Below are 72,089 nucleotides of genomic sequence, written 5' to 3' on the forward strand. Positions count from 1 at the left end.
TGAAGACTTAACAACCTTGGTGTCAAAAGATGGCTTAAGTTGTGTTCAACCATGTGGGAGGCAAACCACCATTCTTTGATGGCATATGCAATGATTACTGGAAGAGAAAGATGAAGATGTATCTTGGTTCAATCAATGATCAAGTATGGGATGTAACCGAAAGTGATTATATGATTCTTGATCCTGACAGTCCAACCAAGACAAAGCCAACAAGCAATGCAATACAATGGCTCTTAATACCATCTACAATGCCATTGATTCTAAGGTGTTTGAGCAAATTAAGGATTGTGAAAGAGCTAGTGAGGTGTGGAAGAGATTGGAAGAAACATATGAGGGCACACTAGCGGTGAAGAGTGCCAAGCTATACATCCTCATGGATAAGTTGACAAGCTTCAAGATGAAGGATGATGAGAGCATTCTAGAGATGTTCCATACATTGCAAGTGATTGTCAATGACTTGAAGGCTTTGGGTGAGAAGATCAATGATGATGATATCTCTCATCGGTTCTTGATGTGCTTACCTCCAAGATTTGAGATGTTGAGAATGCTTATCATAAGAGGAGGATTGAAGCAACTAATCCCTAACCAAGTACTAGGTGATATCATAACACAAGAGACATACCGTGTGGAAAGGGAGGGTGTTGACAAAGATGAGAAGGAGGATGAAGACAATAAGAAGAAAAGTGTAGCATTCAAGGCTAGTTCATCATCCAAGAGCAAGGGCAAGTCAAAGAAACAAGAATCAAGTGATGATGAAGATGCTAGTGACATTAATGATGAGGCCATGGCTCTCTTTGTGTGGAAGATGGGAAAATTCATGAAGAAGAAGGGCTATGGTACAAGAAAGAGAAGAGACAACTTCAAGAGCAAGGATTATGTTAGAAGATGTTACAAGTGCAAGAGCAAGGATCACGTTGTAGTGGATTGTTCCTACAATAGTGACAATGATGAGGATGAGAAGAAGAAGGAGAAGAAGGAAAGCAAGGAGAAAAAGGAGAAGAAGGAGAAGATGAAGAAAGTTGGAGGCTATGCAGTCACTTGGGATAGTGATGGCTCTTCGGATAGTGATGATTCTAGTGATGATGACAAGAAATCTCTTAAGAAGGCACTAGCGAGCATCGCCATCAACAACAAGCCCTCCATCTTTGACACTCCATCGACATGCCTCATGGCAAAGCCTACCAAGGTAAAATATGATGTGAGTGATAATGATGCTTGTGAAAGTGATGATTGTAGGAGTGATGATGAGGAGGAGGAGTACACCAAGGAGGAGCTCATAGACATGTTGGAGCAAGTCCACACTTGCTTTGAGATGAAGAGAAAGGAGTGCAAAGAATTGCGCAAGAGGGCCAAAACTCTTTAGCAATCCTTTGATAAGCTCAATGCTTCTCATGAGTCTAAAGGAAGACATGAGGAGCTTGGCAATGCTCACACTAAGCTTGAAAAGGCTCACTCCTCTCTCCTCGAGCAAGCCAAGAAGGAGGAAGTTATTGTGACTTGTGATGTGGGACTAACATGTGATATTCTTGATGAATCTTTTTATAAACTCATTGTTGTTGCTCCCATTAACCCTTCTTGTAGCACTTCCACTTCTACTTTAGCTTTGAGTGATGGTTTCACTTGTGATGCCTCACTAATGGTGGAAAATGAGACCCTCAAGAAGGATGTCAATGAGCTCACTCGCATCTTAAGCAAAGCCTATGGTGGTGAGGACCGCTTGCTTATGTGCTTTGGTAGCCAAAGAGCATCTCTCTACAAAGAGGGATTGAGCTATACTCCCAAGAAGCGCAAGGCCACCTTTGCTTCTCATAGGACTAGTTTTGTGAAGAACAATGGTCGGTATTGCTATAGTTGCAAGCAAGTTGGTCACAAAGAGCATGATTGCTAGAACAATAAATCACATGCTAATGTATACTCAATTAAGTTTGATTCTTGTTATTTGCTTACCAAGGGTACCAATGGTGTGAAGGCTAAGTTCATTGATGCACCAATTGTAGGATCAAAGAAGAAGGCCATTTGAGTACCAGAGAGCTTAGTGACTAACCTTCAAGGACCCAAACAAGTTTGGGTACCTAAAAAGAATTGATCTTCTTTTGTAGGTCAATTATAAAGCTGGAGGAAGGCATTGGGTGCTTGATAGTGGGTGCACACAACATATGATCGGTGATTCAAGAATGTTCAATTCAATCAACACAAATGATAGCAATAGGGTTGATAGTATAACATTTGGTGATAATGGCAAAGGCAAGGTCAAAGGGCTTGGTAAGATTGCAATATCCAATAATTTGAGCATTTTCAATGTGCTACTAGTAGAGAGCTTGAACTTTAACCTATTGTCGTTAGCTCAATTATGTGATATTGGTTTCAAGTGCATATTTGGTGTGGATGATGTAGAGATCATAAGTGTAGATGGCTCTAACTTGTTTTTCAAAGGCTTTAGATATGAGAATCTATACTTGGTGGATTTCAATGCTAATGAAACCCAATTGACAACATATTTGCTCACTAAGTCTAGCATGGGTTGATTATGGCATAGAAGGCTTGGTCATGTTGGAATGAAACAATTGAATAAATTAATTAAGCATGATCTAGTAAGGGGCTTGAAAGATGTCACATTTGAGAAGGATAAGCTATGTAGTGCATGTCAAGCTAGAAAGCAAGTTGGTAACACACATCCTAAGAAAAGCATGATGAGTACATCTAAGGCATTTAAGTTGTTGCACATGGACTTGTTTGGACCAACCACATACACTAGCATTGGTGGAAACAAATATGGATTTGTGATAGTGGATGATTTTACAAGATATACATGGGTAGTCTTTCTTGTTGATAAGAGTGATGTGTTTGCAACCTTCAAGACATTGATTAAGAGAATTCACAATGAGTTTGAAACAACCATCAAGAAAGTGAGAAGTGACAATGGTAGTGAGTTCAAGAATAGAAGAGTTGATGAGCTATGTGATGAGTTTGGAATTAGGCATCAATTCTTAGCCAAGTATACTCCACAATCAAATGGTCTTATTGAGAGGAAGAATAGAACCTTGATTGACATGGCAAGATCAATGTTGAGTGAGTACAATGTGAGTCATTCATTTTGGGCCAAAGCAATCAACATGGGTTGCTACTATAGCAACCGCCTCTATTATCACCCTATGATGGAGAAGACACCATATGAGTTCTTAAATGGAAGAAAGCCCAATATTGCATACTTTCGGGTTTTTGGATGCAAATGCTATATATTGAAAAAAGGCACTAGATTGAGCAAGTTTGAGAAGAAGTGTGATGAAGGCTTCTTGCTTGGTTACTCCACTACTAGCAAAGCTTATAGAGTTTGGAATTTGGCTAGTGGTACTCTTGATGAGGTTCATGATGTGGAATTTGATGAAACCAATGGTTCCCAAGAGGAAGATGAGAATCTAGATGATATGAGAGGCTCTCAATTGGTCAATGCAATGAAGAACATGGATTTTGGTGATATAAGGCCTAGAGAGGTGATTGATGTTGAAGATGACAAGAATCAAGTGCTCTCTAACTCAAATGTGCAAGCTAGTGGCTCTCATGATCAAAATCAAGCTAGTTCAAGTGATGATAAAGTGCAAGATTAACAACAAGTGGCTAGTTCATCATCTCAACCAAATGATCAACAGAGTGCAAGCAATCAAGTTCAAGTGCTCCAACCAACCAATGTTGCAAGGGATCATCCTTTGGACTCTATAATTGGAGATATCTCAAGAGGTGTACAAACTAACTAGATCAAGATTGGCATCATTTTGTAAACATTTCTCATTTGTGTCATCCATTGAACCAAAGAAAATAGATGAAGCTTTGTTGGATGTTGATTGGGTGAATGCTATGCATGAAGAGCTAAACAACTTCACAACAAATCAAGTATGGGAGTTACTTGAGAGGCCTAAGGATCATAATGTGATTGGAACCAAATGGGTCTTTTGGAACAAGTAAGATCAAGATGGGATAGTAGTAAGGAACAAAGCAAGATTAGTAGCTCAAGGTTACACTCAAGTTGAAGGTCTTGACTTTGGAGAAACTTATGGTTGCAAGATAAGAAGCAATTAGGATCTTGTTAGCCTATGCTTGTGCCCACAACATCAAGTTGTACCAAATGGATGTGAAAAGTGCATTTCTCAATTGGTACATCAATGAGCTTGTGTATGTTGAGCAACCTCCCGGTTTTGAAGATGAGAAGAAACCCAACCATGTCTACAAGTTGAGAAAGGCTTTGTATGTATTGAAACAAGCACCAAGAGCATGGTATGAGAGATTGAGGGATTTCCTACTCTCTAAGGGATTCAAGATGGGCAAGGTTGACACCACTCTCTTCACCAAGAAGATTGGCATTGACTTGTTTGTATTGCAAATCTATGTTGATGACATTATCTTTGGATCAACCAATCAAGATTTTTATGAAGAGTTTGGAAAGATGATGGTAAGTGAGTTTGAGATGTCCATGATTGGAGAGCTTAGTTACTTCCTTGGTCTTCAAATCAAGCAAATGAAGAATGGCACATTTATGAGTCAAGCCAAGTACATCAAAGACATGCTTAAGAAATTTGGAATGGATGTTGCTAAAGCTATTAGTACACCCATGGGGACAAATGGAAGCTTGGATAGTGATGCTAGTGGCAATATGGTGGATCAAAAAATGTATCGGTCTATGATTGGAAGCCTACTCTATGTGATTGCATCAAGGGCGGATGTGATGTTTAGTGTATGCATGTATGCAAGATTTCAAGCCTCACCAAGAGAAAGTCATTTGAAAGCAACAAAGAGAATATTTAGGTACTTGAAGCATACACAAAATGTTGGATTGTGGTATCCCAAAGGAGCTAGATTTGAGTTAATTAGATATTCGGACTCCGATTATGCGGGATGCAAAGTTGAGAGAAAGAGCACTTCGGGCACATGTCAATTATTAGAAAGAAGCAAAATAGTGTAGCACTTTCATCCGCCGAAGTGGAGTACATTTTGGCTGGTAGTTGTTGTGCTCAATTATTTTGGATGAAGGCTACTTTGAGTGATTTTGGAATTAAGTTCAAACAAGTGCCATTGCTTTGTGACAATGAGAGCGCTGTGAAGATCACCAACAATCTGGTTCAACATTCAAGAACAAAGCACATAGATGTCTACCATTATTTTATAAGAGATCACCAACAAAAAGGGGACATTTGCATTGAGAGTGTGAGCACCGAAGATCAACTTGCTGACATATTCACCAAGCCACTTGATGAGAAGAGATTTTGCAAGCTAAGGAATGGATTGAACATACTTGACTTCTCAAATATGGGTTGATGCACCGTCCCATTATATGGCATGCCTCTCCTTCGAGCAAAGCAAGGTAAAATTGATTGACGAGTAAAGCAAGGTAAAATTGATTGACATGTCATTCATCTATTGCTAAGGACTTGTTTAGTGCATCTAGTCATTCCTCACATGTCTTAGGTTCATTCATGAAAATCAAATGAATTTGATACTTGTATGGTACCACTATTGCTTGTATGCTTGAAATGATCTAGTGGTAGCATATGACATGTTTGTGGGCTTGTGAACCTAGTGTTTAATCTAGAAAATGAGCTATAAGTGTTTAACTCAACATGGTACAAGATAACCCTTACTTTGAGGTGTGAAAAAGCTTGTCCTTGGATCAAATCGAGTTAAATATCTTTTGCGAGTGATCTAGATTGAACCAAATATGGGAAAATAATCCTCAGTTAACATGGTTTCACCGTAACCTATCTAAAACTTGAGCTCACCTTTTGTGGTATTTGATGCCAAAGGGGGAGAGAAATTCCCAAAGTTAACAAAAGGGGGAGAAGAATTACAAAGATAGTAAGATAGGGGGAGTAAACAAATGAAATGACGTTGTAAGGGGGTCAATTAAAATTTGAAGCACGCATGTAAGGGGGGCAAGCTCATAAACTTGTATGTACATTACATATGCTTGCTTGCATGGCACAAGTTTTTAAATTCCATATCCATGCTTATGTGGTGTATGCTAGATTATAGAAAATGTTTGATGAAATAAAAACTAGCATGTATAGGATGATAGCTATATATACCTTGAACTTTTACAAGTGGTACTAGAGCCTTGCTTATAATGTTGATCTCATGAGGTATCTAGTGGTCGTAGTTTTCAAGTGGTATCTTGCAAACCATGGTGCTAAGGATGGTGTTCAAATGGCAACTCCGATTGGTATCACGCTTCAAAGGTCCATTCTTTACACCTTAGCATCATTTGGTAGATTACTTCCCCACACTTTTCCTATCTATGCATATGTGCAAGCTTTCAAATCCAAACTCTTAGCACATATGTAGGGAGAGCTAATGCTACCAAATTAGGTATATGAAACTTGTCCATATCCTTTACACATGGTAAAATGCTTGGGCAAGCAACATGAATCCAAAAAGATTTCATTGAATATCTTTGTGAAAAGGTTGTCATCAATTACCAAAAAGGGGGAGATTGGAAGCCCTAGTTTGTTTTTGGATAATTGATGAAACCTTGGAACTAATCCTTGTACTAAGTGTGTAGACATGAAAGGATGGTCCTATGCCAAGTGGTGGAGCTAGATGATGGTCATGGTGATGGTGAAGACCAAACTTGAAGATCAAGTACTCCAACTTGAAAAGAAGAAAGAGAACAATAAAAACAAGGTTGATGAAGACAAAGGTATCAATTAGGTTTTTGTTTTGGCACTCAAGACACCATAGAGGGTGTGAGTGTATTTAGGATCGATAGCCATACTATGAAGAGGGGAATTCTTTAGCTAAGCGATTTATCGAGTGCCACTAGGTGACATGATTCTTGCATATGCATTAGGGACCTAGTGTGCTAACAATTAACCCTTGAAAAATGCTTTGGAAATTGCTAACACACGAGCACACAAGTTATACACATTGTGGTTGGCAACTTAGAAGCAAGGGTGAAGAGGTTGAGGAGTTAGAAAAAGAAAAAGGGGTCCCTGCACATGACCAGACGCTGGTCTTAGTTTGACCGGACGTGTTCGGTCAATGTTCCCCAGCTGGCGCAGTACTTGGCCGAGAGGGCCTATGTGCGACCGGACGCTAGGAACTAACATAGGCAGTGTGTCTGATCACTTGGTCCAGAGGAGGCAGAGCGCGAGGTGGCGAATGGACGCAGCCAAGGGCGTGCGATCAAACGCATAGGGGGCGCGTCAGGTCTATGCTAACGTACGCTGGCGTCAGCATAGCAGGAGCATGCAGAAGAGCGGAGTGAAGATCGGACGCCTAGGCACATCAGGTCACCTCTGACTAGACGAGTCTGGTCAATTTTTATCGGCCCTGGAACCTCTCTAGAAATGACCTGACACTCTGTATACGTGAGTCCGGTCGTTCAGGCGTCAAGTGTAGTCGTTACATAACGTTTCGCACAACTGAGAGATGACTGTTGAGATCCAATGTGCGGGACTCAAAGGGACAACGCGTAGCAGCCATCGGGTGACTAGACGCTGGCGATCGGATGCTGGCCTGCATCAGTCATGAGAGTCCTGTTAGCTCATGGTTGTCCAACAACACTTTCTTCTAAGGTCGTCTATAAATAGTGTTTGGCTAGCTTGGGGCTCACTCTCTTGGCACTTTGACATTCTTGACAGCCATGTGAGCCTAAGCAAACATCTCCCACTCATCTCCATCATTGTTTTATCATCATAGTGAGATTGTAAGTGATTCCTAGTGCATTTGCTTGAGTGATTGCATCTAGTGGCACTTAGGGATCATTGTGGCTGCGGAGTTCTTATTACTCTTGGTGGTTGCCGCCACCTAGATGGCTTGGAGCAGCGGAGGAGCATCGGCACGAGTTGGTGATTGTTTGTGTCCGTCTCCGATGATTGTGAGGGGCTTTATGCCTTCCCTGGTGGAGCACCAAAAGGTAACTCTAGTAGATTGCTCATGTCATTGAGTTACCTCACTTGTGGGTAGGTTCTTGCAGTGTCCATTTGTTGGACTAGGTTTGTGCAACACATATTAGCTGCCGAACCACCAAGTGTTGGTCGACATAACAGGGACTAGCATGCCGGCAAGCACGTGAGCCTCGGGAGAAAAATCTTGGTGACCATCTTGTGTGATTGGATTTCTCCCGGTGATTGATTGGCTTCATCTTGTGATTGGTTCATTCCTCGATACGGCGGTATAATCACCCTACTCACTCCCTTACATTTCTTGCAAACTAGTTGTCAAGCTCTTTAGTGTAGTTAGTCCTTGAGAGCTTGTTAGTTTGGTTAGTGTGGCTCTTTAGTTAGTCTTTGAGAGCACACTAGCTTAGTGAGTAGTGACTTAGCTCTTGTGTGTGTCTAGTGATCATAGCAACTAGAATTGTTGGGTGGCTTGCAACCCTTGTATAGCTAGAGCAAAATTGCATTACGTCATTTGTTGTACTAATCAATTACTCTAGTGCTTTGTAAAGTTTTAAATAGGCTATTCACCCCCTCTAGCCATATTAGGACAGGAGGCGGTGCCATAGGAGAAGGAGCCTTCCTTGGTGGCGGCGACATAGGAGGCGGTGCCATAGGAGAAGGAGCCTTCCTTGGTGGCGACGACAAAGAAGGCGGTGCCATAGGAGAAGGAGCCCACCTTGGCATTGATGGCATAGGGGGCGGTGGCGGTGGCTAGGAAACCCTAGGCGGTGTTAACGAACACTCGCTATTGTTGCCCTCTTCATCCAAAGAGGAATCATTATTACAAAATTATATGTAGCATTTGCGCCGCGCCACAAAGACCCCTGTTCCCACCAAGTGCCAGGTGGACGATCAAGCACTAATGTCTTGTACCTTCTCTTCACAATTCTATCAATTCTAACCTTAGCATACCCTCTCGGTATTTAAGCTCCGTGTAGTAGCCACCCTTCTTCAACAAGCCAGGCCTGGTCAAGCGCCACCTTGAAAAGGAAGTACTCTTGGGGCATGTATAGCTTGGTTTATGTCCTAAGCTAATAGGCAAGCTTTGGATTAGTAACCAAAAAACATTTACTCTTTGGGGAGCACAACGTTCCTTTTCTAATTCTCGACCTGGCACAGAAGTACATAACTAGATGATTCTGTGTCTAGTCTAGTGCAAAAGAGGATAGAGCGAAACTTTGAGAACTAGATGTTATAGGCTTATAGCTACCAAAGTTTTGCTGACATAGCACTGCATGAGGAGAATGTTTTGCTTTTGGTGGTAAACCTGATCAGCAAGGCGATGACCTTTGAAGAAGCCAGAGAGTTAGGGAAATGGTTCAACCTGACATTCATCTGTGGGGAAAATGACCAAGTGGAAGAAGTTCTCTGCAACATGGAGCAGGACATTGGTGTGGCCAAGCAAGGTGATATGGTTTGGTTGGAATTGGATATTCCAGTTCTTTTAGCTAAAGGAGAGCATTGTGTGTGCTGGTTCAACGTGTGTTTTTGTTTTGACCAGTAGTTAAGTTTTTGTCTAGTTCTGCGTGTGTTTTCGTTTTGACCAGTAGTCCAGTTTTTGCGAGGTAGTGGTGTTTTCGTCCGGCCTAACTATCGGCGAACGATCATTTGATTCAAAACTAGCGATCAATAATCCGACAGCAAACAATTTCCTTTTTTTTTTGAAAAGCAGATGGCCGCACACACCGCGGAGGGCATGCGTCCACTCTTCTGCATGCGCCCAACCCACTCACTCATCTCTTTCTATGGATGTGACGTCACCTTAGAAAAAAGGGCAACATTTATTTCAAATTGTTATAACTTTTAAATGACTTATCCAATTTCAATTCCGTCTGCACCGGTGTGTTTAACGTGGCGAGACGAACAAAACTAGACCCCACTTACATATGTTTCAAAGATTATTTTCTAGTAGTAATTTATGCGTGCTAACTTATAGTATATATCTTATATCATATAACTTATGTGAAAAACTTGAAAACACAAGAATTATGAAATACAACTTATTTATGAAAAGTTATTAAACACAAAGAAATGAATTTAACTTATAACTTATGCCAAAACTTACAAACATAAAGTTGTTAACACACAAAGGAACAAATTAACTTATAACTTATACCAAAACATAGAAACACAAAAGTTATGAAACACAACTTATATACAAAAGTTATCAAACATAACTTGTGTACATAAGTTATGCTATACAATTTGTGTGGATAAGTTATTCTATACAACTTGCTAATTAACTTATAACTTATACAAAAAAACTTAAAAAAAGTCATTAAACACAACTTATATACAAAAGTTATCAAACACAACTTATATATATAAGTTATTCTATACAACTTGCTAACCCTGCCAAAAAAATAAATAAAAGAAGGATTAAAAATATTAAAAGATGAAAAGAATACTAAAAATCACATAAAAGAAAAACTAAATAAAAATGAAAAGAAAAAACAAAAAAAAGAACCGCTTGGGTGGACGCATGCAGGAGAAGTGGACAGGAGTGGGCGCATGCAGCAGGAGTGGGTGCATGCAGATAGAATAAAGAAAAAAAATAGGAAAAAAAAGCGCAATAGGAGTGGGCCAGGAGAGGGGGGATGCATGCAGTGCGGTGGAGACAGCGTTCGCTCCTTTTCAAAACGAGTGAACCCTCGTTGAATTGGAATTGGGGTTTTCGTCTGTTCAACGCTGTACTAATAAAATTCTAAAAAAATGCACACGGCCTCTCGTTCGGCTGATTAGTTTTTTACTAATTTCCGATGATTTAATAGCGTTATGTGAGAGAAAATAAGCTAAAATAAGTGGAGAGTGAAGCAGCCGAACGAGCTTGACCAAATGTCTCTTTGCAAAAGAATCCATTTCTTGAAAGGCATTTTACACACAACGCAGGCACGCACGCAAACACTCAAAAAGAACTACACTAACACCACTACGCGCACAATCAGACATGCACGTCTCCTGCGCACCCTAGAAAATAATTGGAAGCTAGGTTGCTGCTGTGGCTGTTTACTTCCTCATACATCATTGTAGCGATGAACTGGTAGCAGCCAGCAGCAGCGGAAAATACAAGCAGCCGAATAGGCTACAGAACAGGCTGGTTCTTTGCTGATCGCAATTCAAGCATCGCTCTGATGGTGTTACCAACATCCAGAATTGAGACACCACATGGATTGGAGTGATGGATAAACACAGAGGCCCCTTCAATAGGCAATCAAGAAGGAAAACTTCTTTCTTATACAAAATACAAAACTTCTTTACACGATCATGAGGCATATGACGCACCAAAACTATTGCTACTTCCACCTCTACTGGAAGTTGGCAACTGCACACTGCTTCATACACTTTTAAAGCAAGGTAACCTGCATAAGCTTTCTTTTACACCTTGATGAAACATCTCAAGATCCAACCAAGAATGATGGCATGTGGCGCTCCAGTGCCCGCAAGAGGTCCTTCCCCTGGTTCTCCATGCCAGCAGGCTCACCGAGCCGGTGCACCGCCTCCAGCAGCTCCCCCCTGAGCCTTTGGGGCAGCAGCTGCCCACCTGCGCTCACGCACTCACGGTACAGTGGCAGGTACGTGATGCCGAGCACCATCTCAGACGGGAGGTCCTCCAGGCAGATCGGGGACGCGCCCCTCCTGAGGACCCTCATGACATTCATGAAGTGCATTTCACCGGTGCTCACCCCTTCAGCAAACGCACTCTGGGACCAGTGTTCTCTCAGGAAGGCAACCAGGTCCGGGGGCTCGCCGTTGGTGCCCCCGGTTGCAATGATGTCTGCGGCCTTGTATGTTGCTGCTGAGTCTCTTAGGAAGTTGGACCTCAGAAGGAAGGTGACACCATCAAGCGACCTGCTGCCCTGGCCCCTCGCAGCTTTGAGGATCTGTGTGCTGAGAGCTTCAAGGATTTGCTGGGGGGTATGTGCAAGCAGGTACGAGGCCACCATGAAATGGCCGCTGGAGGCAGCAGTCGTCAGGGCAAGGCACATCTCAATTTCAGAGATGCCTCGGCTGACAAACCAGTGGACAACCTGCAAGCACCCACGCTCTGCAGCTTTTATCAGAGGGCTAAGGAAAGAACTCACGTTCCCTTCATCAACTAGGCATTCCATTGTGTTGAACTTGCAGTAATGAGAGGCATACACTAGAGCCAGCTCAGTGTCCACAGCCAAGCCATTCTGATATGCAACCTGCATAAAGGGGGCAAAAATTACTGTTGCATTGTCATGCTGTTCTTTGTGAAATGTACTTTTCAAAGATATTTAAGGGGTCAATACAATAGTTGACATTTCTAGGATAATACGACAGATTTTCAGCAATTATTTACATCTGAACTGGAAGAAAAACCTCTATGCTCACGACCAAAGGTGTCTCTGCACCCAATCAACTCATAAGTCTCCTATCTAGGAAGCAGGGGTGAAATCTTAGTGGAGGCGAAACTGGGTTCTCCCCCTACCCCCACCGCCTTGCTCCGTGCACTGACCTCAGTACCTGCAGTTGTTAGATGCTGCTGCAGCTGGTCGGAGAAGATGAACAGGCATCCAAATAGTTCGCCGGCCCAAGCATTGAAGGGGGTATATAATGAATGGGAGAAGTGGGCTTTGTCTCTTATTCCTTTGCCAACAAGTGTACCTATGGTGGCCCAGAAACAAGCAGTCGGATAGCCAGGAAGCCTGCCATTGCTTTCTTTAGCAGTAGCAACAAGAACCCCCCCCCCCCCCCCCCCCCCCCCTACTCCTGATTTGGTGCTGCACTCCGCCACTACAGGAGAATATTTTCTATGATCATAGCCCAACCATGCCTAGGCTCCTTAAGATCCCATAGAGTATAAATGGAATAAGTATGTGATACGATTCTATATTTGTTACAGGTAACCTTAATTAGTCCTGCCCATCAAGCACAAAAGCTTCCAGCAATTGTCTACATCTATGGAGAAAGTTATGTTCTGGCAAACGACCACAATCTTGTATGGCATGGACAATTCATTTTTAGTTTTGCGCATGGTCATGCAAATGTCATAATTTTGCAGTGGCCTATAGCCGAACTCAACACTCCCTCCCTTTTCTAATTCTTTGGTACCAATATTTTTGGAATTTGGATAATAAAACATTAGGAGTGATCTATATCTTGACGAACACTGTACCAATATTGTTTTTATGTGATCACATTGGTGTAATTAGAATCATATTCGAATAAAGAAATATTTAGATTTTTCTTGTATACAACTTTAATTTTTTTAATTGGTCAATAAAACTTGTAGATTCCTTTTCAGGCCAAAATTGAGAAAGCAAAATCTCAAACTACACTTCAGCATCAACATTTTTCGCTAAACGAGGCCAACATTTCCTACTTTAAGGATTCTCGAGTCTAGATACATAGTTATTAAAGCTAAAGACTCAAAAGAGGAAGACGATAACAAAATATTGAGAAAAGATGGTTACACTATCATGAATATGGTTACTTCTGTGAAGAAGAGCAGTATTTCAGGCCAAAGTTAGAATAACTGACGCAGCTAAAAATGTTCATAAAAAATCTACTTCAGTAACTCAGCATTTTAGTTTAACATGCACATAGGCCCAATCCATTCCTTGGGAACGCACAAAATCACCTCAGCTAGTTTATAAGTACTTTAAAGGCATGCTCTAAATTCTAGAATGTAAAAAGTTAGTTCCTAAAGAAAAGCAAAACATGCTCATTTGCACATTTAGTATTTGATTAAACAGAATTGTTAACTTCTACATCAAGATTAATGAGAACTAAAATTACCTCCAGCAGAATGCGTACAAGTTCAGTACTTCCAAAGCGTGCTGCTTCAAGGAAACACTGATTTACATTGTCAGCGCCTCCTTCCACCAGCAATGATAAAAGGCCCTTAATGGAGACTGCTGAACTCCCAGAAGACCATCCAGGTTCAAATAAACTTGAGAAGAGTGTAAGGGGGAAGCAGACCGCATCAAATGCCTCAGTAAAAATCTTGCCACATAAGTTGTCACCAGCTATGTCCAAGAAGGTTCTAAATGCTGATAAATGAAGCTGTACCTCTTGGAGAGTATTGCAGCTCCATCTGTACCTATGTGTGTCTTCAGAACAATGGTGCATATGAATACACTGTAAAGCCCATTCCATAAACTTCTTCACCTTGGCACCTGCCTCTATTTTTAGATGCTCAGCACCAGGACAATCTCGCAGACGTTCATGCAATCTAAATTTCAACACCAAAAGAAATAACATCACTAATAATGTATTAAGCAATATATTCTGAATAAAAACATTTATATGTAAGCTGAGTCACCTCTCTGCGACAATCTCCTTGGTATCACCCACAGTGATAGCCTTGCTTTGGCAGGCTGCAACACATGATGCAAGCAGCGACGTCCTGAGGATCGCTCTGGCAAAATCCTTTGCCCCTGAGGCCACAATCTTCGCTATCAGACTGTTGAGCCCCTCAAGATCCCGTTTCGTCCGCAAGAACCATATGGCATCAAGGGCAATCGACAGGCCATAATCTAGCATCGACTGCTGATCTGCTAGATCAACAAGACTTTCAGCAAGGCTCCACTGCCGCGAGAACAGCACCAGCTGCAGTGAGTGACCGAAGTCCACCCACCCATGCTCGTCTAGCCCCTGGCTTTGCACGCACCCATCCGATTCCTGTGTTTCGTCGTCCCCATGACTATGGCTGACGCTGCATCCTTGGTCGTTCTTAGGCGCCAGCGCTGATTCCCTTGCGAACACCACACCACTAGCCTGGCCAATCTCGTCAGCCTCTAATTCCACAAACGGCGATTTCTTCGCCTTCGCCCGGATGCTTCGTGGTTTGCCTTGCTCAACCATTTGATGCAAGAGAGATCCAGGCTGTAAACCAATCTCACACCATTCTGTTCCCTGCTAAAATAATCCGGCAACTCCTGATCATCCAAAGCCGAAGAACCCTAAATCAGGAAGAAATACCACGCCGTTGCGACCAAAACTGTGCCGATCTGCAAACTCGAAGAGTAGAAAATAGCTAGGCATTAATCACAAGCAAGGATTTGAGAGAAACAGGATGATTACGAAACAACTTTTGAGGGGCAGAGAGATCGAACCTGAAACTTGAAAGATCGAAGACCAATCGGGGGGGGGGGGGGGGGGGGGGGGGGGGGGGGGGGGGGGGGGTGGATATGAAGGAGAAGGGAATCAAACATGAAGCAAAAGCGGGAGGAGATGGGGACAGTATAATATTTTTCCCCGCTGTGATTTTGATGGGGAGAGAATAATAAAGTTCACAGCCCCTTGTTGGAGGTACGGAGGCCACCAAATTTCTTGCAATGCAAAGTCTTGGTTTAGGCTGTCTATATCATTTCTCGTAGTTAGGAATAGAGATTTTTATATAAAAAAATATTCTTTAACAACTTATCTAATTAGATATCTAAAATAGTCCTCTTTTATTCTGGATTTCTCGCTATCAAAAAGAGACAACGAGATTGACTCTCTAGTGCGCACAAAACATAGGGAAACGATTTTTATCCAAAGGACTCTCCAAATAATACTTTAGAAAATAAGTTTTAGAAACGCTCTTGGAGACGCTCTTAAGGCATGTAATTTCGTAGGTTTGGTATAAGACTTCTGTACGAATTCATGCAAAAGTGTTTTTTTTGCTCCTGTTGTTAAAATAATTTGACATTTCAAAATAATTTGTGTTCTATATTGTAATACACACTCTGGTTGATCTCTGCTTGTATGTTGTAATGATTTGTTTTTACATGATATAATTGGAGTACGGCGATTTTAGTTATCATGGTTAGGAGAAGGATCAAAATTAAGTTTTTGAATGCTAATCCTCCTTTGATGTAATTCGGATTAATTTGATAATGATCTCTTTTATGTAACCTAAAACCATGCGAAAGAAGGCAAAATAATGCTCAAAAGGAAACACATACAAACTAAACTATATATGTGAAACATACAATGAAACACTGAACTCTGTATTACGTCCAAAGGCAAAATGGTCTTTTCATCCCCTACCTAACACCATTACAGGAGAAAACTTATGGAAAGGCCACTAAAAGAATGAAAGATTGATTTGGGGTAAATTAGGTAAGTTCAAAATTGAAGGCCACGAAAGGAAGGGTTAGTTTTAATAGAGCCATATAAGGAACTTTATCTATATTAGATCTAACCTCTCTTACAATCAAGCTTAATTCACATAAATTTACTCCTAAAATTCATTATACAAGCTCCACACTGAACTTAATTAGGGTATTACTCCACCTCGGAGGCCCAAACTAGTATAAACTCATGTGTCCTCCATAAGTATGGCCTGTGACGTACCCATACTCAAGGTCCCCCGTGTATACCTCTATAGTACATAGTCAATTTTTGATAGTTGACATCACAAATGAAAAGCACTACTTACACTACTAGGAATATCCACTTCTATGACAAATATATTTCATCACTAAATGAGCCAAATTCGTCATAATTTCAGTTTTATGACGAATTTATGACGAAAACCGGTTCATCATAGAAGTCGCGTCACTATTGCATATCTATGACGAATCTAGCAAAATCGTCATAGAAGTGCTTTTGATTTGTGACAAAAAACAAACCGTCATAGAACTATTTTGGCATGCGTGGCAGGGGCTGTCATGTTGGTGGGCGCTTCCATTGGAGATGCTTTCCACGTGTACATGTTATAGCCCACGTCTACATGCTATAGCCGGTTGTATTGGAGATGGTTAGGGTACTGTCACCTTTTTATTGCACAATGTGGCCATCTCTGGTTCTTGCACATTTCATGTTCTTATTGGACCACGTGTCATTTTCCTATTGTTCCACATGTCAGTTTTGTACTAGCACACGTGTCGTGTTGCTGTTGAATCATATGTCACTTCTTCATTGGACCACATGTCGTATTTTTAATGGTCCACGTCTCTGTTTCTTATTTGACCACACGTCACTATATTGTCCGTCCACGTGTTGTATTTTTATACGTCCACGTGGCTTAACGCTTTCCTTCCACGTGTCGGATTTTTAATAGCTCACATGCCGTGCCCTGGTCAATTCATGTGCCGTGTACTGGTTCGTCTACGTGTCGTATTTTTATTTGATCACATGGCCTGTCCTGGTTCTACCGCATGAAGTACTATCAATTCGTCATAGAAGTAATAGGAGATCGTCACTACTGCACAGACTGACTATATAACTATTTAACCTAGCAATTAAATAACAACAATTTATATTTCACACGTCAGCAGCGAATCACTAACAGAGTATCACCACATTAAACCGACATATGAGTCCACACATCAAACCAGCACATGAGTCCACATATCAAACCACAAATGTTTACTACATCAAGCCACAAGAGTTGAAGACTGAGAATTACCGATAGAGCTGAAGCACATGCATATCTCACAAAGATTGTTGTACTCCTTCTGTTGTTATTTCTTGTATTCCTCAAGCTCCCTTTCAGTCTTTTCTGTCTTTCTCTTCAGTTCATTCACTTGATCGACGAGGGCAGCGGACCTTTCCTATTCAACAGTAAGCTATTCCCGAAGCATTCTCTCCACGATGTCTCTATTCTGGTGGAGCTTGTCTGGATACCAGCATTCTTTAAAAAAGGTTGTTGTCGCTTCCCTAGGAGGGGGCCTTGCCCTGGTGGACGTAGAGGACCTTGCAAACAACATCAGCACTAGTAATTGGTTACTACCCATCAGCAACAGGTTCTGCTTGTATAGTTTCCATAGCTTTCTGTGAAATTCAATCAATAAAACATTAGGTTACAGATATTGTAAGAGGACTTCAATTGAAAACTCAAGAGATTGATTCATAACAAGTAATGCATAGGTCTTTCTCAACCTACTGCTGATAGAGATTACATAAGCTTCAGTAGATTTTAGTAGATTTCCATAACACTAGGCTCCTGCTACATTTCCTTCTTTTATGGTGATGACTTTAGTAGATTTTAAGGGAAGCAAAAGAAGGTACTTACAACTGCTGCTCTTACAGCATCGCTCAGGCCATTTTTCATAATGGTATGGAAGTCTCTGAAGACTTTCACAGCATTAACATCTTCATCAGGTGGACCATTTTCTTCTTCAAGTCCTTGATGTTGTTCTACTGCATTCCTCTTGTTCTCCTTCTGTTCACATTACACATGAGTTTTGCTTTATATTTATACAAAGGCAAGAGTAATAATAAAACATAGCCATCACTTACAAATTTTTGCATGTGGACAACATAGGAGCGAGATCCTGTAGCCTGGTGGTACTTCACTTTTGCACGGTTTTGCTTATTCCTCTCAGATGTTTTCTATAGCTTCATTTGTGTTAGACAACAGCACAAGTAGACCATAGCAAGACTAGACAGGAAATCGATGGGTTCACACACCTTGTTCTTAGCACTAGACCATATCTTGACAAGTTCACACCACTGTGCATCGTTCATGGATGAGACAGGAGAGGTCATACGGATTTGATTAGCAGGGATGCCATTGAAGTATGTTTTCTTCAACCTATAGCGTTCCTGCCATACTACAGACTGCATTACATTTTAGCAAGCTTTTTTTGTTGGTGAGTGAGCACTGTTAACGTGCAGCCTTCCCTGCACACAATAGTGTGAATGAAAAGTAAATTCATTAAAGTTGCTCAAAGCATAGTTGAATGTCAAGAGGGGATACCCATACATACATTTAGCCTTTCAACAAATCTTGTGCAATAGACGGTGCCATGCTTCTCCCCCTTGTATTCTTTCCAATGTGTCAAAATTGGTACTTCCTTTCTGACTACTACACCTACCTCTCAGGCAAACTTGGTAGCTTGCACTGGATCATGTGGGCCTCTGTTCCCCTCGGCAACAGAGATGCACATCCTCGCTCCTCCAAGTGATTTGCTCATTTTGTCAAGCATAATTTCATGAGTTCGAGGCATTAGCTTCCTCGCTCTTCCCAGAAATGGTACTACATAGTTTTCATGCATTCAGATTATTAGAAAAGTTACATGGATATTGAATAGCTAGTGCAAATTGATTGATAGACATCTGTAAGGTAATACCAACCTAGGTAACTTTCATCGTTCTATGGGTGGGGGGAGATGGGAGTTTGCTGAGAAGGCTCCTCTTCAGCAGGGCTATCATCATCTGGTTGTGAGGAGTCTCTCTTAGGGCTAGGTAGGGTGCCATCCTGACCAATGTCTCTAGTTAATTAATGAACTTGGAATTGATCCCTGGGTCTAGGTGTCGGTCGTGATGGAGAATTATGTTCACCTACTGCTGCTACCTCCACCCTTTACCAGCGAAAGACCTCTGAGTACAAAATCCATGAGCAACCTCTTTTGGTGGTGTTGACCTCACTCGCTTGGAGAGCCTTTGCCCAGGACTCATGGCAGCGCTACCTTTTGTCCTGCTGGCAGAGCCTCCTCTATGGCTTCTTCGACCTAGACACTGAAATTGGAGATACAAACTTAAGTAGCAAGCATGTACAAATTCCATTGATATCCAAATAGTAAAGCATTGCATGGCTACCTACACCCCCCATGGCCTCCCTCCTCCTCCAAACTAAATACAAGATAGAACAAGCACCTCATCAATTGATAGGGGCACTGGCTCATCTTCTAAATCTGAATCTGTTTCATCTGTATTATCAAATCCCTCAACTACATCCCCTAGTTCATGGATATATTCTAAATCTTCATCGTGTCTACCCTTTGTGCTTGAATTTTTTGCCTTTAGAGACATAGGTTTTGGGCCCACATGTTGTATTCCAAGTTCTTCCATCTTTCTATGATTCCTTGCAATTTGTGCACGTGCTCATTCATAAGCAGTTAGTGGTTGTTCATCTAGATTACAAAGGTATTTATTAACTAAAGCTTCTATAGAATGTCAACACAGTAGAGCAAGAGTACGCAAATAAGCACCTAACTAGTAACTATAGATTATATGGAAGTCATTAATCGATTAAAGCACATGTCAGCTACACCCAACTATAGGAAATATGTAACCCCATCGCTATCTACACATCCTTAGTTCAGCCACTACAGTAGAGCACACATCATAAAAGGAATTTGGGTACCTCTTCCTCTATGTTCCCTGGCTTCGCTTTGTCATCGGTACCGCCATCCTGTCATCGCGGTCATGGAGTTGGTGCAGCCAACGTTAAGGGGTACCAGATCTGGCTCCGGCTAGGATCAGATCCAGTCGGTCGTGATAGGTGTCGAGCTAGGTAGGGGATCCGAATTTGGCTTGTACCATCGTCAAGGCGGTCCTTCCGCCATCAGCTAATCGACCTACTATCGATGAATCAAAGGGGATCCATCTTCGGCTAGGGTTCGAAAATATATGAGAGGGTGCGGCTAGAGAGTAGAGAGGGAGTCAAGCTGCTATTCCGATGGCGCCTAGGGTCCAGAGCAGGGTGGTAGAGGAGGTGGATGGAGAGTGGAAAGGGAGGCCATGGGACTAGGATTTGGAGCTAGAGGAGAGATGGTGTGGCTAGAGAATAGAGATGGAGGCAGAGACGGTGACTCGTAGCTCTTTTATGTGGCCATCACATTACCATAAATGCCCTTGTCTAAAATCGATGGCGTGGTAAACCTATTTTCCATGCGAAGGGCAAAAGAGAGACATCTAATTTTCGGTGCGTGTTGGCTGGACTGCTCGGCGCATTGCGAAATCAAATTTTTAGGCGGGCAGACCGCCCCATCTGCTCAGCAGAGACCAGAATTTCAAACGACCTTAGTTGTTGCCTTTTTGGTTTTTTCATAATATAAATAAACATAAAACTAAAGAGAGGATGATAATAAACAATTAAAAGATTCATGAATTTGACACCTAAAAATTACCAAAAAAAGAAAAAATAAACCTACTCGCTGTAGCTTATTGCGCTGCAACTGGCGATTTTTGTGTGTGTGTGACTGCATCTGCAGCTGTTTGAACTAAGGCCTATAATTAGGAAGTAAGGTGAAGGCCCACCCGGGGATGGAAAACCCTCCAAAAAAGCTAAATGGGTTATTCGAATGATATCCCCATGGATTTCCCACCCTGGAAAAAGTAGTCATGGATTCTAAGGTGCTTTGAGTTTTTAGAGAAGAGAAAAAAATTGAAGCATCCTTCTCTTGGCTAGCGCTCTTGTGATTCGCTGACTCACCAGTATTCCAGATCATCCTCCTCCTTGCTAGAGTCATAGTCGGTGTTGTAGGACTCCTATGAGATCAAATATACAACAGTCGGACTTTCTCGTTCATAGTAAAATTCAACAGCAAAATGACTCTGTTGGTTGGTTTTGCCTGCAGCTTTCTTTCTGGTTCTCTTTCTAATCTGTAGTATGGTAAACATGCATAACAGAATTCATCCGATCAAGTCTTGCATCGATGTAATGGCTAATGGGGGAGCCACATAGCTATTCAAATTTTATAGCACATGCAAGAAAGTCCGAGCATTGTAAATTTCACCAGGTCGGACACATCTTATGTTCTACTAGAATATTCCCAACACGTCCAGTATTGGAAAACTATTCGACTAACCCCTAGAATCTGGGACGACATTTACTGGAAGCCATCTAAGGTCCTCTACATTCAAAGCGATTCACTTGAAATTCCATCTCGTAACTGTCCCCCCGTTCATCCCGCAGCTATTTAACACCGAGTTCCCTTTAAATCGTCCTTACTCCAACTCCAAACCAATTCAAATCATAGCTACAAACTGAGCCACTGGACCCATGAGCTCCGCCGGAGATCCTGCTGCCTAGTTTTTCACTTTCAAACACCGCATCAAGTGTAGAATGATGTTGAAGAACATCTTTACCATCAAGGATCCATCTGGTGGGAGCGTCCTTGAAGCATCATTCTCTGTGACCCTAGAATGCACGGTGACCAAGACCCTCAAAGCCGATAGTCACTGGCAGCCGATGTACCTCCTGTGCGAAGGAGGCAATGCCACCAGGATCTTGAAGGTGAATCAAGCCGTGGGCATCCCTGATGACCAAGAAGGTGTCCGTGATGTCCTCCGTGGCTTGATGAGGACATTCACATGGCTATAGCAACTCAACCTCACCGACGAGCAATGGGAGGATATCCTTCCCAAGCCCGACATTCCTGAACTTATGGCCCTAGCGCGCAAGGACTGCCAGGATGGCTGCATCGCCCATGCCATGCTTGAGCTTTGGGTCGACGAACAGTTAAAGTTCATTGTGTCTGAGGTGCTCTTGATGGTCTATGCGAAGGTGGAGGTAGTGCTAGCGAGGTGTCGAGATTGCAGCATCTGCCTAGAGGATGAAACATCTAATCTTATGGCTGGCCTTGTTGTGGAAATGCCCGGCTACGGCCACGCATTCCACTGCAAGTGTATCAACAAGTCGTTCGGCCAGAGATCCACTTGCCCGATGTGCCGACGAGATTTATCTATGTATCTTGACCTGGCAGTACAGAGATTCCTCTCGCACTTCACCGAAGAGGAATATTGATTAAGCTCATTGTTTTATGTTGTATAAAAATACTTATTACACATCATACTCCTCTTTATATATTTGGTCAAAATTTAGAATCTTTGAGTAAATCTTCGCTCTATCGCTCTAACCGTCATGATCTCATCCGCAACTCTGCTTGTTTTATTTCCTACCTTCCCGGAGCTCTCCCATTCCCTCTATAGATCGAAACCATGAGGAACATGCAGTTGCCTTCTCGTACATGTGCTCAACACATAAAATACATGACTTCATGCCATTAGGCCAGATACCCAAGGCAACAAAAAAAACAAACAGAAACCAACTGAGGAAACTTCATCCACTAGAGCACCTTCACTGTCCGAGGCGTTCAAAAAATGATAGGTGGACTTTCTTGCTTGTTCAATAACATTTCAACACCAATGACTCTTCTTTTCTACATTAGATTAAGGCCATACTTGCTCCTTGGTTTAAGGTTCTGGCAAGTTTAACAAAGTTTGACATAGACATGCAAATAACACAACATACTATATTAGAAAGGGTTCCTACTACATGAGCTCAACACATACACTACATGACTTCATGTTGTCCCACAGATCAAAGCTAGTCATGGCTACTACTACTACTAGTACTATTGATATAGGACAATGAATAGTACCTAGAGCACACACAATCCCAATGTCAGCGAATCAGTTTGGTCTTGTTGAGATAGTTGAGGTCATAAGGACTTTCGATCAAGTTGAGATAGTGAACCATCTTGAAAATTACGTAGTCTCCACTGACATCGACACTATAGGTAGAGAGCCAATGGGCATCCACAATAGTGCTACAAAGCACAAAGATTTCTCTAGAATTATGGTCTTCAACAACTCTGGTAATGCGTTGTTGCCCAACAACCACACGAACAACTTAAACGATTAGGCATCGCGTAGCTCGGTCATGTACACGATGCCCCCAAGTCACAAGCAACCTATTCTATTCTCCTGGCTCCACAACTAGCTACCAAAACACATCGTTTGTTATAGAGTACACATCCGTGGTATGGTAAGTAGTTGCCATCTGTAAACATGATTTCGGTTAAAACAAATGATAATCGAGGAAAGGGGGGAAGCAATGAGGTTAGCAGACACAATAATAAGTTCATACAAATAGTACAGTTTGATATGAAGAACATTACCTTTATCTAGATCCTAAAACCATTAGGGAACGCAATTGGGAAAATGCAAACGTGTGAGGGAAGGGGGGGAGCAAGCAGATTGATGCAATGTTATCGGACGAGGGAAGGGGGGATGCTCCTTTCATATAGACCTTGCACGATTGATGAGAGTGAAGTGAATGCAGTAGGAAAGCTGGACACAAGGAGCTTTTGACCACCATGACACGCTTGAGACTTGAATGCCTGGTGCAGTTGTGATGGGTCTTTTCTGTACTTTTATTTGACTCCAATCCAAGCAGTCACAACAATCGAGGGGCAGACTAGTTGCTACGGTATTCAAAACTGATGACCCTTTATACTATGTCCTACGAGATCAAATATATAGCGGCCGGACTTTCTTGCGTTCGCAGTAAAATTCAACATCTATGTCTCATCCATTATGCATTAGATCTAAGATGATACTTGTTGAGATGAACTCCTCGCTGCATGGTTCTTGCAAGTTTAACAGGGCCTAAGATAGTCCGATACTAAAGAAATCTTGATAGGTCAGATCATAGTTTTGATGAAACAACAAAATACAGATCGTGTCAACTCTTGTGCCGTATATGTGGGGTCATGGGTGCGCACCCGTGCGCGTGTGGGTCGTGGGGTGGTCGACCCCATGTCTCGTGAAGGCGCGAACTACTATATAACAATAGAGACAAAGGGCGAGAGGAAGGCTCATCCGTTATGCATTACATCTAAGGCATGAACTACCAAACACGTATCAATAGTACTAGTAGTCATGAGTGGCTTTGATCTTGCAAGAACCAAACACATATCAGTAGTCTTCAATAAAATTTGTTGAACCTGCAAGAACCATGCATCGAGGAGTTCATCTCAACAAGTATCACCTTAGATGTTGTGATAGAACTGCCCAATTTATACAAGATCAAGTACGGCTGTCCCTGCTAACATGTTGACACACGCATACTTTCACTCATATAAACCCAGTAGTCCGCCGAGTGTCCCGAAAGACCTCGGTAAATCAACATCACAACCAAGATCGCGTGATTAAGCAAATACACATCACATACGTAGGGTTGCAGCGGAAAATAATATTACAAATGGATTCACAAATAATAGTACAAGTTTGGGTTTCAAAACCGATTAGTGAAAACAACATAGCTTTCAAAAGATTACATTAATATATGTTCCAAATACATTGCTAGCATAAGTGACATCATCCAACAAAAGCATATAGATGAGAAGTAACTATAGAATCACCGAGCCCATCGGCAGTTAGCCACCATCTTCAACAGGCCAAGAACTTCACCTACAACATGGTGGGATAAACCCTGAGTACTCGAATGTACTCAGCCAGACTTACCCGTCAGAAACCAAAACAAATGACACCAAGGATCATGCATAGCTTAATTTAGTGGATCTGGGTGGACAACCTTTTTGCGTAAAAGCTTGAGTAACCATTAGCATTATTTACCTGTACTAGCAGTGACTTTTAGCCATTACCTACCCTCTATATTAGCACCTGTACTAATCAATCACTTGATTAAGTTACAAACAATAATAACCATATCAGGTATTTCATGGCTCATTGTCATTATCATCATCATCATCCTTTAACTATATCTTTAAATTTAGTGAATCTACGTTGCCACTGCTTAGTCAAGTTCTCACTATCCGGGAGAGACGGCGATTCGAATCGATTCCTATTCAGCTGGAGGGGTATTCCTAACACAAACCCCGCTTCCCCGTCAGGGTTGCAAACAAGTCACTGTTGGTACGATTCAGGAGTCGGGAGTCCGAACAGATCAACATTCTCAGAGAACCACTCTGCCAAGGTTGTTCGGGACTCTAACCCGCCTTGGACTTATGCCAATGGCTCTCCACACATCCTTACTACCTCTAGAATGCACGCTACTGCTCGCGTCCCCGGCCTGAGTCGAGCTACTAGGCTTCGCGGTCGGAACGACTTATCCGGCCAGCTAAGTGTTAGGCTACGTTCAACATGACATGAGGACGTACAGCATATCGGTCCTTAAATGACACAAACGGGGATAAATTCACACCCAAGACCTCTATGCCTTATTGCTGCACTACCGTCATCCCGTCCGGTCTCCATTCATTATTAACACATGGTTTTTTTTTCATGATAGCATATATAGCCAACTGTGACTAGAGCTCATCCTACATCTCGCAGGTGATAGGAAATCACCTGACTTCTATCGGTCTATGCATAGCTAAGCATCATTCAATCCTACACTTAATTAGGATTCATAGGATTTTATCTGGACAAGGTAAGGATATAATGCAACAATTGGTTCCATCCAATTCCTATACTTAATGCATCATCAACAATAAAAGATACTCAAGTTATTTGTAAAAACATGGGAGACTTAGAATGCTCTGGGGCTTGCCTAGGATCCCACACTGAGTCAGTGTTAGTTAGACGACACTCGCTAAGTGAGCATCTCCCGTCCTAGCACTTGTTCAGTCCTTCCATCTTCGGGATAGGTCCACCAAACACCGTCTTCGGGTTTGGCTCCAACATCACATCCTTTCCGTGATGCATCTAGCATACCTAGATGAGGTGCAAGATGCAAGTGTATAAATACATGGAAGTGCAATAGACAATGCATCGCATGCAGTAAGTAAGACAAGCACAAGGTCACATTAACATGCACAAGCACTTCGCATTGCTTACTTTAAATATCGCACAATTTATCATGCCACATTAGCAAAGAAGACGACAACACCAAGCATGATACAAGTTTCTCAAGATCTCAGGTACTCTAACTCAACCATCATCAAAGGTATGAGCCACACTTAGCAATATACAAGCAAACAACTATAATTGGAATCTGTCAATTTCTGGACATACAAACAGCAGCTACAAGATTTAGCTATAACTGGAGTTACACAAATCCAAATGACTTGCAAGAAGACATTCTGGAAAGCTTGTGAAATTATCTACATTTCATCTATAACCATCATAGCATGATTCACAAGTTAAGTAGGTCGAAATTATACATTTACCGAAACTGGTCTAAACAAGACAGAGATCAATCAATTGTATAACCCAACTTTAAACAACTGTAACTCTTAAACTACTTGGCCAAATGACACCAAATTTTAACAGCACCTAGATACATGAATAATCTACGACTTTTGTATAAACAAGTTTCACAAAAAAACACATTATCATGAAGAACCTAGCTAAGTTCCCAGATCTATCCATAAACCACATTTGCAAGAAAATAAATATTAACTTATGTTGCAAACACATAATTAGGCAAAACCAACTTTACCAACATGTCACACATGACTAAAGAACACCAGAAAACCTAGTGTCCATGCCCAAATAAATTCTTTTAATGCATTTCTTAATTTATTTTAGATAACAAGGTGACTTAATGAACATATACCAAAAGTATACAATAAATTCTACAAAAATTACAGTGGCTCACATATCCTCTCAATAGTCTACTGTACAAATTTCACTTCATTTGAATATGTATAGCAACCTCTATGAAAAAGACAATTTCCTATTGCAAGAAATCATGTGAGAGCGAGATAAACCAATAACTCACTCATACTTCATCCAATACTCATGAAATTTTTACCACACATCAACTATCACATGAGTAGCATGCCACAAAAAATTCACTTCATTTGGAGCCCTAGATCTGTAGTTATGGAAAATAACAAATTCAACTAGCATTACAACCTTGCTGCACAAATCTATTTTTACCGCAAAATATTTAAACTAAAACATGCCATATTATAGATCTAGTGCATAGAGAATTTCACAAGGATTCCAAAAAGTCCTCATTTACTATTTTACAATTTTTCTATGAATTATTATAAATTTCCAAAGATTCAGCAAATTTACTACAAATAGGTCCTTATCGGCACTATTCATTTGAGTCACAGACTTTGCAGTTAGACCCCTTCCCTTTGTTGAATTCTAGCACGGGGTCCCTGACGCGAACTTGAACAGAGAACGCCGGGGAATCGATCGGTGGCGGCCGGAGAAGGGCCGGCGGCGGTGGGGGAATGGTGGGGAAGCACCAGGAGCCTCGCGCGCACGCGTAGGGATGCTCAGCTCGGCCCGACATAATATGAACTACATAATATGAACTACAACTTTTATTTAAGGTCCAACATCAAAGCTTGCATAGAACCTACAATTCTACTTTGATAAAAGTAGGATCACGATAAAGCTTAGATTATCCTTTTTGATTCATTGGAGCATTTTCTTGGCATTTGCCCAACATGGACCTTTCATGACTTTTGCTGTAGAGTTCATCTAGAGTCATTTGGGCAAGGTTGCAAGGTTTGGTTGATGACCTACATTTCCATTCACTTAATAGTGCAATTCAAGCACTTAGTAAAGTCATTCCAATAAGGATATAACTTATTATTTCATGTGACTTTTTTATTCCAAACTTCATGAAACTTTTCCAGTGACTCATATAGATGGGTATTGATGTGAGACACATGAAGATATTCCAATAACACCAGCCAAAAATATATCTTGAAAATGGCCTATATGTAAAGCAAGGGTGCAATATCCAAGTTTAGGTTGGGGCTCATTTCCATAGGTTTGACCTTGACATATTAATCATCACTTAATCTGTCATGTTTGAGCTCAAACCCACTGCTTAACTGATGACAAACACCTGGGGTGTTACAGATGTAATGCATAACGGATCAGACTTCCTCTCACCCCTTGTCTCTGTTGTTATATAGTAGTTCACGCCTTCGCGGGTAGTGGGGTTGACCACCCCACAACCCATGCACGCGCGGCTCACGCCCACGACCCCACATATATGACATAAGAGTTGACACGATCTGTATTTTGTTGTTTCATCAAAACTATGATTTGATCTATCAAGATTTCTTTAGTATCGGACTGTCTTAGGCCCTGTTAAACTTGCAAGAACCATGCAGCGAGGAGTTCATCTCAACAAGTATCGCCTTAGATCTAATGCATAACGGATGAGACATAGCTGTTGAATTTTACTGTGAACGTAAGAAAGTCTGGCCGCTATATATTTGATCTCATAGGACACAATATAAAGGGTTGTTAGTTTTGAATGTCGTAGCAACCAGTCTGCCCCTCGACTGTTGTGACTGCTTGGATTGGAGTCAAATAAAAGTACAGAAAAGACCGATCACAACCGCACTAGAGATTCAAGTCTCAAGCGTGTCATGGTGGTCAAAAGCTCTTTTTCTCAAGTATGAAGTCATGTTAATCATCTATAGTTAGAACTAGTATGTTTTGGTAGTAGGTGGATGACATTGAGTAATGGGATTGCACTATTCTCCTCTTATTTGCATGTATTAGATAAAATTTGTTGAACTTACCAGAACCATGCAGTGATGAGTTCAAATGAGCAAGTCTCGTTTTTTCTCGTCTTCCTATGATGCTTGTTACTATGTCATTTACAATTTTAAGTTTGGGCCCTATTTTTAAATCTAGATCGACGCGTAGGATTGTCCGGCAGCTGAGAAACAACATGGGCTAGACTTTAATGCACCATGCAATGTGACATACATCGAATGGAACTTTGTTTACTCCTTTGCTAATTTTCCAAGAACAAGGGAACATGGAGCCCCTGAACGAGCACCTCACAAACTTGAAGCACCTCCAATTGAGTATGGAGCACCTAAATAGGAGAGAACCAGATGATTACAGATCTTCTGTTAACACAAGATTTGCTACGATTCACTTTCCCAAGACACGTTTACATGGACACCTAGAACTCGAGCGAGGCGTCATTTGGTTCCTCGAGAAAGAACCGTCGCATTGGACGATTCACTTCCTTGAGACATGTTTACATGGTATACGTGATCCTTCAAGAACACGGAGTCTCTGCCTACATAAAACGCCAGCCATATTTCCCCAACGCTCTCCGCCTCATCATAGTCGCACCTTCGTACTCTGCTCCGATGTCGTATCCATCGTCGTTCCTCACGCGCACGCTCTGACTCTACTTCTTCCTCGGCCACATCATGATGGATTGGCTCCCGATGGAGTTGGCCATAGACATTGTTGGCTGTGTCACTAAATAATCATATTCCCCAATGGATGACCTTGCTAGCCTACGGGCAACCTGCTTGTTCATGCGCATGGTGTGCGGCACCGTTGAAGTCGGGCGGCGCATACCACTACGCCGGGTGCTATAGCATCAAGGTTTCTAGGAGCACCACTACTACGATAATGACTATCATGCCCTACTCATGACTAGGTTGTCTAGCATGGGAAACCTAGAGGCATGCTTCCTCGCCGGCTTGTGTCCCATCTTTCTAGAAGCCCGTAGATCATTGACACCACTGATGGAATGGCTTCAACACTCTACTGAGGCTAGCTATAAACTTGGAATGTACATCTACGCCCTTGTGCTCTATAGGTCCAATATTGGTGGCAAAAATAATGACATTGCTTGATGCCTGTTGAGGGAGCTCAAAGGTCCTAACGAAGCGGGGCTGGTTGCACTGCCGTGGAAGAACCAGACCTTTCCATAGTTCTACCGAGATGTGTACTGGCGGTTGTAGGACATGGTGCCACATGATGTAGTGCCTAGTCTTCACCCCGTTCATCGCTAGGATGGGCATCATCAGTGCACAGGCGCCGGCTGCGGTGGGCCCATCAGATTTGAAGTATGGGAGTTGTGGTCTAGGTTATGCAACGAGGAGTGTAGGATCTCATGGGAGTGCGATAAGTTATTGACATCAATGTGGTAGATTAATTCTAAATTAGTACATGTTATGTTATATTAAACATCTATGCATGTGTATCTGTGGTTGGTGACTTTATTTTAATTTGGCAACCACATCAACTATATGTATATCTCGTTGTTCAAAGTCTACCGGTGCTGATTGTATTTTTTTTTCTATACGAGCATGCACCCCTGCATGTGTAAGAAAGTCAAGCCTCAGTACATTTGAATGCATCGGACAGTATCCTCCATAGTTTTTCCTCTTTTTTCTGTGATGCTTGTTACTATGTCGTTTATAATTTTTAGTTTGACTAACTTTATAGGAAATAGTAACAACATCTATGACATAAAAGATGACACCAATTCGAACATAATCTTATCTAATTCGTGCGAATGCAATCACATGAGTACAATCCAAAACATCACAAAAAATCTCACCAAATCATGCAAATAGAACAACATTTTATACTGAATCTGACAATGAGCTTAATCAAGAATCTTGATCTATGAAGTGCCGCTCTGTGTATACATAAAGCTTGTATACTTCACAGCATATAGAAGGTCCGCCCTGTGTATACATAAAGCCTAGACTCGCTCCCATTGTTTGATTCCACCTTGCATTGCGCAAAAAACCCTCGCCTCACCTCGCAAAGTCTTGAAGTCCACCTCCTCGTCGCTTGCCACTAAGGTTGTGCCCATGAAGCGCTACTCGAGGAAGGGTCGCCTGGCTCTGATCTCCGCTTCCTCTAGTGTACTGGCTCTCCCTACTTTAGAGGAGGAGGGGCCGATGGTTTGCCCTACTTTGGTGTTAGCGGAGGTGGCGTCGACATCCAATCGCAGGAGGCCGGTGTTCCCATCAAACTCCCGCCCTTCGTCTTCTAGACTACCATTGCTCTCCCCGTCGTCCTCGATGACGATGCTGGCACCAACGGCACTGGTGGTTCCCTCACCATCACCACTCCTAGTGCGCTCCACTTCACCATCATCACTGGCTACGTGGACTCCTCTATTCTTGCTGGCCCACATCGAGCGGGTCTCATGTATCCTCATGCTCCCGCTCGATGTCCGTCGAGGACATGTTCGAGCGCTCTTCGGGCTACATTATGATGGACTCAGAGGACGATCATCGACATGGGTATGTAGGTCCTATCCATGAGAGCCAAAAGCTCATGATATGCGCTAGCCGCTATGGCTTGCTGGTTTGCCCCCTTTGCCCAGAGAGTGTGCCCATGGTTGGACATAGTCCATCATCATGGAGCATGTCCTCGCTTGGGCCAACCACCGCCCACATGGGACATACACCATTGACAAGATGATTGCCCGACATCACATGCTGGCAATGAACCAGGGCTAGATCACCGATGGGGGCTGCCACTAGTGATTCTGTGCCACGCGGCACCAGTTAGATTGGTTAAACATTTGCCTTCTAAATCTGATTGCTCTACCCCTTATCATCTGGGCTTGAACTTGTCTTGCACTGTGTAGCGATTCCTCCATGGTGGCGCTGTCCCCCATCGTGGGGCTTCCCACCGATGGTGCTAGAGAGTCATCCCATCGCCGTTCACCACCACGGAGCTTGTCTATCCCCATACAACCCTCTGGTTCTAAAGTGGGTGAATCTTCAGGCGACAAAAATATCGTAAGTTATTGAAGCATTACCACAAGGTCCGAGCATTGTTGTGTGCATCCAGGCTACACACCGACATGCTGCTCAATGACTTGGTGGACATGTGTGTAACACCCTAGGTGTTTGTCACCATTTAAGCAATGGGTTTGAGCTCAAACATGACATGTTAAGTGGTGATGAAGGTGCCAAGATCAAATCTACAAGAGTGAGCTCCAACTTAAACTTGGACAATGCACCTTTGATTACATGTGGACCCTTGTTAAGATTATGCAAGAGTAATGTTAAACATGCTTATTTCATGTACATTACATCAACATGCATCCATCTTGACCAGTGAAAAAGTTTCATGAAGTTTGGAATCAAGAAGTCACATGAAATGATAAGTTATAATCTTTCTTAGATTGCTTTATTAAGTAAATGGGAATATGAGATGTCAAACAAACCTTGCTACCTTGACCCAATGACTCTAATTGAACTCTATAATAAAAGTCATGAAGGGTTCATGTTGAGCAAAGGTCAAGAAAATGCCTCAATCGGTCAAAAACTCTAATTTAAGCTTTACCATGATGCTATTTTGACCTGTGTTGACCAATCGCTTACAGTGCTTGCATGGAGTTGCACCTAAAATAAAAGGTGAAGCTTGAGTGGTGTAGAACAAACTTTATTTTTGTACCAAGAGCTAGATCAACTTAGAACTAAGTCAAACTAAGGCTTGAAGATTGAATCAGCTCCTGTCTTAGGCTCCCGATAAAAATTTTTAAGTCCCTGAAGTGACAGCAGTAAGTTAACTTCTTTGCGACATTTTATCATCCAAATTCATGTGGTAACTCAATTGGATTCCTTAAGATGAGTTAAAGTACTTTTCATGGTGAAAACAATAGATCAAGTCTTATCAAATTTGGAGTTCATTTGGATCTTCAAAAATAGTTTCCAAAATAGCAAAAGTTTACTTTATCACTTAACTAACATCGACATCGGCATTCCGCGTTCTCCAAATTTTGTTAAGCAACTTGATTTGGTACCAAAATAAAAGTTGGAGTATACATGATGGAGAAGAGCATGTATAAAGATGGCACCAGTTTGACTTCGTTTTGACCATCGATTTAGAGTTTTGTTTGTCGCTGTCATTACGTTGACACTGTCCACTTGGAGCAAAATTTGCCACTGATGGAGGACCCTAATGGCCATGCATCCTTAATAGAAATTGTAGACCCTTCGAAGACTAGCCACTTTGCTTAAGGTGCCTAGAACCGAATATGCCCCAAAGATGCCCAAAACTTGGTTCTCATGTGGCCACGTCGTCGCCTGCTAGGTGCTCTGGGAAACTCCTCAATGGGGGAGCATGTGAACACCATGTAGGGCATCAGCACCCCACCTCCATGATGCGTGGTCATGCCCTTGCTCCTCCAAAACTGAGTGCCCAAGCTTCTCCTCGCCTCCCTCACTCGCTCTGCCGTTCCCCGCCTCGCTAGTCGCTCTGCGCCAGAGCACGGACGTCGAGCTATAGCCATGGCCACCGGTGGTGCTCCCATGGCCGCGGTGCACTCGCCCACTACCATTCGCCTCTGAGCCAAGCCACCACCAGCCCTGTGACCTCCCTCTCCGCCTTGCGCATGCTTTACTAAAGCATCTCGCTGCCGTTGCCGCTGCCTTCCCCGTCGCTATAGGCCGCCGCGGCGGCATGCCACCTGCGCATGTGGCTAGGAGACCATGGACTACCTCAAGCCAAGCCAGGTAGCCTTGAGGGTGCACACAACTCCCCTAGTCCTTCCCCACCACTCCATCGCCACCGACGTGCATCCTCTGGCCGGATTCCGGCATCCCCGCCGGCCCTCCCCTGCTCTCTGTTAGTAGGAAGAGAGGAGGGACCTCACACTCAAATAAGGGAAAAGGAAGGGGCCTAAGTGCAGAAATCATGACTTAGTTGAATAGTGCAGCAGACTACAGGTTGATTTAGGAAAAACTCAGGGGCTCGATGCAATTGTATTTTTCGTTTATGCATTTAATTTGGCTGAAACTTTGGAAAATCATAGTAAATTGTAGAAAATCCAAAAATAGTAAATGAGGACATTTTGGAATCCTTATGAAATTATATATGCAATGGATTTATTATATGGCAAGATTTAGTTTAAAGTTTGTTTTGTAAAAATCAATTTATGCAGTTAGGTTTTTAATACTACTTATGTATTGTCTTTTTCATAACTGTAGTTTTTGTGCTCAAATAAATGTGAAATTTTTATGGTAGGCTACTGATGCTATGTGTATGCTGTGGCAAAAATTTCAGGAGTTTATGCTTGATAGTTTAAGAGCAATAAAAATAACAAATGTCCTATGTTGCTTTGCTCCTAGTCTAAATAGGCCTACATGTTTGTATTAATTCGCTCAGTTAAGTTATGAATCATGCCTTGATGACAATAAATGACTTGTAGTTATGTTCTTAATATTTTCAAAAAGATAAAAAGCATAATTTTTGGTTAAGTAGATTTTTAGTTATAGTTGCTTAAATTTCTGTGGCTGTTTCTGCCCAAACCCAGACAATGTTTCCTTGTTGGTACTGTGGGGCCTTTTTAATAGTAGAATTATCTCTAGGTGTTTATAACAAAGTTGTTTACAATTTGCTAGTATTTCTAAAAACTCTAGAAGCACATTTATTGGACATGTATAACTCTAGTTATAGCTACTTAAAGTGGCATATCAGATTTTGTCCATGTTTTGGACAGAGATGCATTCATTAGATTAATTGACCTTATTATCTGTAGAATCATCTTAAGATGATAATAATAAAGTTATAGGTAACTTTATAATCTTTCCAAAAAGTTAAGAATTATGTTTTTTGGAGGTCTAGAACTCTAGTTATGCTTCTCTGAAGTTCCTATCAATTTTCTATCTATAATTGTACCACTGCTATTTGGGCTGCATGTGCAGTTTTGCTTGTGCAATTATTTTCGTGGTGTAAATAATGTTTTATGTGGTTGTAGTGAATACAAAAGTTGTAGCTAATTTCATAATCTTGCTTTTTTTAAAATTTAATGACCATAGGCCTAATAGTTTAGGAGTTACGAATTTGACAAATGATCTATCATGTTTGGTCTATGCTCTATGTAGACTTGAAGAATTGCATTGTTTGACCTAATTAAGTATGAAATCATGTCTTAGTGATAGTATAATAGTTATAGTTGTTTCATTAAGCTTTCCAAATTATCCTATATCACCCCTTTTGGTGTTGTAGAGCACCAATTATATGGTTGTGAAGTTGCATGGCAGAATTTGTCCAAGTCTGGATAGAGGTGCTCAATTGTGCTTGATTGACCTTGTTAATGGTGGAATCACCATGTGAGGATAATAAACATGTTTTAGATAATTTAATAATATTTCTATAAAGTTAAGGTTCATGCTTGTTGGATGTCCATAACTCCAGTTATGCATTGTTGAAATTACTACTACTTTTCTATCCTAGTTCTGTGCAGATCTGAAACATTCGCATTTTTGACCTGGTTAGCTTTGGAATAAGCTTTTGGTGATAATAACAATATTGTAGGCAATTTCATTAGCTTTCCAGAAAGTCTAGGATCATTTTTTCTTTAGATGTCTGGATCTCTAGTTATGGTCAAAACAAGTGACCGTTGTGTAGATTTCTATGCATGTGCTAGGTGATTGCTTTGGCTTGCTCTTGTTTTGGCAAAAAATGTTGGTTAGTTCTTGATCGATGTATGTGTGCAATATCTTAACTTAAGTTCACTTGTGTGCCATGCCTAATATGCTTGCTATCCCTCTATAATAAGTTGTGTGATGTTTAGTTAAATAACTCTAGGTGCCTATGTCTTGCATGATCTTATGTTTGCCTTGAATGCTATTATGTTATGCATCTCATATTACCATTCTTCATATTCATGCACTTGCATCTTGCATCTCATCTAGATACACTAGATGAACCATGTGAAGGGCATGATGTTAGAGTCATACCCGAAGATGGTGTATGGTGGACCTATCCCAAAGATGAAAGGACTAAACAAGTGCCGAGATGAGAGATGCTCGCCAAACGAGTGTCATCTAACAAACACTGACCTAGTGTTGGATCATAGGCAAGCCCTAGAGCATTCTAAGCCTCCTATATTTTTATAAATATCACTTGAGTCCTTTATGTTTGATGCATTAGGTTATATGAGTTGATTGGAACCACTTGATGCATATAATTTCCTTGTCTAGAAATATATCTTTAACCTTGTGTAGGTCCAAGATCGAATATATGCTTAGCCATGCTTAGACCGGTAGAAGTCGGGTGATTTCCTATCACCTACGAGATATAGGTGGATACTGAAGCACGGTTGGCTATATTTGCTATCGTGAAAAAGAACCATTGGGTATTGTAAATGGACGCCGAGCGGATTCTATGTGTAGGTTGACTCATGTGTTGATTAAGGACCGTACCATTGTTGGCACTTCTGACAAGATTGAACGCAAGCCTAGCACTTAGCAGGTCGAATAACTCATTTCGACCATGAAGCCAAGTAGCTCAACTCAGGCTGGGCTCCATTCTGTAAAAGTGCGCACTCTGGATGGTAGTAAGGATGTGCGGGGAGCTAAACATGAGCCCAAGGGTAGGTCGGACCTGAACGTCCTGGCAGCTGGTTGTCCTAGATTGTGCGCGCTAGGTGAACCCACGAAATGTGGACCTAAGTTGTACCAAAGGTGACCTAAGGCTACCATGGCTGGTAGACCTTGGTTTGTGTTAGGAATAAATTCCCAGCTGGTTGAAATTGATTCGAATCGTCCTCTCTCTCGGATAGTGGGAAACTTCTAATGAATATGAAAATATTACACCGGCTATGGTTACTATTGTTATGCTACTAAATGATATACCACATGTTTGGCATAGGTTAGTTGCTAATCTAAAGATGAATAGCTATAATTAACTTTGTTACCGAATTGAAAAATGTATAGCTCAACAAGTGGCTTTTATGCAAAATTTTGTCAAGCTAGCTCCACCTATAAAGCCTGGCATACTCCTTAGTGTCACTTTATTTTTGGTTTATGATGGGTAAGTCTAGCTGAGTACATTCGAGTACTCATAGTTTATCCCACCATGTTGCAGGTGAAGTTCTCGGCCTCCTAAAGATGGTGGCTAACCGTCGGTGGGCTCGGTGACTCTATATTTATTTATCATCTATATGCTTTTATCAAAGGATGTCACTTATGCTAGCAATGTATTTGGAACTTATATTAATGTAATCATTTGAAAGCTATGTTGTTTTCACTAATCGGTTTTGAAACCCAATGTCACAGAACCGACCAATTTATAAGAGCACAAGTACAAAAACAATCGCCGGAACGATCAAATTCTCGAACTTGAGCCCATATAAACCCGGTAGTCAACTGAAATCTCGAAGGATTTCAAACCAACTTGCATACAACCAAGATCACAGTAATCCAACATAACATATCGTACGTTACAACATTTCACAGATGTTCGCAAATAGATTACATCATCACAGAGTCATTGTTATTACAAAACGAGTCTTATAAAACATGCGGAAGCAAATAGTTTAACTCACACACCGAGTTCAAATACACATACTGGTTCGCTGATCACAGACCGCAAAAGCATTCAGATAAGAGAAAGGAGGTCATGCCCATGATCTAGTCCTCATCACCCGCCGGGTGGAGACAATACTTGCAGAATCCCTGATATAGGAGGTCATCTGCAACAAGAGGGAATAAACCCTGAGTACGGGAATGTACTAAGCTAGACTTACCCGTCGAAAACCAAACAAATGACACCAAGGATTATGCATAGCTTAATGTAGTGGAGCTGGCTGACACTTTCTTTTTGCAGAAAAGCATAAGTAATAATGATCAACTCTTAACCTGAACTAGCAGTAACTTTTTAGCCATTAACCTGTCATCTATATTAGCACCTGTACTAAGCAATCATTTTATTAGGGTGCAAACATTAATAACCATATCAGGTATTCATTGTGGCAACCTTATCATCATCCATTTAACCATATCGTTAAATTAATTGAATCTACGTTGCCGCTGCTCAGTCAAGTTCTCACTATCCGGGAGAGACGGCGATTCGAATCGATTCCTATCCAGCTGGAGGGGTATTCCTAAACACAAACCCTGCTTCCCCCGTCAGGGTCGCAACAAGTCACCTTTGGTACAATTCAGGAGTCGCGGGTCCGAACAGATCGGCATTCTCAGAGAACCACTCTGCCAAGGTTGTTCGGGACTCTAACCCGCCTTGGACTTATGCCAATGGCTCTCCGCACATCCTTACTACCTCCAGAGTGCCGCCACTGCTCGCGTTCCCAGCCTGAACCGAGCTACTAGGCTTCGCGGTCGGAACGACTTATCCGGCCAGCTAAGTGTTAGGCTGCGTTCAACATGACATGAGGACGTACAGCGTATCGGTCCTTAAACGACTCAGACGGAGTCACTATGTTCAAACCTACACAAGACCCCGCCCGGTCTTAATTCATTATTCACATGGTTCTTTTCCACGATAGCAAATATAGCCAACCGTGATCCACCTCATCCTAAAGCTCGCAGGTGACAGGAAATCACCTGACTTCTACCGCACTAAGCATGGCTAAGCATTTAACCCGTTCCTGAACTTAAATAGGATTCCAGTGCGATATCTGGACAAGGAAGGATATATAATGCAGCAATTGGTTCCAACCAATTCCTATACTTAATGCATCATCAACAATAAAAGATACTCAATGTATTTGTGAAAACATAGGAGGCTTAATATGCTCCGGGGCTTGCCTTTCAGGAACGAGGAAGGCTGGTGGTCAGGGCACTCGGGCAATTCCTCCGCGGCGACTGCTTCGTCGGCTTCCTGCACCTCGGGTTCCTCCTCCTGGTTGGCTCCCTCGAACTCCAGCAACGTCACTCCCTCTGGCACACCTATTGCATGAATGCGCAAGATAAATATCATGGATGCACATGTACGAATGTCGGGGATGCTCGGGGAATGCACATGTTCGCTGTAGTTTGCACATTCTAACTTAAGCCCTATTCAAATCACTTTCACTTACCACGTTTATACAACCTAAGGTATAATTGCTCATCTTCCGTTAATGACCTAGCACCTGCACCTAAGCATATTCTCAAGTTAGGCTAACCCCTAAGCAATCAACGAGAACCGTGCAACAACATACTTTCAAGCATTTGTATTTCAGCAACATGAATACGATGTAGCGGTGCAATAAACTAGTCATAACCGAAGATTTATAAATCCAAATGATATACAACAAGACAATCTGGAAAGCTTATAAAATTGTCTACAAAACATTTTCAGACCTCAAAGCATGATTCAAACCTTTACCAGGTCGAATTCATCAATCAACAGAAGTCTATCCTCACAAGGCAGAGAATCAGCAAAAACTGCAACCTAACTTTAAACAGCTGTAGTTTCTAAACTACCGGGCCAAATGCCCTCAAATTTTGATAGGAGCTAGACACATAAATTATATACAACTTTTGTATTCATTACAATCACAGAAAACCAAATTATCATGGGGAACTTTTCAAAGTCCCCAGATCTGTCCAGAGGGACATAATGCAAACAATTAATTACTAACTTATGATATAAACACTTAATTGGACAAAACCAACTTTACTGACATATGACACATATCACAAGCACACCAGAAAGTAGGGTGTTCATCACCAAAACATTTCTTTTAATACCTTTCTTAATTTATTTAATTAATTAGGGAAAATAGTAAACACATGTGAAAGCTACACCATTAAATCTACAAAAATTACAGTAGACCCTACATGGTCCAAGTAGACTACCATAAAAATTTCACACCATTTTAGTAAGTACAACAGCCTACACAAAAATGGTAAGACAGAATGGCTTAAAATGGCACAATTAGGAAACCTTAGTGAAAAGTGTCAAGCAACAGATTTCATATTTTTCCTAGCATCTATAAGGTACCAAGATACTACCTACCAAGTTTCATGGCCATAGGATTCATAGATAATTTACAAAAATTCACACAAGTATCTACCAAAGATAAAAGGAAAATCTATAACTTAAAAACTACACATGCAATGACTCTCAAATTTTAACCAGAGCTTCTACTATACAATACTAGCTTACCCACAAAATTTCATAATTTTTGGATCACAGAAACTCATGATATGATTTAAACAAGTTTGCATGCATTCAAAAACACTTTTCAAGTTCCTATTTAATTCACCCAAAATTTCTACATAATATGCTCAAGATATATTTTTCTTAAATACTAGACCTAACAGTGAGTCTACCAAAATTGGAATCACTCAATTTGGATCTACCAATTAGGAGTTACAAAAATCACAAATCAGCATTCAAAACTGAAAATTTGAACTAGCCCAAGACTGCTCAGCCACTGACACGCGGGACCCGATGTCAGCCGACCCCACCCGTCAGTGAGACGAAACAGAGCACGGCGGCTGTGACGGCGCGGGAATGGCGTAGCTCGCCGGCGGCTACTTTTCCGGCGAGACCAAGGGCACTAGCGTGTTCTACTCATCCAAGCGCATCGATAGGGGTAGGTGATGGGAGGGCGGAGCCACCGGAGGTAGCTCGCCGACGTTCATGGCGGCACGGAGGAGGAGCTCGGTGGTGCGCCGGCCAACTATGACCAAGGCGGTCCGACCTAAGCTTGGCGTGAGCATCAAGAGTCCATAGTGCAACCGAGGGAAGGGAGAGAAAGGAGGGAGAGAGCTCCGGTGGGGGTTGGCCACGGCGGGCTCACCTCCGACTCCGGCGGCAATGGAGGAGCGCTGCGGAGAAGAAGAAGAATGGCGGCTACCTCGACTCTCTGGCTCAGTGGTGAGGTGGACGAGCTCCGGAGGAAGAAGAGGGAGTCAGGGGCTAGCTGGAGTTAGCACTGACGCAACGACGAGCGAGCTGGGCGACGGCGTGCTCTTGGCGGCAAAGCGGAGCGGCGCGGTGCTCGGTTTGGCGTGAACTGACAAGGCCAGACGCGCGCGGCAAAGCAAATAGGCGAGCTGAGGGGCGCGTGGCGTCGTCGTGGCCGCGATAACCTGACCTGCGGGGGCAACGCCGGCGTACGGCCACCACCTGGCGCGCGCGGCCTGAGCTCGGTCGGCCATGTCTTGAACTGCCGAAACACTGTAGTGAGTCTGAATTTTTCTGAATCGGCAGCAAACGACCGACTGACAGGACAATTTCAAGCGGTTATATCTCCCAATCCGTGCTGATCTGGCTCGAGGTGTAGTTAACAAAGATGGAGATCTACATGTGGGCTACAACTTTCACAATTGGAGCTCGAGCTGGTTCGGCTTGGTTTGTGAGATACAATACCCCAAACATCGACACATGAAACTGAAAACCGGTTTCAGACTTAGAAAATTTTTCAACTGTTGATTCCACTTTCAATTCTTACTTGTGGGTCATTTTTGAACATGTTGTGCACATTTTCATGAGATGGCCATAAAACAACTTTTGTTCCATATATAATTCTCTACAACTTTGCTTTAGGTTGCTCAGACATGCAAACATTCTAAGCTACACTTTTTAAACAGTCAAACTCAGGAGCTCTAGGGGTCCAAATTGGTCAACCATGACTTGGAAACCTAATTAGGCAAAACGATCCACATGAACATTGTTCCTAATGACATTCTAGGTGTAACTAAGTTACTTAGGATGATTATTAACCACACCATGCATTGGTCACACAAGAATCAATCAAGGTATGTACTGAAACAATGAAAAACACAAGAAATGTTGCAAATGTTTCATAGTCATGTTTCACATGTTTCATGATCTTGTTGCATAGTATTAACTAACCTTGTTTCACTAAGTGAGTGGCACATGTTGCACTTAAGTGTTGCACACTTTACATTTCATAAAAGAACAACACACATGAAATATACAACATGTTGCAATGTTCCGAAATCATGTTTCATGTGATATAAGTTCATGAATGGATGCATGATGCTCATGTTCATGAAATGCAGTGCAAATGTGGAAGCTAAACACCTGGGGTGTTACAGCCCTCCCCCCTTATAAAAATCTTGTCCCGAGATTTGAAAAGCGTACCATTGTTGATAGAATTCCTTATAACCATCCCTCAAATAGTCTTCCCTTTCCCACGTTGCATCGCGTTCACTACCCTGATTGCTCCACATGACTTTATAGAACTTGACTACCCGACTTCGAGTCACTCGCTCACGAGTGTCAATCACTCGAACCGGCTTTTCTTCAAAGGTCAAATCAGATTTTAACTCGATATCCCCCAAAGGAACTCTCTCTTCAGGGACGCGAAGACATTTCTTCAATTGGGATACATGAAAGACATTGAAGATAGCACTCATCTCAGGAGGTAATTGAATCTTGTACGCCACTTTACCACTTTGTCCAATGATTTCAAACGGACCAACATATCTCGGCGCAAGCTTTCGCTTCACACCAAAGCGTTGGACACTCTTCATAGGTGAGACTTTCAGATAAACGAAGTCTCCAACTTTGAACTCAATAGGTTTCCTACGTTGATCAGCATAACTCTTCTGCCTAGCTTGAGCTGCGGCCATGTGGGTCTGAATAGTACGGACTTGTTCTTCAGCTTCTTGAACGAAATCAATTCCATAATATCTCCTTTCGCCGGCTTCTACCCAGTTCAACGGGGTTCTACACTTCCGGCCATACAAAGCTTCAAATGGTGCCATCTTTATGCTCTCTTGATAACTATTATTGTACGAGAATTCAGCTAGGGGTAACCATTTTTCCCATGAGCCCTTAGCCGAGATGACACAAGCTCTCAACATATCTTCTAAGATTTGATTCACCCGCTCAGTTTGCCCATTGGTTTGCGGATGATAGGCAGAACTTCTTACGAGCTTAGTCCCTAATAATCCGTGTAAGTGCTCCCAAAAGCGAGCAGTGAACTGTGGTCCTCTATCTGAGACAATAGTACGAGGGATCCCATGAAGTCGGACTATCTGGTTGAAGTACAACTCCGCGTAGTCGGTTGGACGAAAGTCTATGCGAACAGGAATAAAGTGTGCCGACTTGGTCAGTCGGTCCACAATTACCCAAATTGAGTTAAAATTCCTCTGAGTGGTAGGGAGTCCAACTATAAAATCCATACTTATCTCTTCCCATTTCCAACCTGGAATAGAGAGTGGCTGAAGTAATCCAGCTTTCATGTGTACCGCCTTGACCCGACAACAAGTGTCACACCTAGCCACATAAGCGGCTATCTCTTTCTTCATTTTGGTCCACCAAAATCGTGGTTTTAAATCATGATACATTTTACTACTACCAGGATGAATAGATAGTTTGGAGGAATGAGCTTCGGATATGATTTGGTTTCGGAGCTCTCTATCCTTCGGAACTACCAACCTATCCTTGAACCATAACACGCCTTCCTCATCGACTCGAAAATGTTTGGTTTCTTGCTCTTTCACCTTGCGCTTGATGTGAAACACACCTGCATCAGTCTTCTGTAGCTCGATAATTCGACTCTGTAGAGTACAACTGACAGTGATGTTGTGCAGGACTGCAGGATGAAGGAGCTTTGACAAATGGACATCACTCTCAATCAACGAGTGGCAATGAGACTTTCTGCTTAAGGCATCCGCGACGACGTTTGCCTTACCAGGGTGATAGTGTACTTGAAGGTTATAATCCTTAATCAACTCGAGCCATCTTCTCTGACGCATATTTAACTCTGGTTGAGTAAAGATGTACTTGAGACTTTTATGATCAGTGTAGATGTTGCACACATTGCCAAGCAGATAATGTCTCCAGGCCTTCAAAGCATGAACAACAGCAGCGAGTTCCAAGTCATGCGTTGGATAATTCACTTCATGCTTCCGAAGTTGGCGAGAGGTATAAGCGATGACTCTACCCTCTTGCATAAGAACACCTCCTAACCCAATACCTGATGCATCACAGAACACATCAAAAGGTTTCTCGATATCCGGTTGCGCCAAAACCGGAGCCGATGTTAGAAGAGTTCGCAGGGTATGGAAAGCCGCATCACACTCAGGGGTCCAGACAAACTTTATGTCTTTTTGCAGCAATCGAGTCATAGGCTTGGCTATTTTAGAGAAATCCGGGATGAAGCGACGATAATAGCCAGCCAACCCTAGAAAACTCCGAACCTCATGCACCGAGATGGGAGCCTTCCAGTTCAGTACTTCTTGCACCTTGGTGGGATCAACCATAATTCCACCATCGGACAACACGTGTCCAAGAAAAGGTACCTCACGAAGCCAAAATTCACATTTGCTGAACTTTGCATACAGCTGGTGTTCTCGCAATCTAGTAAGAACCACCCGCAAATGTTCAACATGATCTTCTTCATTCTCAGAATAGACCAGGATATCATCTATGAATACCACCACAAATTTGTCCAACTCAGGCATAAACACTGAATTCATCAGATACGAAAAATGTGCGGGGGCATTGGTCAATCCAAAAGACATAACAAGGTATTCATACAGACCATATCTTGTAGAGAATGCAGTTTTTGGGACATCCTCAGGCCGAATTTTGATTTGATGATACCCAGATCTCAAATCAATCTTAGAAAAGACTTTTGCTTTAGATAACTGATCAAACAAGATATCTATGCGTGGCAGAGGGTACTTATTCTTAATTGTAACTGCATTCAAGGGTCTATAATCTACACACATGCGTAGAGACTGATCCTTCTTCTTCACAAAGATGGCTGGGCACCCCCACGGAGATGAACTAGGGCGGATAAGGCCTTTCTGTAGCAGTTCATTCAACTGGGTCTTGAGTTCAGCTAGTTCATTGGGAGGCATTCTATATGGCCTTCTAGATATGGGAGCTGTACCAGGAAGCAACTCTATTTTGAATTCTACTTCTCGATCCGGGGGCAATCCAGGCAAATCATCGGGAAAAACATCCGGAAAGTCACACACGACAGGGATATCTGCCAGAGACTTTGCTTGCACCGCATTGGTCGTGCAAGAAAGATTGATGTCCTTGGGTAACTGTACTAGAAAACCCTCCTGATTACCAGGATCTCTGAGCATGACTACTCTAGTCGACGTATCAATAAGCACTCCATGACGGCTCATCCAGTTCATTCCCAATATCACATCGATACCTAGCCCCGGTAAAACTACCAAATCAACCTGATAACTTCGCCCCTCTATCTCAAATTGTACGTCCCCAACTACCAGCTTGGTTGGGATAATACCACTGGCAGCCCTAATATAATAACCCTCACCCTCAACAGTATATGTTTTCAGCATAAACTTGGATGCAAATGATGGACTAATGAAGGAATGCGAAGCACCTGAATCAAAATAGTACAACTGCGGGGTGTTGGTCAATCAGAAACTTACCGGCAGTCACTACCTCACCTGAAGGGATCTCAGTGATATTAGTGTGGTTCACTTGCCCTTGACGGCCAACCTGGTAATTATTCTTCTTAGGGTAAGGGCATTCCCTTGCCCAGTGGCCTGTCTTATTGCAATTCCAGCACGGCATGTTGCTTGGTGGAGCTCTGGAACTGCCCTGACTGGTAGTGCCCTTGGGAAGAGCAACTGTAAATGCCTTGCGAAACCCAGTCTTGGCGGGATTCTTCTTCTGCGGGGGGCAAAACTTGGCGGCTGACGCTGGAGGACGGAATGGAGCCCTTTGTGCGACAGGAGCCTTAGATTGTGAGGCGCCCGCCTCATAGGCCCTCTTACGACTTTTTGAAGCCGCATATACAGCATTGTTGTTCTCTTGCGACAATGCATCACTCACAAACTCATTAAAATGAGCGCACTTGCAATTTCCCATGGTCTTCATCAGTTTGGGGCTAAGTCCCCGCTTGAAGCTTGCAATCTTCTTGGCATCTGTGTCCACAAACTCGGTAGCATACCTTGCAAGGTTGTTGAAAGCTTGCAGGTATTCGTTCAGGCTCTTGTTTCCCTGAGTCAGCTTCATGAACTCTGTATGTTTGATCGCCATAAGACCAGGAGGAATGTAATTTCCCCTGAAAGCAGACTTGAACTGATCCCATGTGATTTGGGCATTAGCAGGCATAGTGGACCGATGATGACTCCACCAAATGCCAGCAGGCCCATGAAGTTGGTGCGATGCGTACTCAGTTTTTAGCACCTCAGTCAAGCGGAGCAGACGGAACTTCTGCTCGAGAGTATTCAACCACTCATCAGCTTGTAGAGGCTCCTCAGCCTCCTTGAAGATTGGGGGTTTCGTGTCAAGAAAATCCTTGAAATCACTGTATTGGTTTGGATCCGGTCCTTGGCGTGGACCACGGCCATCACGATTCGCGATCGTACGGAGGGCCTCAGCCATAGTGCGCTGTCCTTCCGCAAGCATTGCTATTAGTTCCGTTGGTGTGGGTGGTGGTGGCGGAAGATCATCATCATCACTCGCACCGGTGGAACGAGTACGAGGCATCTGCACAATGCGCAACCAGTAATTATTGATGATGTCAGCACATTGGAGAGGAACAATATAATCATGCCAAACTGTATTTACTGACGAGAATGAAAACTTCATACAATAAACAGAGGCAATAATTTATTCTCCAATCACCACATCATCAAGTAAATTACTAGCGCTATACGCAGTGCATTCCAACATGACAAGTTTTAAACTTCACCATTACAATACGTATCCCCAAGGGAGCGAATTGAGGTACTTCACAAGTATGACTGCAAAAGCTTAACTAGTGAGACTTGCTAATGAACTACTCGTCGAGGTGATTACTGTCCACATTGGAGACACCTTGGACTTCTTCTGGGTATTCCTCTCCTTCAAACTTCTTGCCGAGAGATTTCATTTTAAACTTGGGATAAGCAATTATAAGGGAGGGAGCAATGCAATATGAATGTCATGAGTGAATATGATGCATGCTCGTTCCGTACGTCCTCACAAACCTAAGAAAATTTAAGCTTTAGCGGACTATACGGTGGCATACATACGTTCTCTCAATTAGTGGTAACTAGTCGATCTACACGGTGCGTTGTTAGCGTACCTGCAGAAAAACTTCATTGCAGCCCAACCCAACAAGATATAATGCTAATTACCCAAGTAATACTAAGATACTCTCCATATATACCTCCCCCGATATATACTTCGGTATCCAAGCTACCCGAGAAATGTACCCACAATTAAGTACGTTCATATATACATGTATGCAACATGTAAATACTTCAGTAACCACAACTAGCTCTCCCCTAGACCGACGGTTGGACGGTCATGCTCTCGCAACTCACACTTACCTTAGCGTAGAGGCAATTGATCCATACATTACCATTCAAACGAATGGCATCCATGCAATATCACGCCGCATGGACGACGGAATAGAAACAATCAATTCCCCCAGTTAGTAATTATATATAAGCCACCTAGAAGTCCTTAAGTGGGCTATAAGGAAAGTGATCACCAGTATACCATAAAAAAAATTTTTTTGATTTTTTTGAACACTTATATATAACTATAAGTTTGAAAACCATATTAACAACAAAAGCTTTTGTTTTAAATAGCCGTAAGACATGTTTAATGTTGAATCTAGCTCTGATACCAGTTGTCACAGAACCGACCAATTTATAAGAGCACAAGTACAAAAACAATCGCCGGAATGATCAAATTCTCGAACTTGAGCCCATATAAACCCGGTAGTCAACTGAAATCTCGAAGGATTTCAAACCAACTTGCATACAACCAAGATCACAGTAATCCAACATAACATATCGTACGTTACAACATTTCACAGATGTTCGCAAATAGATTACATCATCACAGAGTCATTGTTATTACAAAACAAGTCTTATAAAACATGCGGAAGCAAATAGTTTAACTCACACACCGAGTTCAAATACACATACTGGTTCGCTGATCACAGACCGCAAAAGCATTCAGATAAGAGAAAGGAGGTCATGCCCATGATCTAGTCCTCATCACCCGCCGGGTGGAGACAATACTTGCAGAATCCCTGATATAGGAGGTCATCTGCAACAAGAGGGAATAAACCCTAAGTACGGGAATGTACTCAGCTAGACTTACCCGTCGAAAACCAAACAAATGACACCAAGGATTATGCATAGCTTAATGTAGTGGAGCTGGCTGACACTTTCTTTTTGCAGAAAAGCATAAGTAATAATGATCAACTCTTAACCTGAACTAGCAGTAACTTTTTAGCCATTAACCTGTCATCTATATTAGCACCTGTACTAAGCAATCATTTTATTAGGGTGCAAACATTAATAACCATATCAGGTATTCATTGTGGCAACCTTATCATCATCCATTTAACCATATCGTTAAATTAATTGAATCTACGTTGCCGCTGCTCAGTCAAGTTCTCACTATCCGGGAGAGACGGCGATTCGAATCGATTCCTATCCAGCTGGAGGGGTATTCCTAAACACAAACCCTGCTTCCCCCGTCAGGGCCGCAACAAGTCACCTTTGGTACAATTCAGGAGTCGCGGGTCCGAACAGATCGGCATTCTTAGAGAACCACTCTGCCAAGGTTGTTCGGGACTCTAACCCGCCTTGGACTTATGCCAATGGCTCTCCGCACATCCTTACTACCTCCAGAGTGCCACCACTGCTCGCGTTCCCGGCCTGAACCGAGCTACTAGGCTTCGCGGTCGGAACGACTTATCCGGCCAGCTAAGTGTTAGGCTGCGTTCAACATGACATGAGGACGTACAGCGTATCGGTCCTTAAACGACTCAGACGGAGTCACTATGTTCAAACCTACACAAGACCCCGCCCGGTCTTAATTCATTATTCACATGGTTCTTTTCCACGATAGCAAATATAGCCAACCGTGATCCACCTCATCCTAAAGCTCGCAGGTGACAGGAAATCACCTGACTTCTACCGCACTAAGCATGGCTAAGCATTTAACCCGTTCCTGAACTTAAATAGGATTCCAGTGCGATATCTGGACAAGGAAGGATATATAATGCAGCAATTGGTTCCAACCAATTCCTATACTTAATGCATCATCAACAATAAAAGATACTCAATGTATTTGTGAAAACATAGGAGGCTTAATATGCTCCGGGGCTTGCCTTTCAGGAACGAGGAAGGCTGGTGGTCAGGGCACTCGGGCAATTCCTCCGCGGCGACTGCTTCGTCGGCTTCCTGCACCTCGGGTTCCTCCTCCTGGTTGGCTCCCTCGAACTCCAGCAACGTCACTCCCTCCGGCACACCTATTGCATGAATGCGCAAGATAAATATCATGGATGCACATGTACGAATGTCGGGGATGCTCGGGGAATGCACATGTTCGCTGTAGTTTGCACATTCTAACTTAAGCCCTATTCAAATCACTTTCACTTACCACGTTTATACAACCTAAGGTATAATTGCTCATCTTCCGTTAATGACCTAGCACCTGCACCTAAGCATATTCTCAAGTTAGGCTAACCCCTAAGCAATCAACGAGAACCGTGCAACAACATACTTTCAAGCATTTGTATTTCAGCAACATGAATACGATGTAGCGGTGCAATAAACTAGTCATAACCGAAGATTTATAAATCCAAATGATATACAACAAGACAATCTGGAAAGCTTATAAAATTGTCTACAAAACATTTTCAGACCTCAAAGCATGATTCAAACCTTTACCAGGTCGAATTCATCAATCAACAGAAGTCTATCCTCACAAGGCAGAGAATCAGCAAAAACTGCAACCTAACTTTAAACAGCTGTAGTTTCTAAACTACCGGGCCAAATGCCCTCAAATTTTGATAGGAGCTAGACACATAAATTATATACAACTTTTGTATTCATTACAATCACAGAAAACCAAATTATCATGGGGAACTTTTCAAAGTCCCCAGATCTGTCCAGAGGGACATAATGCAAACAATTAATTACTAACTTATGATATAAACACTTAATTGGACAAAACCAACTTTACTGACATATGACACATATCACAAGCACACCAGAAAGTAGGGTGTTCATCACCAAAACATTTCTTTTAATACCTTTCTTAATTTATTTAATTAATTAGGGAAAATAGTAAACACATGTGAAAGCTACACCATTAAATCTACAAAAATTACAGTAGACCCTACATGGTCCAAGTAGACTACCATAAAAATTTCACACCATTTTAGTAAGTACAACAGCCTACACAAAAATGGTAAGACAGAATGGCTTAAAATGGCACAATTAGGAAACCTTAGTGAAAAGTGTCAAGCAACAGATTTCATATTTTTCCTAGCATCTATAAGGTACCAAGATACTACCTACCAAGTTTCATGGCCATAGGATTCATAGATAATTTACAAAAATTCACACAAGTATCTACCAAAGATAAAAGGAAAATCTATAACTTAAAAACTACACATGCAATGACTCTCAAATTTTAACCAGAGCTTCTACTATACAATACTAGCTTACCCACAAAATTTCATAATTTTTGGATCACAGAAACTCATGATATGATTTAAACAAGTTTGCATGCATTCAAAAACACTTTTCAAGTTCCTATTTAATTCACCCAAAATTTCTACATAATATGCTCAAGATATATTTTTCTTAAATACTAGACCTAACAGTGAGTCTACCAAAATTGGAATCACTCAATTTGGATCTACCAATTAGGAGTTACAAAAATCACAAATCAGCATTCAAAACTGAAAATTTGACCTAGCCCAAGACTGCTCAGCCACTGACACGCGGGACCCGATGTCAGCCGACCCCACCCGTCAGTGAGACGAAACAGAGCACGGCGGCTGTGATGGCGCGGGAATGGCGTAGCTCGCCGGCGGCTACTTTTCCGGCGAGACCAAGGGCACTAGCGTGTTCTACTCATCCAAGCGCATCGATAGGGGTAGGTGATGGGAGGGCGGAGCCACCGGAGGTAGCTCGCCGACGTTCATGGCGGAACGGAGGAGGAGCTCGGTGGTGCGCCGGCCAACTATGACCAAGGCGGTCCGACCTAAGCTTGGCGTGAGCATCAAGAGTCCATAGTGCAACCGAGGGAAGGGAGAGAAAGGAGGGAGAGAGCTCCGGTGGGGGTTGGCCACGGCGGGCTCACCTCCGACTCCGGCGGCAATGGAGGAGCGCTGCGGAGAAGAAGAAGAATGGCGGCTACCTTGACTCTCTGGCTCAGTGGTGAGGTGGACGAGCTCCGGAGGAAGAAGAGGGAGTCAGGGGCTAGCTGGAGTTAGCACTAACGCGACGACGAGCGAGCTGGGCGACGGCGTGCTCTCGGCGGCAAAGCGGAGCGGCGCGGTGCTCGGTTTGGCGTGAACTGACGAGGCCAGACGCGCGCGGCAAAGCAAATAGGCGAGCTGAGGGGCGCGTGGCGTCGTCGTGGCCGCGATAACCTGACCTGCGGGGGCAACGCCGGCGTACGGCCACCACCTGGCGCGCGCGGCCTGAGCTCGGTCGGCCATGTCTTGAACTGCCGAAACACTGTAGCGAGTCTGAATTTTTCTGAATCGGCAGCAAACGACCGACTGACAGGACAATTTCAAGCGGTTATATCTCCCAATCCGTGCTGATCTGGCTCGAGGTGTAGTTAACAAAGATGGAGATCTACATGTGGGCTACAACTTTCACAATTGGAGCTCGAGCTGGTTCGGCTTGGTTTGTGAGATACAATACCCCAAACATCGACACATGAAACTGAAAACCGGTTTCAGACTTAGAAAATTTTTCAACTGTTGATTCCACTTTCAATTCTTACTTGTGGGTCATTTTTGAACATGTTGTGCACATTTTCATGAGATGGCCATAAAACAACTTTTGTTCCATATATAATTCTCTACAACTTTGCTTTAGGTTGCTCAGACATGCAAACATTCTAAGCTACACTTTTTAAACAGTCAAACTCAGGAGCTCTAGGGGTCCAAATTGGTCAACCATGACTTGGAAACCTAATTAGGCAAAACGATCCACATGAACATTGTTCCTAATGACATTCTAGGTGTAACTAAGTTACTTAGGATGATTATTAACCACACCATGCATTGGTCACACAAGAATCAATCAAGGTATGTACTGAAACAATGAAAAACACAAGAAATGTTGCAAATGTTTCATAGTCATGTTTCACATGTTTCATGATCTTGTTGCATAGTATTAACTAACCTTGTTTCACTAAGTGAGTGGCACATGTTGCACTTAAGTGTTGCACACTTTACATTTCATAAAAGAACAACACACATGAAATATACAACATGTTGCAATGTTCCGAAATCATGTTTCATGTGATATAAGTTCATGAATGGATGCATGATGCTCATGTTCATGAAATGCAGTGCAAATGTGGAAGCTAAACACCTGGGGTGTTACACCCAAACTTGTACTATTATTTGTGAATCCATTTGTAATATTTTTCTGCTACAACTCTATGTATGTGATGTGTATTTGCTTAATCACTCGATCTTGGTTATGATGTTGATTTATCGTGGTCCTTCGTGACACTCGGTGGACTAGCTAGTTTATATAAGTGAAAGTATGCCCGTGTCAACGTGCTAAACGGGGACAGCCATACTTGATCTTGTATAAATTGGATGGTTCTATCACAGCTGGCATCAGAGCAAGATTAGGCATAATACTATCATGTACATAGTTTTAAAAACAAAGTTTGGTCTTGAAAAACCTATTTTAACTAAAACTTTAGCTATAGGCAAATTTGTCAAAACTTATTTGCAAAACTATGCTAGCGACATCCTCCTTTATGCCCAGTTAAGGACTATTAGGTGGCTATCTAAGTACTAATTATGGGGGATGTACTTTATTGCAATTTTTACTTTCATCATCCACATGGCGTGCTATTGTATGGATGTCGTTCACTTGAATGGTAATGTAGGGATCACTATACCACTATGCCTAGGTAAGAAGGTAAGTTGATGAGTGGCATGACCGCAAGTGTGAGCGTGTGGTCGGGGAGAGCTAGCTTTGATACGACTGTATACACATGCTTGCATGTGTGTATGGTGCGTATTTAATTGTGGGTAGCAAATTTAATGATCGGGTAGCTTTGATACGGAAGTATATATATGGGTATATATATGGAAGTATTTAGCTTGCAACCTAGAGCCTAGACTTTCATTTTTGCATATATAATTGTGGGGTTGGGCTAAAATGAAATCCTTCTATAGGTACGCTAACCATGAATGCGTAGATTGAATGTAGCTGATGACTAGCTATATATCAAGAGAGTACGTGTTATGCCACCAACATAGAATGTGATTGCCACCTTAGGCTGGCAATTTTGTGAGGACGAATAGGACGGCCATGCATCATGATTGTGCTTGTGCATAAATATGCTTCCCTCACTTTGTTCTAATACTAAGTAACTTGTGATTAATGTGATATTACTATCTTCCCTGTGTGGAGCTAGGCAAAGTGCCTTGTCCCATGCTGCTTGAATAGCTATGCTTGAAGATAGTGTGTGATTAGCTTCGCCTTGTATGTCGCTTCCAAAGGAAATAGATCGCAAGTTAGTAGTTAGCAAAAACTTCACCCCTTTGAAAACTAATTTGCTAAGTATAAGTAAAACTTGTTTCAAAGAGATATTCACCTACTCAGTAAAAAGCAAATAAAAGATAACAATACCTTATCACCATGTTTTGCATGATATGTGTAGTGGTGTTGCTATAGGTAACTGCTTGTTATGTGCAAGCTTTGTGCTTAGTAATAGTCACTTAAGCTAATTGGATTGAGTGTTTCGAATTGCTTGTTTAAGACCATGATGTATGTGTGGATGCTTGATACCTAGATAGTACCATAGTTGTCACCCCTTTTATCCTCGGTAAGCATATGAATGTTGAAGAGCGCTATCCTAGAACAGCGCCCAAGTTTTGATAATCTCATGGTTGTCACCTCCAATTAAGTTCTCTCTTAGGAGCCTAAACCTATACATGTGGTTGCTAGCCCTTGAACGTTGCGCTACGAAGACCTATATCCATGCCTTTGCTTGACCTTAAGCCCAAGCTTAGTTCCCTTAAATGCTTGCATGTGTCATGGTTGTCCCACTCCTATGTGGGAGGACCCTGCTCAAAAATCCTTATCGGACTTCAATGCTCCTTCTCCTACAGATGATCTGGTGCAACGCTAATCGCTATCTACCCTAGCTTTGGAACCTTTTCCTCATAGATCATGTCATTACTTTATTAACTGAATCCCTAGTCAGTGCATTGGCTCTGTCCCTTGAATCTCGTTTATTTATCTCCAACTCTTTCAAGTCTCTAGATGTTTATTAGTCTTGATCTCAGGTTGCTACTCGGCAAGATCAAATCTTATGTTAACCTTATCCTGGTAATCACCTTGGTGGACACAAGGCATATATGGAAATTAGGCAAGAGTTCCCTGCTCAGTTGTCTTCGGTAATTAAGCTATGTTCTATTGCGCTATGTTTTGATCTTCAGATCACCTCCTTGTTGACTCCTAACCTTGTGACTACCTTTGCTTGTTATTCCTCCTTCACATGGTGCTTGCTCCTATGCAACCAAATTTGTGCCACATGAGAATTCTTGTGGGTTGTATGTTCAGTAATGGTGCCATGATTAGCAATCTATAGTGCCACAACAAAACTGAGAGCCCCTATGGGTGCACACATAAGGCTATGCTACTCGGCACGCGCTAGTATCGAGGTTCCTCGTTATGATCCATTGTAGAACTACACCGATGTGTTATTTTCACATGAGCTCTTCGTTGGTTATCTCTCCGTATCTTGTTAGAAGATCAGTACGTCGAACTAGATACAATAGTACTTCCTTCTGGAGTCATCCAAGGATAACCTTTGAAGAACAGATCACTGACATGAACTTAACAGACTGCAAGAGATGATAGACAAGTGACTCTACTTGACTGTCCCTATCATGACATCGGTCATTTAGTGAGCAACTTATGTTATCCCCGTTGAATCAGAAAGGTGCACCACACTTAAGGTTGAACAAGTTATCAGTCAGATGATAAATGGACTAGGATATTATGTCCTATGATAGGTCACCTAGTGTGTATGAGCTTTCTATCTTAGCCTTGATCTTTAGGTGCAAGATGATCAACTGACCTCTTCGGTGTGACCCTTTTCTACTGACCTTGATATTGACTGTCAGAATATGCATCAACTATGATTGTTGCTGTCAAGTAGGAAGTTGTGGAGATTTTAAATGTTGAGAGACAACTAATTAGTTACCAATAGGAAAGTTAAGTTACAGTCAGGTAATAACTCTTTGGTAGCTCCGAAGGCTATGTCTCATAGAACAATGTTAGATGAAGAAACAGCAAAACCGGCCAGCAATGCAAGTACCGCCTTCTTCTTCAAACCCTATGCTATCAAGTCAATTCCATCTTGGACAATCGCATGGGTAGTGCAAGCTGCTGTATCGGCTAAGTAAAGAGCTAGAGAAAGCACATCCCTAGTCTCGGTCAGCATCATTATGTATATGGTGCTATCAAAGGATTTGTTCAAGACCCTATTAGAGAAAGTACAGAAGGGTAGTTGGAAATGGTCCCTTATCTTGTAGGACTGCCCCTCCATGTGAAGTATGCATTGTGCCCTATGAAAATAGCCCACTAGTCCAATGCTTGTGTATCGTTGAGCTGGTGCCTAAATCAACGGTTGAAGTTGTTCCCTGGGAAGCATATGAGGAAAACCCTAGCCTCCATCCTCAGCAAGAAAAATACCGCTATCATAAAAAGAGTTAAAGACTATGAACACACTTCCCAATGTGTAAATCAAAGGAAAAGAAGAACGGGAAATCTGTCAAGATTTCATGGCACTAAACCGGTTATCTTTAAGCCAGTGATTAGTGGCTCAAACATAGTTCAATTCACACAAAACTTGGTGATCTCATTCCTCGCTTAAGGTATTTCGATGTCTTAAGTTGGTTTGAGGATTGGTTGAGTAAAGCATCCGATTTGAGAGATGTTTTGACAGTTTGGTCACAAAATTTCAGAACAAAGCAATTTTGGTAGATGATTTGTTTGGATAGTCAAACGATGTCCGTTTGAGCTCAATTTTGGTCAGTAGTTAAAGGACTCTTGGATCTAAATTCCTACCAAAATTTGTGCACCATGGAGCAGTAGTTTGCAAGATATGAACTGATTACCGAGAGGTACAAAAGCTGTGATTTCTCTATTGACTACTATCATCCCTCCAAATAGAAGGTCGTGTTTGTAATTGATACAAAGATTAGCAAGATGGTCAATGTTTTGTCATTAGATAATCCTATAGGTGCCCTAGAGGAGACTCCTTAAACCCCTTCATGCCTCACTTTTGCCCTCTCATATCAACAATGCTTGAGCAGTCCCAGTGTTCTACAAGTCAATTTGTGCTTTTGCGAGTCAAAAACAATTTGAAATGTGTCAAACAATAGATTTTAGATTTTGCTTATGAGTTGTTGATTGATAGTAGAAAGGAGGCCTCAATGTCAAAAGTAGTCCAACCAGGCTAATTTTGTGATAGTGCAAGTCAACCCAACTTACTGTGCCACTGCACCATGAAGGCAAATTGTGCTCAACCTGCTTGGTAGTGTAATGTTTTTCCAGTCGGTGTATACTTGCAACTTTCATTGCCCTCTAGGCCTCGCTATCATCCTTCTTCAGTAAGAATTTCCAAGGTGGACATGTTCTTTGGTACCTTCCATGTGTTTTTACCCAAGGGGTTGCATCAGATTCAACCCAGATAACTGTTGCCACTTGGATACAAGGATTCCCTCAAATGATGATCGTCGAAAATGCTGAGTCAACAGAGTCAGCTATCACCTTCACCACTCACTCAACGGACTCAGACAATAAAGTATTATCATTAGAGAAGGGGAACTGCACACATGGAACATTATGTAGTTTTTCCATTAGTTGGCATCTAAGTGATTGAACGGTTACGACTGGCATAGATATTGCCTATTGGTTACTCAGTTTCTCACAACCTCAGAGCATGTTTACCCCATCTATGATCTCATCCCTTATGAAAGGTTGTACTCAAGCTACTTTGGTAGAGAACTGCTTTTTGAACTTTGTGAATGAATATGGAACCATTGTAATGAGTAGCTTTTAGAAGCTTGCAGTCTAGTGCAAAGTTCACATGGTCCATGCTTGTCAATAGAATATCGTTGGCAGTCCACCAAGGGATATCCTGCGATGGTAGATTTGTCATAGAGGTGCACGTAATCAAGAATAAGAAGGCAACAGAGACACAAGAGTTAGATAGGTTTAGGCTATTAGCATGATGTAATACCCTACTCATGTGGTCTGTTGATTTGTATTGGCGATCGTATGATATTGCATGTCCAGATGCCTTAGGCTAGGCCTAGGATCTATATGGGGATATCCACTAGGGGACCCCTGCCCCTCCTTATATGCTCTAGAGGGGTAGGGTTATAAGAAAAGTATCCTATTTGGTATTATACAATATCTTATTGTAGTCTTGCGGTGCACGCCTTGATCTTATGGGCTGGGCCACCTCTAATAGTGCAGCCCATGTCTTCTCTTGTGGGTATCGAGGGTCATATCCCCCATAGCTAGTCCCCGAGCACCATGTATCCTTTGAGCAATGTTGTCTTGAACAAGTTCGAGCACTTTAACGTGAAGCCGATCAGTTTAACCGGTGATCCGAGTAGTGGAAGTCGAAGCCGGCCAGTTTTACTGGTGACCTAGGCAGTGAAAGTGAATGCTGACCAGTTTAACTGGTTAGAAGACCTCGGACTTAGCCAAGTAAGGCTTGCTAGAAGGATATAAGGGGCTCAAGATGAAATTTGAAAATTCTTCCACTTAGGAGAAGTGTAGCCACTTAGACTCCATCAAAAAGGAGGGTAAATCAAGAAATAAGCACTACATTCACTGCCAAGTGAAGTGTAGCCACTTAGTCCCCGAGCCTGCTAGAAGATGAAGAATGAATCTTGTAGCAGGGTCAAAGAAAAGAAGTCTGAAAGCTTGCCAATGTCATCTGTCATGTGTGTATCAAGACCCTAGATGTGCTACCCAAGATCAGCACCTTGATCCGAATAGCATGGAGCAACTTGATAGCACACCGATGAGACATAGAAAGATCTGACCACCAAGGGAGTCCCTAGCTTAGCTGGTGATGCTTGCACGTAGAAACCAAGCACCGAGGAGTCCCCATCTTAGCTGGTGATGCTTGCACAAAGAATCTGAGCACCGAGGAGTCCCCAACATAGCTGGCGATGAAGTCCATGCGATGAGCAGTCCAACCAACTAGTCACCGAGTAGGAGTAAGCGCCGAGCAGGGGTGAGCGCTGAGCAGGAGTGAGCACCGAGTAGGAGTGAGCGCCGAGCAGTCCAACCAGTTGGTTGGCGATGAAGTCCATCTAATAGGTGGTCCGACCACCAAGGGAGTCCCTAGCTTAGCTGACGATGAAGCATGAGCGACGATCAGTCCGGTCAACTAGTTAGCAGCGAAGTGAGCATTGAGTAGAAGCGACCGATGAATAGTCCGATCAACTGGTCAGAGATGAAGTCCATGAACCTAGCGGTCTGACTAGTTGATCGATGGAGAAGTCCAAGCACTAGGTGGTTTGACCACCTGGACGATGATCCTGCAATACAAATATGTAGAACGGGTAGTACATGATGTAAAATATATGAACTCTGAAGAAGAATCAGCAATGGTGATGAAATAGCATATGTAGCTCGGCGATCAGTTGTTGTGAACACTTAGTGTTATTATGAAGATATATTTATATTTAATGTAAACCGCCCGACCAGTTAGTGTGTAGCTGAGTCTCCATCCCTAGCTAGCCTGTTAACTATAACGCGGAGCACGGAGCCCATGTGCGTGTAGGAACAAAGCATCGCTAAGGAGCCACTGCCGACCACCCATAACATAGAGGGCAGATGCTCGTGCATGTGTAGGGAGGAGCCAAAGACAGGGCCATCTCTAGGGACATCCGAGTATCAACATGACTATTTGGGGATTTGCCTTAGACTTAGCTATATGTCATCTTTAAGATGGTATACATGAAAGAAATTCGTTTGGCGAACAAACATGGAGAAAACAGCTCGGAGAAACATCATGGCGATATATGAAGATTGGAGAATATTTAGAAGAATATTAAAGCATGACTTAGCTTTAGATAGAACATTTGGTCGATAGCATATGGCGTTATCTGGTCAGTGTTGATGGCGAGCACCCAGAGGGCGGTGAGTTTTCAATCTCTTCTGTTCTTGATGGCGGCGAGGCCCCTAAAGATAGTGGCAACCACTTTGTCGTGATCCAAGAAGGCATTATTGTTGTCCCTAGGTGGTCAGTGAGCTTCTAGCTGACCTGATCAATGGATGCGATCAGATTATCATTGCTGATCCACTTCCTCGGGTAGTGGGGGAGCGGGTGGTGAGTTGTTGGTGAAGGCAACCTTGGAGGTGGTTTTGAGATCGGATCTGCTATTGCAGGTGTTGGGGTGGTCGGCGAAGAATCGATCTGCACCAGCTCGATGAGCTCTCCATCTCCATCAGCATTGATGACCTAGGAGATCAATCCAACCATGAAGATTTGGCCGGGTTGTGGGAAGGACAAAGAGCCTACAAAACATACCATCTTGTTTGACATGGAAATAGCACGCACACCCCTACCTGGCGCGCCAACTGTCGATAGAATATCATCGTCAGTCCATCGAGGGGTATCCCACAATGGTAGATTTGTCATAGAGGTGCACATAATCAAGAATAAGAAGGCAACAGAGATACAAGAGTTAGATAGGTTCAGGCCGTCAGTATGACATAATACCCTACTTCTATGGTCTGTTGATTTGTATTGGTGATCGTATGATATTGCGTGTCCAGATGCCTTAGGCTAGGCCTAGGATCCATATGGGGATGTCCACTAGGGGACCCCTGCCCCTCCTTATATGCTCTAGAGGGGTAGGGTTATAAGGAAAGAATCATATTGGTATTATACAATATCTTATTGTAGTCTTGCGGTGCACGCCTTAATCTTGTGGGCTAGGCCACCTCTAATGGTGCAGCCCATGTCTTGTCTTGTGGGTACCGAGGGTCATATCCCCCATAATGCTATATTCACTAGTGAAATAGAGATTGTGGGTAATTAGTTTATGCTCCGTAGTACTCTCCGTATCCCAAGAATGAAGTATTGTGATGTCTTAGATTCCTCCCAAAGTAACAATGTTTCATGGAAGCCAACGAAGGAAATTTTTTAGACAAAACTTACTATGAATAGCAAGTATCAGAAAGTGTCTTGACCAAATTAGCCTCTCTGATACTTTGATGTTAAGTAGCCTATTGCTATCACTGATGTTGGAAAATGGATGACATGCTTCTCTTCCCTTAAAAGTCTTTCGCACCAAATCTCGGGGCGAGATTCTCGTAAGGGGGGAGGGCTGTAACACCTTTGACTTGGACAACGCACCTTTGATTACATGTGGACCCTTGTTAAGATTATGCAAGAGTAATGTTAAACATGCTTATTTCATGTACATTACATCAACATGCATCCATCTTGACCAGTGAAAAAGTTTCATGAAGTTTAGAATCAAGAAGTCACATGAAATGATAAGTTATAATCTTTCTTGGATTGCTTTATTAAGTAAATGGGAATATGAGATATTGACCAAACCTTGCTACCTTGACCAAATGACTCTAATTGAACTCTACAATAAAAGTCATGATGGGTTCATGTTGAGCAAAGGTCAAGAAAATGCCTCAATCAGTCAAAAACTCTAATTTAAGCTTTACCGTGATGCTATTTTGACCTATGTTGACCAATCACTTATAGTGCTTACATGGAGTTGCACCTTAAATAAAAGTTGAAGTTTGAGTGGAGTAGAACAAACTTTGTTTTTGGACCAAGAGCCAGATCAACTTAGAACTAAGTCAAACTAAGGCTTGAAGATTAAATCAACTGCTGTCTTAGGCTCCCGGTAAAATTTTGTCCCTAAAGTGACAGCAATAAGTTAACTTCTTTGTGACATTTTATTGTCCAAATTCATGTGGTAGCTCAATTGGATTCCTTAAGATGAGTTGAAGTACATTTCATGGTGAAAACAATAGATCAAGTCTCATGAAATTTGGAGTTCATTTGGATCTTCAAAAATAGTTTCCATTACAGCAAAAGTTTACGTTGTCACTTAACTAACATCGACACCGGCATTCGCGTTCTCCAAATTTTGTTAAGCAACTTGATTTGGTACCAAAATAAAAGTTGGAGTATACATGATGGAGAAGAGCATTTATAAAGATGGCACCAGTTTGACTTCGTTTTGACCATCAATTTAGAGTTTTCTTTATCGATGTCATTATGTTGACACTGTCCACTTGGAGCAAAATTAGTCACTGATGGAGGACCCTAATGGCCATGCACCCTTAATAGAAATTGTAGACCTTTCGGAGTGCAGCCACTTTGCTTAAGGCACCTAGAACCAAATATGCCCTAAAGATGCCCAAAACTTTGTTCTCATGTTACCACGTCATCGCCTGCCAGGTGCTCTGGGAAACTCCTCAATGGGGGAGCGTGTAGACACCATGCAGGGCATCAGTGCCCCACCTCCATGATGCATGGCCATGCCCTTGCTCCTCCAAAACTGAGTGCCCGAGCTTCTCCTCACCTCCCTCGCTCGCTTTGTCGCTCCCCGCCTCGCCCAGTCGCTCTAAGCCAGAGCGCGGACGTCGAGCTGCAGCCATGGCCACCGGTGGTGCTCCCATGGCCGCAGTGCACTCAACCTCTCCCATTTGCCTCTAGGCCAAGCCACCACCAGCCCTGTGACCTCCCTCTCTGCCTTGCGCATGCTTGCCTAAAGCATCTCACCGTCGTTGCTGCTGCCTTCGCCGTCGCTGTAGGCCGCTGCCATGCCATGCCACCCGCGCACGTGGCCAGGAGACCACAGACCACCTTGGGCTGAGCCAGGCAGCCCTAAGGGTGCACACGACTCCCCTAGTCCATCCCTGCCACTCCATCGCTGCCGACGTGCATACTCCGGCCGGAATCCGGCCTCCCTACCGGCCCTCCCCTGCTCTCTGTTAGTAGGAAGAGAGGAGGGACCTCACACTCAAATAAGGGAAAAGGAAGGGGCCTAAGTGTAGAAATCATGACTTAGTTGAATAGTGTTGTAGACTACGGGTTGATTCAGGAAAAACTTAGGGTCCTCGATGTAATTGTGTTTTTTCCTTTATGCATTTAATTTGGCTAAAACTTTGGAAAATCATTGTAAATTATAAAAAAATCCAAAAATAGCAAATGAGTACTTTTTGGAATCCTTATGAAATTATATATGCAATGGATCTATTATATGGCATGATTTAGTTTAAAGTTTTTGTTGTAAAAATCAATTTATTCAGTTAGGTTTTTAATACTAGTTGTGTCTTGTCTTTTTCATAACTACAGTTTTTGTGCTCAAATAAATGTGAAATTTTTATGGTAGGCTACTGATGCTATGTGTATACTATGGTAAAAATTTCAGGAGTTTATTCTTGATAGTTTAAGAGCAATAAAAATAACAAATGCAATGTGTTGCTTTGCTCCTAGTCTGAATAGGACTGTATGTTTGTATTAATTGGCTCAGTTAAGTTATGAATCATGCCTTGATGACAATAAAAAAGCATAATTTTTGGTTAAGTAGATTTTTAGTTATAGTTGCTTAAATTTCTATGGTTGTTTCTGCCCAAACCTAGATAGGGTTGCCTTGTTGGTACTGTAGGGCCTTTTTAATAGTAGAATTAGCTCTAGGTGTTTATAACAAAGTTGTTTACAATTTGCTAAGCTTTCTAAAAACTCTAGAAGCATATTTATTGGATATGTAAAACTCTAGTTATAGCTGTTTAAAGTGGCTTATCAGATTTTGTCCATGTTTTGTATAGAGATGTATTCATTGGATTAATTGATCTTGTTATCTATAGAATCATCTTAATATGATAATAAGAAAGTTGTAGGTAACTTTATAATATTTCCAAAAAGTTAAGAATCATGTTTTTTAGAGGTCTAGAACTCTAGTTATGCTTCTTTGAAGTTCCTATCTGTTTTGTGTCTATAATTGTACCACTACTGTTTGGGCAGCATGTGCAGTTTTGCTTGTGCAATTATTTTTGTGGTGTAAATAATGTTTGCTGTGGTTGTAGTGAATACAAAAGTTGTAGATAATTTCATAATCTTGCTTGTGTTCAAATTTCATTACCATAGGCCTGATAGTTTAGGAGTGATGAATTTGACAAATGATCTGTCATGTTTGGTCTATGCTCTATGCAGATTTTAAGAATTGCATTGTTTGACCTAATTAAGTATGAAATCATGTCTTAGTGATAATATAAGATTTATAGTTATTTCCTTAATCTTTCCAAATTACCCTATATCACCCCTTTTGGTATTGTAGAGCACTAGTTATAAGATTGTGAAGTTGCATGGCAGAATCTGTCCAAGTCTAGATAGAGGTGCTCAATTATGCTTGATTGACCTTGTTAATGGTGTTATAACCTTGTGAGGATAATAAACATGTTTTAGATAATTTAATAAGATTTCTAGAAAGTAAAGGTTCATGCTTGTTCGATGTCCATAACTCTAGTTATGCATTGTTGAAATTACTACTACTTTTCTGTCCTAGTTCTATGTAGATCTGAAACATTGGTATGTTTGACCTGGTTAGCTTTGGAATAAGCTTTTGGTGATAATAAAAATATTGTAGGCAATTTCATTAGCTTTCTAGAAAGTCTAGGATTATTTTCTTTGGATGTCCATATCTCTAGTTATGGTTAAAACAAGTGACTATTGTGCTGCTGTCCAGATTTCTATGTATGTGCTAGGTGATTGCTTTGGCTTGCTCTTGTTTTGGCTAAACATGTTGGTTAGTTCTTGATCGATGTATGTGTGCAATATCTGAACTTAAGTTCACTTGTGTGCCATGTCTAATATGCTTGCTATCCCTCTATAATAGGTTGTGTGATGTTTAGTTAAATAGATCTAGGTGCCTATATCTTGCATGATCTTATGTTTGCCTTGAATGCTATTATGTGATGGATCTCATATTACCATTCTTCATATTCATGCACTTGCATCTTGCATCTCATCTAGGTATGCTAGATGAACCATGTGAAGGACGTGATGTTGGAGCCAAACCCAAAGACAGTGTATGGTGGACCTATCCCGAAGATGGAAGGACTAAGCAAGTGCCGAGATGGGAGATGCTCACCAAGCGAGTGTCATCTAACAAACACTGACCTAGTGTTGGATCACAGGCAAGCCCCGGAGCATTATAAGCCTCCTATGTTTTTACAAATATCACTTAAGTCCTTTATATTTGATGCATTAGGTTATATGAGTTGATTGGAACCACTTGATGCATATAATTTCATTGTCTACAAATATATCTTTAACCCTAATCGAATATATGCTTCGCCATGCTTAGACGGGTAGAAGTCGGGTGATTTCCTGTCACCTACGAGATATAGGTGGATACCGAAGCAAGGTTGGCTATATTTGCTATCATGGAAAAGAACCATGGCGTAATATAAATGGAGGCCGGGCGGAGTCTATGTGTAGGTTGACTCATGTGATTTCGTTTGTGCTCATTAATGACCGTATCGTTGTTGGCACTTCTAACAAGATTGAACGCACGCCTATCACTTAGCTAGCCGGATAACTCATTCCGACTGCGAAGCCAAGTACTCAACTCAGGCAGGGCCCCATTCTATAAAAGTGCGCACTCTAGATGGTAGTAAGGATGTGCGGGGAGCCAGACGTGAGCCCAAGGGTAGGTCAGGTCTAAACGTGATGAGGACATCATCACGCTAGACACATCGACGCCATGGTCTTCCCCAAGTTGCAATTCGTTCCCAACTCAGCTGCTACGTCGCCCTCGGATTCAGCAGACATGTCATCACTGTTTCGGTCATAACTCTCTCATACGACATCGAAACGGGCCGTTCTTGGATGCGTTGGAAAGGGGACGACGACGCCGTCGTTTTAGATCTGGTCCTAGCTCCAGAAGGCTCGTGGATCATTCTGTGTGACCACAGCAAGGTGCTGCATCACCTATTTGGGCCAACTTGGCCATGTATCGTGTCGGGCCTTAAGCCCAAGTTGTGGGCGCCCAACCCCTGGCTGTCCCCAACCCTAGGTCGAGTCTTAGACTATAAACACAGCCGCCGCCGCTGCTACACAATTGGGTTTTGTTTAGAGTTTAGTTTTCCATCGAGAAACTGAATCGTTCATTGTAACTGTGGTGACAAATCCTTTTACAGTGATCCAGGGCCCCCGTTCTTGATCTCCTCCACTATGTCGATTAGTCCTTTGGAACCGAGTTCTTGAATCCTTTATTGATATTCGCGTCATTCATATTTGCAATTTCAGATTGCATGTTTTACCTTCTTGCTTGTGCACTTTGATTCACTTGTAGGAAAAGCCTTCTTGGCGAGGTCAATCAAGTTGTGCTTGGTTGATAACCAACGGAGCAGTGGTGTAACGGTTGCAGGGTTTGAATCATGTCTGATTTGAAGCCGGATCGCCAATGTTGAGATCTCAACAAATCGAACTTACTGGCTACCTCTCGGAAGATCGGGCCTGTATTCATCAATTGGTATCAGATATTTCAGGTTTATCGCGAGGTATAATCTCATTTGCCTTAGATTCATATTTGTTCATTACCTAGAGTCCACAAAAAGCCCAAAAATATTTCAATTTCCGCTGTCCTATTGCCCTTTGTGCCTTTGCAATTTCGTTTCAGATTCGTGTTGTTGAGTTTGTGTCCGTGGTCGAGTCTTGTTGCTGGTTTAGGATTGTGTTCGTGGTCGTAGTTCAATCGCCCATTGCTGTGATTTTGTTTTCCGCCGCTATCCCATCCACCGTTCCCAAACAACAAGTCGAAGCCACCACATTACTCGACTTGCCCCGCTAGCCGCCTTGTGTAACTTCTCGCCGCCGCGCAAACCCTAGATAGGTTGCCAGCCGCTCTTATTTTGCCTGCATCGCAGCCCTCCTTACATCATCAGGCGAATACCTACTGCTGTGATCGGTGTTAGAGTTTAGGGACGCTTTGCCCTAACTGCCGCCGCCGTGTTGTGCCTCCCGAAAAACATACCTTGAGATACCTTCGGTAAAACAGGCATAACTTTTCGCTCGTTTATCAGAAAAATCTGAAATTTTTTGTGCAACTTCTTGACCCCATTTGGACCCGACCCAAACTCAGCTTTGCCCTGTTTGGTTTCATCAGAATTGCCAAAAAAATTCGGGAAAATATAGAAAAAAAATTGTCAAAGTTTTTGCACGCTTTTCAGAGAACGTGCTGAATTTCTGTAGACCACATCCCACCTTAGTTGTAGGTGCCAATTTTTGTGGTTGCATCTTTTGTGATCCTTGTTCAGAGAAAAGTATAAAAAAAATAGTAAAAAAAAAGTTTGTTTCCTACTAGTGCCTTTTGGAAAAATCCGGAAAAAATTCAGGAAAAAGGAGATATCTAGGCTATTTGCTTGTTCTGTGAGTTCTTTCGATCGTCCTTTGTTTTCACCTTGTTGCGCTACGTCTCGACACGTCTTAGCCAGCACCTGTGATTTGTACTTTGGATCCAGATTGAACAATCGCTACTCTGCACTTGTTAATTGCTAATCCTTGCTGTCATATTGTGTGCCTAAACGTCCTGGCAGCTGGTTATCCCTGATTGTGCGGCGCTGGGTGAACCCGCGAAATATAGACCTAAATTATACCAAAGGTGACCTAGGCTACCATGACTGGTAGACCTAGATTTGTGTTAGGAATAAATTCCCAGCTGGTTGAAATCGATTCAAATCGCCATCTCTTCCGGACAGTGAGAAACTTGGCTAGCCCCAACATCATAGTAATTGGATTATAGAATATGATGGTTCTGATGAATATGAAAATCTTACACCGCTATGGTTACTATTGTTATGCTACTAAATGATATACCACATGTTTGGCATAGGTTAGCTGCTAATCTAAAGATGAATTGCTATAATTAACTTGGTTATCGAATTAAAAAATGTATAGCTCAACTAGTGGCTTTTATGCAAAATTTTGTCAAGCTAGCTCTACTTATAAAGCCTGACATACTCCTTGGTGTCACTTTATTTTTGGTTTATGATGGGTAAGTCTAGCTGAGTACATTCGAGTACTCAAGGTTTATCCCACCTTGTTGTAGGTCAACCTGGGTGCTTTTTCACCGAAAACCAAACACCGAACCGAACTGAACCAAAACCGAACCGAATAGTCGGTAGTTTGGTTTTTTGGTTCAGTTTTGGTTTCTAGTTCTGTGAAGTTCGGTGTTTGGTTTTCAGTTTGGTTTCCATGCCATACCAAACCAAAGTACTGAGGAACCGAATAGTCCATAGTCCTACTGGCTGGAACCTATTTTTTCCCTGTTGTTTATCAAAACTGATGGAGTACTATGGTTTATTATCAAGAATGAACTGCAAATTTGTAATATTTGATTTGAGCATTGAATTGTTAAGTTTGTAATAGTCTTGAGTCTTCAAATAATATACTATGATGTGCTGTCAGTTTTAAATCCTGTCTGATGTTTTCTTGCATTGGTTTATTCAGTTTTAACCGAAAAACCGAACTAAAAATCCGAACCGAAATTGGTCGGTTTTTGGAATTTTAGCAAACCGATCGGGGGTCATTTTCTGGAAACCGAAATTTTGGAAAACCGAAAAAACCGAACCGAACGCCCAGGCTGAGTTGTAGGTGAAGTTCTTGGCCTACTGAAGATGGTGGCTAACCGCCAGTGGGCTCAGTGACTCTATATTTATTTCTCATCTATATGCTTTTATCAGAGGATGTCACTTAAGCTAGCAATGTATTTGGAAGTTATATTAATGTAATCATTTGAAAGCTATGTTCTTTTCACTAATCGGTTTTAAAACCCAAACTTGTACTATTATTTGTGAATCTATTTATAATATTATTTCCGCTGCAACTCTGTGTATGTGATGTGTATTTGATTAATCACTCGATCTTGGTTATGATGTTGATTTACCGAGGTCCTTTGTGACACTCGATGGACTACCAAGTTTATATAAGTGAAAGTATGCGCGCGTCAACATGCTAAACGGGGACAGCCATACTTGATCTTGTATAAATTGGATGGTTCTATCACAACATGCGCCGCACTTGTCATGGCCTAGCAGGAAGCCACCTAGGTGCGAGAAGACAAGGCGGCCATGGTGTCCGAAGCCGTTCGTCAAGTGGCTACCACAGCGCTGGCCGCTGCCCAGCTTTAGTTTGGCGAGGCAGTGAACGTTCGGGTGGTGGAGCAGGGTTTTCTGCTAGGATCAGACAACAATGAGATCGATGATCTCATCGAGAGCCTCTAGCCAGCCACCAACGACATCTTAGTGAAGCTAAACATGGAGTAGATCCTGCACGCCCGCTTTTACCCTTGATCTGTGGGATGTATCAGTAGTTAGAACTAGTATGAAGTCATGTTAATCATCTATAGTTAGAATTAGTATGTCTTGGTAGTAGTTGGATGACATTGAGCAGTGGGATGGCACTGCTCTCCTCTTATTTGCCTGTATTAGATAAAATTTTTTGAACTTGCAAGAACCATGGCAACGACAAGTTCATACGAGCAAGTCTCGTTTTTCCTTGTTTTCCTGTGATGCTTGTTACTGTATCGTTTACAATTTTAAGTTTAGGCCTTATTTTTAAATCTAGGTCGGCGCGTAGGATTGTCCGGCCACTGAGAAACAACATGGGTCAGACTTTACCGAATGGCAAGGGCAGGGATAACATGAACTTTTCTACTATCCATGTGTATATGTGATGATGGTTCTTGTTGAATATTATTAGATTAATTATGAAATATCTCTCTTGAATCTTGCAAAATGTATTTTCATTGTTTATGATATCAAATAAATATCATTAGATTAATTACGAAATATTTTTGTTGAACTTGCAAGAACCTTGCAGTGAGGAGCAAGTTCACCTCAGTCTAATGCAGAGCAGAGGAGCCACTGATACAAATAGGTATGGACTAATAACACAACTAATTGGCTAATTATTAGAAACTCTTGGAGATGCTCTAAGCACCCAATCTTGAAGAACGAGCACCTCACAAACTTGAAGCACCCCAAATTGAGTATGGAGCCCTTGAATAGGAGAGAACCAGATGATTATAGATCTTCTGTTAACACAAGATCTGCAAGAAGATCTGCAATCATCTAAGTCAAGCTCCTGTTCAATGGTAGCACCTCACAAAGGATGGAGAAGGAGCACCTCACAAAACTAGCACCAGCACCTCTAGGCGATGAAGATAGATGATTGGCTCATGAGTGTGTGGATTGAGCCCAAGAGGTGCATCTAGACTCGGGTTAAATAGGCCAGCCGAAGATGGAGAAGTGCAAGTAATAGTGATGCAAGTACTAGTAGTTGGGAATTAACTCTGACTTTACCGTCGATAGACCAAATCTGACCGAGTTGGACACATCTCACTCTTCACTCTTTAGTCTGCCCTTTGACTGCTATGACTGCTTGAATTGGAATCAAATAAGTATAGAAAAGACCTATCACAACTGCACCAGGCATTCAAGTCTCAAGCGTGTCATGTCGCAGAACCGACCAATTTATAAGAGTATAAGTACAATGGCAGCTCGCAAGCGGTCGCACTGTCATACTTGAACCCATATAAACCCGGTAGTCCATTGAGTACCACGATGGGTCTCGATAAACGATTTACAACAACCAAGATCATACATGATTCAACATACATGCCACATATTACATAAAGTTCATAGATACATTTCATCATCAGAGTACGAATAAAAGTTATTACAAACCGAGTTTGATAGATAAAGCAGAAGCAATTAAGTTCGAAAATAAAGTTTCCAATCATAGTTTGATACAGTGCCAAGTAGAATCACGGTCCACAAAAGCAAGGATAGGGATTAATAAAGAAGCCTACCCAAGGCTTACTCCTCATCCATGGCGGGATAGAAGCAACTCTTGCAATAACCATGATACACAGTGCCATCTGCAACAATGGGAAATAAAACCCTGAGTATGAGAAGGTACTCAGCTAGACTTACCCGTCATAAACCAGAAATAAAATGACTCCAAGGATTATGCAAGGCTATATAAGTGGAGATAGCTTGACAACATTTTGCATAAAGGCAATTGACTTAGTTGTGCAATTAGGATTCCTTTATCAATTATTTATAACTATTCATCTCTAGATTAGCAACTATCCTGTGCCAAACATGTGGTAGATCAATTTAAAAGCATACAATAGTAACCATAGCAAGCATTGTACTTTCATATTCATTCGAACCATCATGTTCTATAACACAGTTACTACGATGTTGGGACTAGCCAAGTTTCTCACTATCCGAGAGAGACGGTGATTCAAATCGATTTCAACCAGCTGGGAATTTATTCCTAACACAAACCCAGGCATACCGCGCAAAGGCAGCCTTAGGTCACCTTTGGTACAACTTAGGTCCAAATTTTGTAGGTCCGTACTGCGCCGCACAATCTAGGACACCAGATGCCAGGACATTCAGGCCTAGCCTGCCCTTGGGCTTAGTCTGATCGTCCCTCGGAAGGAGCGCACAATAGGACGGGTCCTGGCCTGAGTTGAGCTACTTGGCTTCGCGGTCGAAACGAGTTATCCGGCCAGCTAAGTGAGAGGCATGCGTTCAATCTTGTCAGAAGCGCCAACAATGGTATGGTCCTTAATCGACATAGATGAGGATAGATCCACACCCAAGACCTCCATGTCTTGTTGCTTCTCTATCAACATCCCGCCCGCTCTCGATTTTCTTTTACCCCATGGTTCTGTTCCACGATAGCAAATATAGCCAATCGTGCTCCGGTATCCACCTATATCTCGTAGGTGATAGGACATCACCCGACTTCTACTGGTCTAAGCATGGCTAAGCATATATTCAATCCTAGACCTATACTGGTTAAAGGTGTAATATCTGGACAAGGAATTTTATGTGCATCAAGTGGTTCCATTCAACTCTTATAACCTAATGCATCAATCATAAGTACTTAAGTAATCATTTGTAAAATACTAGGAGACTTAGAATGCTTCGGGGCTTGCCTCATAGAAAGGAAGTGGGGCAGTGGTCAGGACACTCCGGAAGCTCTTTAGGATTCTGTTCCACGCCTTCAGGAGCTGCGACTTGAGGATTCTCCTGCTGGTCCCCTTCCTCTACTTCGTCGAATTCCAGCAACGTTATTTTTTCCTCTGATCCTAGATGCATGAATATGGCATAAGATATTGCGAATGCATATATGTTAACAAGTGCATCATGTTCTACCGAGTAGGTGCATATCTCTTCTTGATTATGTAACTAATTACTTCGACAATACATCTACTACTTCACAAACAGCAGCTACTTATTTTACTCATAACTAGAGTTCTAATTATCCAAATGTAGTGATCCTAGACTTTCTGGAAAGCTTATAAAATTACCTACAACTTTGTTATTAACCATTTTTACAGTAAATATCATTTTTATCATGCTACTTATCAAACTCCAGAATCTGCCCGGAATCCATCCAATTTGCTTTACAAAGTAACAATACCTCTACTTCATGTAATCATTCAAAGTTTGACAACACCAAGTCTACCAACAGTTTAAGCATACCAAATACATCCAAGAAAATATAATGGTGAAGCCCAAACTATTTCTTTATATGCCTTTATTATTTTATTTGGATACATAGGTTAAATAATAAATATATATCAAATGTGCATAAACAATTCTTAAAAATTTACAATGCCTTACTAATGCTACCAAAAGACTACTGTAAAAGTTTCATGCTATTTTATTTAGTAAAACACTCCATACAAAAAAGACAAAGCATAAATGCTTAAAATAGCATAAATAGAAAACCCTAGTGAAAAGTGTCAAGCAACAGATTTCCCATTTTTCTTAGCATCCTTATGGTACTAGGAATACCTCCAACAAATTTCATGAATTTTGGATTCATAAATAATTTATAAAAATTCGTACAAGGATTAACTATTTATAAAAGAAAAATCTATAACTATAAATCTACACATGCACTGATCCTGAAATTTTTACCAGAGCTCATAAATGACAAGAATAGCTTACCACAAAAATTTCATAATTTTTGGAGCAAAGGAACTCTAGATATAAAATAAACAAGTTTGCATGTATTCAAAAACACATTTGAAATCTCCATTTAAATCTTCCAAAATTTCTACTGTAAGTGTCAAGATCATATTTTTCCTAAATATTACACTTCCTAAGGAACATTACCAAATTTATTTCACAATTTTTGAAGCTACCAAATTGGAGATACAAATATTACAAAACAGTACAAAATCTGGAATTAATGAACTATCCTATACTC

At 42.0% G+C, this 72,089-nt stretch overlaps 1 protein-coding gene across 1 annotated transcript; it reads right to left on the bottom strand.

The window, feature by feature from the left end:
- Nucleotides 1-11,098: 11,098 nt before the first annotated feature.
- LOC136473971 (ankyrin repeat protein SKIP35-like) lies at nt 11,099-15,041 on the bottom strand. The gene is made up of 4 exons (XM_066471587.1): nt 15,011-15,041; nt 14,218-14,905; nt 13,692-14,127; nt 11,099-12,115 (listed from the first exon to the last, which is right to left on the bottom strand). The coding sequence occupies exons 2-4, from the start codon at nt 14,757-14,759 to the stop codon at nt 11,324-11,326; spliced, it is 1,770 nt and encodes a 589-aa protein (XP_066327684.1). The 5' UTR covers nt 14,760-14,905; nt 15,011-15,041; the 3' UTR covers nt 11,099-11,323.
- Nucleotides 15,042-72,089: the final 57,048 nt, after the last annotated feature.

The sequence above is a fragment of the Miscanthus floridulus genome, chromosome 8, assembly GCF_019320115.1.
Source record: "Miscanthus floridulus cultivar M001 chromosome 8, ASM1932011v1, whole genome shotgun sequence".
NCBI lineage: Eukaryota > Viridiplantae > Streptophyta > Magnoliopsida > Poales > Poaceae > Miscanthus > Miscanthus floridulus.

Bases quoted from the DNA above. Each gene is read 5' to 3' on its own strand.
- LOC136473971 (XM_066471587.1), bottom strand. From the start codon at position 14,759: ATGGTTGAGCAAGGCAAACCACGAAGCATCCGGGCGAAGGCGAAGAAA. The intron at 14,128-14,217 runs GTGACTCAGCTT...GTTGAAATTTAG, and splicing joins AAGGAGATTGTCGCAGAGAG to ATTGCATGAACGTCTGCGAG. The intron at 12,116-13,691 runs GTAATTTTAGTT...CCCTTTATGCAG, and splicing joins TTGTACGCATTCTGCTGGAG to GTTGCATATCAGAATGGCTT.